Source organism: Pogonomyrmex barbatus, unplaced genomic scaffold (genome assembly GCF_055798465.1).
Source record: "Pogonomyrmex barbatus isolate J1 unplaced genomic scaffold, ASM5579846v1 scaffold19, whole genome shotgun sequence".
In the NCBI taxonomy this organism is placed as follows: domain Eukaryota; kingdom Metazoa; phylum Arthropoda; class Insecta; order Hymenoptera; family Formicidae; genus Pogonomyrmex; species Pogonomyrmex barbatus.
The window spans coordinates 1,701,629-1,762,576 of NW_028297115.1; the positions used below are offsets into that span (position 1 = coordinate 1,701,629).

Sequence of the window (60,948 nt, forward strand, 5' to 3'; positions counted from 1 at the left end):
GACGATCGCCAGGTAATGAATGGTCGGGCGTCGATCGATGGATGCCTTCGGAGCGATTTGTAATTAATACGCTTCCGCGGTTTCTTCCGAGAGTCCCGGGGGTCGTCGACCCCTTATATCCACGTGTCCACGCTGAACACCGGCGGTATGGAACTCTCGGAGAAGATTAATCGCGGTATTTCTATCCTCTTTGTTGCCGCGCGATTTCCCTTGCACGATCATAAACATCCGTTCGATCTTTATTACTATTCCTCTTCCTTCTTCCCCACCTCCCCTCCCCTCCCCCTTCCCTCCTCTCTCTTCTATCGTTTCGCTGCTCTTCTTCGAGCGACTCGCGTTGCGAATCCCACGAACCCACGCGAAAACACCAGCGGCCGCAGGTCGGCGGCCTGTCCGTCGGTGGTAAACGCTCGTCCGTTTAGAGGGGGGGGGGGGGGAAAATCGGCACGATCGAGATATCGGATATACGATCTCGATTTATTCGCCACGAGAGATATAACGGGATTGGTAGCCGGATAATATTCGGGTTTAACCGCGAAACGCGCGCCCGTTTCCGCGGCGCGACATTTTCGACGGGGAATTAACGGGGCTCCGCGCGCGCATTGTGCAGCTGCAGGCGCGACGCAGTCGTTTCGGCGTTGTTGTTGTCGAGGTCTCCGCGTGATCCCGTGTCCGATCTCTGTCGCGGGCGGACGGGAACGGGTCATGTTGAATTTAATGAGATCGTACGCGCGCTGGACACGGTTCGCCGAAGCGGGCATCCGGTCTTTCTCTTTCTCCCCCTATCTCTTGCCACCGTCCCTCCCCCCCCTCTCTCTCTCTCTTTCTCTCTCTCTCTCGCCCGCTTTGCGTTGAATCGAAACGAATCGGCGTCGATATCGATTTCCTGTGTTTGGACGCGCTTTCCGTCCGCGTGCGCGAGTTCCGATCTAATCCAAACTCTCTCTCTCTCTCTCTCTCTCTCTCTCTCTCTCTCTCTCTCTCTCTCTCTCTCTCTCTCTCTCTCTCTCTCTCTCTCTCTCTCTCTCTATCCCTCTCTATCTCTTTCTCTCTCCCCCTCTCTCTCTCTCTCTCTCTCTCTCTCTCTCTCTCTCTCTCTCTCTCTCACGACGGCAGTTACGTCACTTTTACAATATGTTTGCACGGCGCCGTGTTTGTACAGCGAGAGATAGTTGATAAGGGATATCCTCAGAAAGAGCGCTTTTGAAAGCCGCACGTTGAGAGAGCGTATCGAATGCGCGATACACTGTGCGCATTTAAAGGCTTGACCCGATAGCGCGGCGTGTTATCCTTATCGGGCGGCATACGTGGCTATTCATCTTGGCTATTTTGCGTTGCGTAAAAAAAATAAAAAAGAAAGAAAGATGTTATTCAGTCTCGGGGTCATACTCGTCGTAGATTAACTGTTAAAAGCTACTCGCGTAGAAACGTAGACGGCTGGAGAATGCAAACGGCGGTCACGTCGAGCGTTTTCAACGAGGTCGAAACGCGCCACGTGATCTCCTGTTTAATTTCGCTTACGCAACCGTAGGAGCGATTAGCATTTTTTGCTGTGCCTCGTCCCGGTCGAGATGTTATTCTACTGGAGGCAATTAATTTAATTCGCGTTACGGATCGTTTGCCATTCAACCTTTATCTATCGCGAATCCATCGCCAGAGCGAGCGTAATTCGTCGGTTATTGTCGAAAAGACCGACGAACGTCGGTTGTGCACAAAGTGTACATTTAATATTAAATTCAACGTCAACGTTAACGTATAATAATACCGAGCGTACACGCAATCGTTACGCTCTATCGCGATTTTAATTTGTACAATTTTATCGTACGAATTTCGATTGAAATATCGATCATCCCGGCTTACCCGGGTATTTTTAGGCATGTCGTAATCGCGCGCGTTTCTCCCGCGTGGAGATACATCTGTTGGCAGACCTCGTATACGAAAAAAAAAAAAAAAAAAAAAAAAAAAAAGAAAAGAAAACGATATACGCAGGCAGGTATATACAGCCGCATTAATAGACGTGACGCATGAAAAACTTGCAGCCACGTCAGCCGGCTTAGCCTATATATCGATTGGCGGTTCACGCCGGGTCGCACGCTCTTGAGAGATTTACCGGGAAATTGAACGTTCCAAATTTTATTATGTATTCTTGCAGGGGCGAACTCGCGATGAACGCGGTGAACGCGTGTGAATCATGACGGCGAATGTCGTTGTTGTAAAACAATGCCGCATGCAATATGCGGCATACGTGTCATGCTAAAACGCTTAGGCGTCGCTCTGTTTAGCACGCTTTCCTGGTAGTTATACATTAATGACATTGTTTATAAGATTAATAAGATCCCTCGCCAGCTGAAATTAATTAAATATATATATATATGTGTGTGTGTGTGTGTGTGTGTGTGTGAGCAGTTTTTGCTTTGAAATATCTAAAAATTCGCCGAAATCTGAAAATAGATTTAAAAAATAATTTTTTTTACAATTTTTTGAATCACGAAAATTATTACGTAGGACAATTAAGCATGATAATGATCAAATTTTCTATATTCTAGCAGTTAGTTTAATCTATTGCATTACACTGATTTTTATAATTTTTATATTTACAATATAAGAAGAACCTATAAGAAACTTAGATTATTTTAAGTCGCATTTATAATAATATATAATTATAAATGATAATAATAAAATAATATTAAAAATTTTATTTGTACCATCACTCACTTTATTTGTATGCTTGATAAAAAATTTAATTTTTAATTACAAAACAACTAATCTCCGCATCGCAATGAAATTACATAAATAATCTTTAAAATACTTATATAAAAAGAATCGAGATTTTTGTCATTATTTCTTAATGACACTTATTACATTCCTACTCTTTATATTTAATTTTTTATTTAGAATAATTTATAATTTTTTCATTATAAATCAAAATAAATGTAATATTCTTAAATGTCCTACGTAATTATTTTAATAATCCAATTATTAGATAGAATTATTTTCAGATTTGTATCTGACCAATTATTTAAACGCTGCCAAAACTGTTCGTTCCATGTATCTTTTCTGTTTTTACACATATAAAGCATTCGCATCATCTTCATTTAGACTGTTTCAATGATTCTGCTTACTAAACAGCAGTCTGATAAAAATGGTTCAATAGTTATATACATTTCGCGAATACTCGATTTTCCAATATCCTGTAACTCCCCGATAATTGTTATCGTCGATCAAAAAATGGTGGGAGTTTGTTTTAATTATAGTTTATATGTACCTTTACAGTGCATGTCATTCTACCTTCTATCGTGCTCTCTCTCTCTCTCTCCCTCCCCTCCCTCCCTCCCTCTCTCTCTCTCTCTCTCTCTCTCTCTCTCTTCTCTCTTCTCTCTTCTCTCTCAACTGTCAATAACTAGAATTTACAGATCTCTAGATATAAATCTGTAACTGTCATGAGAACAATTTTAATATGATACGTTTCATTCTGCAATAGCTCATCTCTATATATATATTCCCATCTAGCACTGCCGTTTCTCTTATTTTTTTCCTCTAAAATAATTACACATCAACGTTACTAGCTTGGAGATTGCGACTGTTATCGAATCATCAATAGTTCGGCGAACGGTCAGCAAAGTGGGACGCGCAGCAACTGTCCGTCGAGCATTCACCGTGGATCATTATTGGGCCAATGGTCGATCGGCTCTGTTCATCTCCTGTCTTTTTACATGGCAAAATGTTGGCCGATTATATTAACGCGGCCGCGGTTCGCCGGCACGCGGAAGATTAGCACGTGGTAATTAATGCCGCATTTATTCGCGTTATTTCGCGAAAGCGATTAGAACCCATCGCGAAAATCGCAATTACCTTTATCGTCGGATCGTCTGAAATAATTTGGAGCGCGATCTCTGAATCCGTTTGGGAAAGCGGCCAAAATCGGATTTTCACGGGTTCGACACTCATCCAGAATCGTAATTAGGACGCGATTTCGTAGATCGAAATCACAAGAACGACGGCCGCGGCTCGTCTCGGCTCGGCTCAGCTCAGCTCGGCGACGCTTAGTCATTGCTCGTTTTTCCATATAAACTATCGAATTCGACACGGTCCGTGAAGTTTGCCGATAACCTCGATCGAGCGTGTCGACCGCCATGCCGAAAATCACGGCGCATACGCTTATTAAGTAATGGTTACATTCGCCCGCCTTGCTCCGAGCCTTGCGAAATTGTCGCGGGTAACGGCTGTCTTTCGCAAATCCCGAATAAGATTCGACGACGGACACTTTCGCGCCGGGATAAAAGCGTCGCGCTCGGGAAAGGAAGACCTCGCGCCGTTCGCCACATCTCGGAATTAATTATTCATCCGCATTTATTATTACGTTATTAATCGCGCTCCGTCCTCTAAGGAGCGCTTCGGCTAGTCTAAGGTTCGAGTAGAAGATGTCCTGTCGTCACTCAGCTGAGGGATTGAAAAGAGTAAAAGATAAGCTAAAAATAAGAATGGAGCATCAAGTCGTCGTCACCTTAACACTTATCGCGAAGCGCAAAATTGGAACGGTCCGGGCGAATTAATTTTCGGAATGTCCTAGAACCTCTGCTCCCCCCCCCCCTCCCGTCTCACCTCCTCCGACCGGTTCATCGATTGACGCGCGGCGTTCGTAAATGCCGCGGCGACCAAGTCGAGCGTGCCTGGAAACAACGGACGGAGAGCGGTGGCTTATCTTTAACGTGAGAATTTTTCATAAAGTCGACCTACATACACTCGCCCCGTTGCCACGCCGCCAGGTTGGGAGGCATTGATCTGCTCCTGATAACGCGAGCCACGTTACGTATCCAGGCGCATAGAAAATGCGGGGTCGTTTGTTTGTTAGGCAGAGCCAGACCGCCGACGGGAGGGAAATATAGCTGCTGACGCGCTTCCACCTTGAATTTTTTTTTTTTTTTTTTTTCCTTTACGCTCATGCGATTTTCCATCCGTACAATAATAATTCTGTAACCGCAATGTAATTTCTCACTCGGCTTATTTATAGCACGAGGATGTTAACGGAATTAAAATATTCAATATATCATACGACGCGTATTTATAGCTGATAATTCCGTTGCCATTTCGGTATTCGTCAAAGGGACGCGTACCGCCCTTTGAAATGACTGCGGCTGTTTGGCTTTATCAGGTTTATTTTTTCGGCTTTCAGGAGCACACGGTAATACGATTCCGGAAGTCGTTACCGGGCGAGGTTTCACCGGATGGCGGTAGAACACGCGTGCAGCGAGAGGTGGGGTACGCCAGGAACGTGGTTTCCTGTTTTTTGGGCTCTTACGTGCAGATCCCCAAAATTGTTCGTTGCGACGGGGCCGATATAGCCAAATTGTCGGACGCCATCCGCCCTCATCGACCAGGTAAATTGTTTTCCCACACGTCGGAGATATCGCGCCGCGCCGCGCCGCTCTTTATCGCTCCTCGTATTTGCATAGAATATGCCGCGATTCCCACGAAATATATTTGAAATTTAAGTTCGTTTCGTGAGTAATTTTGCGTAATTTGGCCGCAACCTTCGATTTTTCTTTTGTCTCCTTTTATTTTTTCGCTTGCATCAACAATTATCCAACGCGCATCACTTTCTCCGGCGGAATGTTAACTTTTCGATATTTACGCGTAATCGTGCCCTTCTTGGGAAACAAACGCGAAACAGGTGCTGCCGGATCGTAACTAGTTTCGACCGTGTCATCTTTTCGTTTTTATTAAGGCGGCCGCTGAGTTATTCCCCGTCGACGTGTACACCTGCCGCTTTATTTTTTTCGATCGCTCCGACTGAATAACGATCTTTCCGCGTCCGCGAAGCCTCTCGGGACACCGGGTTTCTCGTGCACGCGAGGAGTCTGGAGCTGAAATTTCATCGATTTCGCTTGCAATATTGTCAACAAGGGGCGATCCGATTGCGCCTTATTCTCATCCTTCATTTTCCACGCTACGCGCGATCGATAGTATTAAATTACGATATTACAGATGTATGGAGTGTTCGTGAAAAGACAGTTGTCCGGTAGATTCACCGCGACTATTCGAATCAATCGGATAATTTCGGACGGATAATGGATTGGTGGTCGTCAGTGAGTTCGACGACTTTAATCAATTTTTGCATTCGCAAGTCAGAGTAGCCGACACAGCTATTCTCGTCCACGAATAATCGTTAAACATCGCAAAAATATTATCCGCGATGGATGTTACAATGTAGAGAAATTGTCGAGAATTTATATATCTACATATACACATATATATATATATATATATATCTACACACATATATATATATATATATATATATATATATATATATATATATATTAGGTGTACAAAAAAGTTCTGAGCTTTAGATTTCATACAACCGAAATAACAATTTAAATTTTATATATCTTCCCTTTTGCGGTTTTAAAGCGTTGACATTTGGCCTTCTAAAATGCCATACGATTTGGCGTTTGATGCACATAACCTCAAAAATCAGTAGTGTTCACGATAGCAATAACAAAAGAGCATATTCGATTTTTCGTCTACTTCGCGTTTCATCTGAAGAAAAATGCTGCTGAAGCCACTGCAATGATTTGTGCTGCATATGGAGAAAACGCTGTAAGTCATACTACATGTAAAAGATGGTATCAAAAGTTTCGCCAAGGAGATTTCAGTCTTGAAGATGAACCGCGTGCTGGACGTCCTCAAAAGATTGAAACGGACGAATTGCAAGCACTACTGGATATAAACTCTGCGCAAAAAGGAGCTTGCAGAACAGCTTGGCGTTACGCAGCAAACCATTTCCGTACGTTTACATACAATGGGAAAGGTTCAGAAGGAAGGCAGATGGGTTCCGCATGAATTGTCCGAAGACAACAAAAATCGTCGGCGTGACACTGCACTCACTTTGCTTTCAAAGTTCCGGAAAAAAGATTTTCTGCACAAAATCATTACAGGCGATGAAAAGTGGATTCTTTATGATTACTAAACGTAGAAAATCATGGGTTGACCCTGGTCAACCTTCGACATCGACGCCAAAGCCCAATATCCACGCCAAGAAGGTTTTGCTCTGTATCTGGTGGGACTGGAAAGGTGTGTTGTATTACGAGTTGTTACAACCGGGTGAAACAATCACGGCAGACCGCTACCAACAACAATTGATCAATTTGAGCGATGCATTAGAAGAAAAGAGGCCAAGGATTTACTGGCCAAGAACGTCGTAAAGTGATCTTGCTTCATGACAATGCTCGACCACATGTTGCGAAAGCGACTCAGGACCATATCTTTGCATTAGGGTGGGAACTTCTCCCGCACGCGTATAGCCCAGACATGGCGCCTTCCGATTACTACCTATTCCGGTCGCTGCAGCATCATTTGGCTGATACACATTTCGTAAGATTTGAAGAGATACGAAAATGCATTGATGACTTTATCACTTCGAAGCCGGTGAGCTTCTATCGTCAAGGAATTCGCAAGCTACCCGAAAGATGGCAAAAGATCGTTGATGCAAATGGGGAATATTTCGCTGATTAATATTTTTTTGATTATTTTTGAATAAAGATTGAATTTTACAAAAAAAGCTCAGAACTTTTTTGTACACCTAATATATATATATATATATATATATATATATATATATATATATATAATATATTTTTTAAAACTCGTGATGAACTAATACGATGTTTGACTGACGTGTGTTTCTCTATTCGCATTTGAAATCGCAAGACTAATCATATTTCACAGCCGAGGTAAGAATAACATCGTGTGTTATATTAAGCCGTGGAGAAGTAGACATCACTCTCGCCATTAGTAATCACAATGGTGATAATTATATTGATATTTTATTCCGACGATAAAGATTTTCTCTCCGCGATTCCTCTTAAAATCTCGCTTCACCGTGAAATAAAGATCCAATATACGGAAAGCGGTTCTTTTTTCTTCGAAAGCGATCTACGACGATCTTAAAAATGTATTAATGTATGTGCATAAATTTTTATAATTTTTATATGTACAATGAAAAAATTACAAAAAATTTACAAATTATTCTAAATTAAAAAATAATAATATAAAAAAAGCTTAGCGGTGATTTAAAATTTAGAGCAAAGATTTAAATAAATATGTAGAAGTGTGCTCCAATAGAAATGTAATTAAGAAATGAAATCTTAATTTTAAAAATTATTTAAAGAAATTATTTAAAAATCTTAATTTTTTTTATAAGTATAATTATTTAAGATTTATATAAAGTTTCATTGCGAGATTAGTTGTTCTGTAAATAAAATTTAATTTTATTTGTATCACCTCATCATTTTGTTTGTATTTTTAATAAAAATTAAGTTTTTATATCAAAGTCATCGACATACTTCAAATCGAATAAGTACTTACATAAAAAAAACAAAAATCGAGATTGTCATTATTTCTTAATTACATTTCTATTAAAAGCACTTTTCTACTTAACTTTATACTTAAATAATTTCCAGATTCTAAGCCGCCACAAAACTTTGTTGTATTACTTTTAAATGCGACTTGGCACAATCTATAATTTTTCCATTGTAAACAAAAGTAGGCGTAATATATACGTTCTTAAAGATCGTATCCGCCGTTTCTACGCTCGTACTCACGCGTGACCAACCGTGTACTCGCCTACGCGAATCTTTTCGATTTAATTTGACGGCGTTTACCGTCATATCAAAAGGAAACGATCAAGTGCGATGCATTCCATTCCTCGCGGGTTAATTAAGTGAGCACAGGCTCGAGAAGCAGCGGACGCGGCTTTCTCACCGAGCAACGTGATACCTGGCGCTCGTCGATCGATAAAATAGTAAATAGCAACTTATAATGCAATTTAGGCGAATGTCGACCGCGAGTTTCGACCGGCGACAGCGAGCGGCGCTTTTCATTCGCGCCGGGAAATAAAGTGCGCCACGTCCGCCTCTAAATTTACGACGCGCGGCTCCTGCGGGCTCCGTCTCCCACACTCTCGGGTGCCTGCAGCTGTGCGCTCTCAAAAAGATGACGTCGCGAGAGGAGAGGCGTCTCCTCGAGAGGAGAGACGCGGCGTCAAAGGCAAAGCGGCGTGTCGTTGGCTCCGGCGTCCGGTTATTCGTTTTTTAAGTTTCCTCCTTAATGCCCCCTCCCCCCTCCCCCTCCCACCCACCCCTCCCGAGACACGCGCATATCCCGCGCATAATCCTCCACCGCTATCTGGATCACTGGTTTCTTAATTTAACGCGGAATTTCACGTGTATGCCTCTCGATTTATGGGAGAAACCTCGGCGCGTCTCGCCGCTTGTTGACCGCGACGTTCACACGTTTCTCCGAGCGCGGGACGCGCACACGATCAGTCACTCCTACGAAAAGGCCGCGACCCCGAGAGAGATGTCCGCACAGCCCCGAGATACCGCACCTTCGGAAAAGCCAATGTGCTCGCCTGAGGTCGCTCGTTTCAAATATCGTTCTCAGCGACGAGCCGCGAAATCGGCCGAGGGATCGTTGATCTGTGGGCGAAGGACGGAAATTCGAAGTGCGCAAGTGGGAAATGCGTGAAGCAAAACTCCATCGGCTAGAGAGACGCGAATAAATTCTCCCTCCGTCAGTCCTCGCGCCGTTGCGTCGTCGAGTGAGTCGTCTGTAAAAATTTGTCCCCGTCTTGCTGACGTCATTCTCGGGGAGGACAGGAGAGACTTGGAGCATTATGAACGGAAGCTGCGAGGAAGAACCGCATTAGTGAGACCCGACGCGAGCCTCGTCTCGTCTTCGTCATTTTCAATAATGTGTACTTTCAACTTTCGGAAAGTCGGATATATCGTTTGACGAGATGTAAAAGACGAAGTCTCTCTCGGTAAAAAAAAATAAAGTCGATGTGTGGTACGTATAGCGACGTACTTCGGTAGACAGATGCCGGCAGTGTTACAGAGAGGCAGTTATTATAGTAATTAAAAGGATACGGTTAATAAATATAGAGATAGATGTTTTTTACTGTCGCGTGGTTATGATCGGCCACGTGATTGCGAGTGCCCTTTGATCCTTTCGAGCGCACGTTTTTTTTTTTTCTATTTTATTTTTCCTTTACGTTTGTTTCATCTTGGGTAAGTGGGAGTTAAACTGACTCAGCCTTGAAAGCTTCCCACTTGCATTTATTAATCTAAATGTTACATAAAAAAAATATTACTTTTAAATCAAGACTAACTATTCTTATATATATTCTTATATATATTATAATAGAAGATTTTTAGTCTTGAACAAAAGTAATACTTGCATCGATACAAATTCAGTCAGATCAGGACCGAAATTTTTAATAAGATTATAATGTTCTTGCTCATAAAAGAAAATATTTGTTTTCATTTAAGACTAATTTTTCTTCCTATGTATATAAAGAAATATTCTTTTAAATATGGAATTTTTATTTTTAGCACTTAAAAAATGTTATTTTATATTTAAAACACATATGCCTTAGTTTATAATCATTTATAAATAAGTATGAAAAGTTTTGTTTATACGTAAGATATAAATAAGTTAAAACTGAGATCTAACTTGAGATCTAATTAACCTCATGCGAGCACTTACGGATTAGCATCTTGGAAATTGATGGAAATTATTTTAGTACAGTCAATGGTTATTGATATTTCCTTAATAAGTTGCGATAAGCACAGCCGCTTCATTACAAAGTTTATCTCAAGGCATAATGATACGATCCTTCGAATGAATACGTACGTGTAACTTCTTCGGTTTACAAGCTTTTAAACGGTATTTTTAGAAAACGATAAATACCGGATGCTTTTATTGATATTTAGCACATCGGAGGCTTCGTATCGAGGAGGAGATAAAACGAGATGATATATTTTCTGTTTACGTTCGAGTGTGCAGCGAGGACTGATAATATTTGCATACGTTCTTGTCTCCGTTCCGTCTTACAGTTTTCTTTCCCGCGCGAAAGGTCAAAATCAGATCGCCGATACGCATGCGTAACATTTCGCACAATTAAAAATCACATCGATAAATAACAGAGTCAATTAATTTGTTGAAGATGTGCTGGAAGAAACGCCCACGCACGTCGCTCGACGAGAAGGAAACGATCATCTCTATCTCGCAAAGATTCCCCCCCTTCCCTCCCTCCCCCCTCCCCTCGTCATCTTCGTCCTCGTCCCAGAAGGATGCGTTTTGTTCGAGAACATTTATTACACACGCGCACACAATGAAGGAGCGAGATCGCGACCACGCGATCGCACGGCGGGCAAGGGGAGGGGGAGGGGATTTTATTTTTGAATAATGCAGCGACGTTTATCATCCGCTATCGGCGAGAAGGAGATCCGCCCATTGTATGCAACGCGCGGTAATTTCGTTCGGTGGAACTACTTCCCTTTTCTCTTTCGGTGCGAGATTGCTCCGGGCAATCGTCGCTTCGCGATTCCTTATCGGGATCCGTCGATCGCCCTATCGAGCCCCATCTCTTCACGAAGTTATTTTAAAAATATTAACAATCACTTCTTCCTTGATATGTTGATCTTAACGTAATACGTGACGTAATCACGCGAATGCTGATGGCCAATAACGAATAATTCGGTGTGAAATAAACTTTAATTTAGTTACGAGAAATATTCTTTAGTTTAAAAATAAATGGTAAGGGGGGGGGGGGGTAAGGGTACTTTGAAAAATCTTATCATGCCGTTGTAAAGTGTTTATGAAATCATGAAATTTTTATTCGAAACATTTTTTCATATTCATCTGTTGTTTTGACGATTCGCTTAGAAACATAAAGATTGATTTTTTTTCACCCCTATAAGAAATATTTTCACCTCTAAAACTATTTAACAGCAACAATAAAAAATTGCTTTGTGGTTAGGTCCAGTTACTTATGCGAACTTTCAGATTTTTTTGAATTTTACTTCCTGAACTTTCCCAAGTGGAACACGCAATAGCACTACTAAAAATAAAAAATTAAATTCGTGTCTGGTTCATTCATGCTTCCCATTATTCGCGTGAAACGACAGCGCGTTTGTACATAGAACGGACATTGGACGTCGCATGGACGTTGCATGGACGTCCGATACTAGTTTGCATACGTCCACATGTGGACGTGAACCGCCCGTTGTTTATGCATAGACGCCTAGCGCCGATGCGAGCCGTGCAGGAAACGCCGGGTGTTTTTCACCGGAAATCTGTTTGACAGACTTTGTGTGAAACGGGGGGGTCCTGGAAGAAAACCCTCGGTATAAGAGGTGGGTGGGCAGGATTTACGCGCGGCTGCATCCGAGGGGGTTTACGGCGAAGCGATGCTAATCAGGGATGCCCCGTGTCACGTCACGATCTCTCGCTTTCTCGTCCACGCAACGCTTAAAAATTTAATGCCGCGCCTTATATTAATTAACGAGATAAAAAAGAAAAACCAGTGTACCTTGATCGTAACGTCTCGCGACGACGACGACGACGACGACGACGACCGTTGATGGGGGAAAAAAATCGAGGAAGTTTTCGCGCCGCGCAATTCTCGCGTGATCGTGTCACCTTTTTATTCTTATAAACATAACGGTTCTCGCTCATTGGCGTGCCGTCGGCGTATCGCGTGTCAGAACGGACCACCGAAGTTTAACATAAGTTTATTATACTTACTAAATACCGAGCGGCGAGAGCTCATACTCGGTCACCGTGTCTTCATTTTCTTTTATGTAATTCCCGTTTCTGTCATGCATTTTTCGTTCTTTTAATAACGTCGTATATAGGGTGTACGAAAAAGTCGATACTCCTAATATTTTGGAAACATTTCCAAAAAAAATGTTCTATATAAAAATTATAGGGTTTCAAGAAGCTACATGATTGCGATATTGACTCATTCGCAGATGGCGCCAAAATATATAAATATTTTTTTATGCCCATCTTTAGTTTGAACGATATTATATTTTTTATTAAATAATTTTATTATTTAATATAATTTTATTATTTAATAAAAAATATAATATCATTTAAACCAAAGATGATCATGTTATTTTATTAAATAACATGATTCTTCTAGTTGTCCTGAATATAAAAGTGTTAAGATATAGTTATAAAAAAATTAATAGTTTATAAGATATTTTATATTTTATTCTGGCATATTATGACATAGAATGTTAAATATCTCGGAAACTATTTATTTTTTTATAACCGTATTTTAATACTTTTATGCAAAATAAGGAGACGAATCGATTAGTGTAAAGAAACATGTAATTATCTTCAAGAAAAATACTTGCATATTATTAATTGCATAATTTTTTTTTTAGTGATGATGTATCTTCTTCGTACCGGTTGATTTATCTCATCATTTTGTGCATAAAAGTATTAAGATACAGTTATAAAAAATAAATAGTTTATGAGATATTTTTTATTTTGTCAGAATATATCAGACTAAAGTATAAAATATTTCGTAAAATATTGATTTTTTAATAACTGTATCTTAATACTTTCATATTCAGAGTAACGAGAGAAATCATATTACATAACAAAAAATATATGATTCCATTTAGGAAAATGGTGATTATAAAAAGTCTCGACAGTAGCTTTATCTGCAAACGAATTAATATCATAATCATACAGCTCTCTTGAAACCGTATGACTTTTACGGATATTTTCATAAAAAATATTACAGGATTCCGACACTTTTCCGTCGTACATCCTGTACTTTCTCTTTCATATATCTTTATGATTATTTTTACGTACTTTTTTTTATATATATATTTTCTCTCTTTTTATCTTTTTTTTTTTTTAGTTTCCCCTTTGCGTTCTTACGTATGTATTTTTTCTTAATTATTTCATCCTTATTATTCTTCCATCGTATTGTAACTTCTGTTCTCCGTGAAACTTCCGTGTTTATGAAACTAAATTGTAACCGCCGTAAATTTTATAATTCGAATTTACAGAACTTTTACAGTGCTTTTCTTCGCGCTTCTTCGCGCTCGCACTTATCTAGATAAACTTGCATTTATCCGTTTACACATCGGTTTACCGGCGAAAAGTCCATCCGGTCTCTGGTCTCCCGGCGGCTGCAGATGCAACAAGTGGTCGGCGGTGCTCTTCCGCTTTTCTTTCCGCGGACTCGTCGATATTCCGACACGTTGGCACTTTCTCCGGCGGCGGATTGGAAATAGGAGCCACCGCCACCGCCGCCGCCGCCGCCGCCCTCCTCCCCCTCCCCTTCCTCCCTCCCTCCGTTGCTTCGTCGGCCGGCGATTGCAAAAGGAACATGCGGGGACTATAAGCGACGGCGTCACGTGCCCGACTAGAAAATATATATTTCACGAGAAACCGACGGCGGTTACGAGCGAGATGGAATCCTATTCCGCCAGTGTTCGGCTTCTGTTCGGGCTATTTCGAGAAATATCGTTAAGGAAAGCGCGGCTAATTACCGCGCTTGCTGACGCATAACAAATGTGTAATTTGTAATACACGGAGAGGAAAAAAAAAAAGTGCGTGTGTTTTAAAGGCAAACGATATGCTTGGCGATATATTACGGTTTTAAAACTACAGCTCATATCTAATTTTTCTCTTATCGCGCGCAATATATAAAATTCATTATTCCCCGTAATTTCCACTTGGACGTTGTACGGTACGTCACGGGTATACATAAATAACATACAGCCGCAAATATATTCGGATTGATTTACTCGCGATTTACTCCCCTCGATTACCGCATTCGGAATCAATCGTAATCGCACCGCGCTTTCCTCTCCCCCTTCCCCCCTCCTCCCCCCCACCTCTCCGTCCGACAAATATAACAGAAACAGAATAGGTTATACAAGTCGGACAGTTCCTCCGATAAAACGTGAAAGCTCCCGGGGTCTGTTATTCGCCATGGGTTATCGCCGGACGCCTTTGTGCACATTGTGAAATTCGCGCGACTGTCGATACTTTTATACTCGCGCTTCTCTGTTATCTCCGACGATATTGCGCACTCGCGCCGATACGGCAGTATCGATTTCCCGTCGTAATATGCATCGCGTCGCGTCGCGTCGCGTCGCGTCACCGCGCGATCCCATGCGTGTCATTAACGAATGGAAAAAGGACGAAAAATACAAAATGGGCGATCAGCCCGCGCGTCGCCGATACCGGCAATTTTCACGTCGTCAATTTCAACGTTTCGGAGAAGTCATTCTCCAATGATACGCGAGGTTGACACCTAACGTCCGTGCGAGAATCAAATCACGCGTCGTCGTCGACATTCCCCCGCGACCCCACTTTCATTAAGGTCTCTGTAATTAACGGCTTTAACGTTCGATGAAAGTCGCTTGTCTACCGCCCGCAAAGCGCACAAACGGCGTAAACAAATGTAATTTCCGGAGGAAGAGGCACGTCATACGAAAACAACGTTGCATCTCGTATGTTTGTTGCAGCGGAAACCCCCTTTCCTCCTCTCTCCTCTTTCTCCAATGGGATTACTCAATAAACATTCACTGGTATAAATATGGTGTAACATATTGGTGATTTAAAATTGGTATAAAAGATATAAAAAATATACAATTTTTATGCCGTATAATAGTATATATTTAAAAATTATAGTGAAAAAACGTTTTTCAAACGCTACGTGACATAAATGTAACATGACGTACATTCGATAAACACAGATTGGTATAAAAAAATATATTAAAACTCACGAAAAAGGTATTAAATAAACGTATATAAACATATCCGCGATTTTATAGGTATAAACTTATAAACTTATTTATAAACATATCCCACGAATTGGTATAAGAAACATTGGTATAAAAATCTATAGAATGTATAAAAACTTATACATACTCATACAACACATTTTATCCGAAGGATGTCTTGGGAACATCCTTAGGACGTTCTCTTATAGGATGTTCTCTGGATGTCTTTAGAACATCCTTTAGGGTCTATGTTGTATAAGTATTGTACGTGTAAAAAACATTAAATAAATATATATAATTTGTAGACATATACTCTTTTTTACACGTATAATATATAATATATATGTGTTTTTATATATTTCTTATACTTAATCCATGTATATTGGGATTAATTCACTAAATGGTATTTCTTCTCGTAGTTAAAAGACAATTTATTTTGTAACGTCTCCGATACATATTTAATGAATTTTATGAATGTATGTGTTTTTGAAATCTTTTATATGTTATTCTTTTCATTAAAAATAATTATTAATAATCGAAATAAATAAGTAAAATTCAGAATAAAATAAACACGAATTGGTATACGAAATATATAAAAAAATAAAAATACATGTATTATATAGTGTAAAGACATAGTAAATATAAATGTATTTATAAATACGTATATAAAATGGGATGGACCGCAGACATGTCCGCGACATCCATATTATATACGTTTATCAAAAACATTTTTCATATTTATGATATGCATAGTTCTATGAATTTTTATACGTTTCTTATAACTATTCGTGGTTTATTGGATAGTATAAAAATATCGCTGTGTTATTTAATATTTTAACGAAATCGCGTTAAGACCGGCTGCATCTGCCGCAACCTCGTGGGACTTTCTGTTCTTTCTCTCTCTCTCTCTCTCTCTCTCTCTCTCTCTCTCTCTCTCTCTTTTTTTCTTTGTTTCTTTTCCTCTTCAGTCTCACTCACTTTCGAGGATAGTCCTCGATTCGTATCATGTATTTTCGGAGATCGACCCACGTCACGCGGAATATTTTTGCAATCGGACCGCCGTGTCGGACGTTTATTTTCAAAGATATTGAGGCGTGGAATGTGTAAACGGAGACTGTGTAAACTTTCGCAGCGCCGCTCTGCATCGCCGTCGGTTGACATGACGGAAATCTTCTTATGCACTTGCGATAGACCTACGACAGACCTTACGTATCAAATCTAACGAGTGAAATTTGACTTACATAATTCGCACCTTGCGTTCGCTGAAAAAGATTCAAGTATCGAGAAACAAAGTATAATTTTAAACACGCATCTCCATAAATCTCTATCTCTCTCTCTCTCTCTCTCTGTCTTTTCCCTCTAATTATTCCCCTCTCTATCGCCCCATCTTTTTTTTCTTTCCGAGTTACGTAACACGAAACGCTGTTAAGATTCATAATTGTTTCATTTCTGAGTGCTACCGAGCGGTTCGCCTTCCACATTGAAAAAAAAAAAAAAAAAAAAGAACGCAGCTAATGACGCGTTAATGATGCTGGCGCAGAAATGCATAGTGTTATCTTGGCGTGAGAATATCTCGATACTACGTTTCCGCGTTGATATGGCATGTTGTAATCAGTCCTCACCTGATACGGTCAACAATACCAACGTCGACTGGAACGGACGTAGTGTGAAGTTAAACGAAAATGGCCGGTCAGAGTAATTGACCTCTTTAACGCGCGCGTAAATTGCACCTTAAAAAGATACAATTTACGTAATAGACGTAATTCAATGCACAAGACGCGCGATGCGCGAGTAGTAGACGACGCGATCGATTTTGATTTTTTTTTTATCGATAATTTTTTTTTTTTTTTTTTATAGATAATAAAAGAAAAGAGTCACCGCGTTAGCAAATTTACTCGATCGGAAATTTGGAACGGGAGAGAATAGAAGAATCCGAAGAAATTACCCTCGCTCGTAGTTAGTTCTACGCGCAGCTTTCCCTCCGCCGAGGAGAAAAAGGAAAGACGCACGATCGATCCGTAACTTTGTGCATGATGCACGAAATTTAAAGTCACGCGTGCTCGGCATTTAGCGAAATTACCGTACGTCATTATCCTTTGACACGGACCTCTCGTTTCGCTGACGCTTATCACGCTGAGAGAAATTTGTTGCCATCAGGTTTACTTGTGACAGCTAAATAGCTTTGTTATAACACTCAAAAAGAAGAGTAAGCGAAGAGTAAAAAAATATCTGATGATTGAGAGAGTGTAGTTTATATAAAATAACAGAGTATCTACTATCTGGAAAACTTGAAATTTTCGAGAGAATTTGTTTATGTTTCGAACAATTAGAATATTTTCAGAGAAAATCGAGAAATTTTTTTTGAAGTCGCTTTTTTCTAATATTTTGCTTTTATATTATAATTGGAAGTTTACCGATTGAATTGTTAACAATAAATAAGTAGACTCGTCCAAACATCAGAGTATACTGATTTTATGACTTTATGATTCAAGTATTCGATTTCGAAAACAACGTTTTGAGTGCAATTTTATTTCAGATGAAGAAGGATATTTATTTTGATAGTTTTATAAAAGTTTAATTTTGTACCAGTTACGCCTTATGGAATTTTTTGTTCGAGTGATTCTTAATTTTATTTTATTCATAAATTTTTAGGAATGGGAAGTATTAAGGACTTTGCACAATAAATATATATTTGTAAGATATATTTAAACATATTTTTATCTGGAATTTTTAATAAATTGCTTTGAAAATTAAGAAATTTGTTTTCGAGTTAAGTAATACATGGATGTAACTTGACTTTGTATATGTATATCTCTTGATAGAAGAAACCAGTTTTCCATTACATAATTTTATCAAATTATTTCTTTCTCTTTCAATATATTCTCATTTTTCATCGATGCGAATATCGACGCAATATTTTTCATGTTGCGACTCAACAATAATTATAAATAATTATAAATAATTATAAATTAAAAAGTTAAAGAAACTCGCCTAAATGCGAGTCGAGGCGCGATCGCGTAATGTTTTTGTTACGAATATGACGTTCTCTCTCTCTCTCTCTCTCATGAAAGCCATATAACCACGCCATTTACGTTCCGCCGTTAACGATTTCTGAGAGACATAAGTGACTAATGGAGCACGTTCAATTTGGGACACCCACTCGAATATTCCGACGACGGATAAGCGAGATAACGAGGCAACTTCTGTTTGACACCTTTAATTGTGCCGATATCTTACGGCCGCGTGTATTCGACGGTGGCAAATGCGCGAAGGGAAAGTTCAACCGCCCGTTCGTTAATTTATGCCTCCCTCCTCCCCCGCCCCCACTGATAAACGATCGTCTCGCAATCGGCGGTGAAAGATACGGCGCTGTTTAGATTCGCGTCATGACCGCCGTGATTCTTATCTCGAGTCTCAACACCTATCGAGTGTTCTTTTTTTTTTTTTTCTTTACACACACATATATATATATATATATATATATATATATATATATATATTATATACACACATATATATATATATATATATATATTAAGTGCGAACGGTAATTTCTCTGTAGTTTCTCAGAACACATATTGCCGCGGAGAACATTTTGATTCATGATCGGCATTATTCCAATATTGTGCGCTATCCGCCAGTTATCTATGAAAGTTACTACACGAGAGATAAAACGCTAAACGCGGCGGGAGCCCACGCGGTGGGCGGCGTTTGAATTCCACGCTTTTTATGACATTTGTATATATCTTTTTCTAATTGCCGAGAAAGTATCCGCGAGTATCTCTCGCGCCTTGCTAGTCACCGTTAATCACCTGTTTGCCGTCCGGCGAATCGGCACTTGTTGCGATTTATTAAGGCCTCTAAATCGCCGCGTTTTCCCGCCGCGAACGCGCAGCGCAGCGTTTTATCGCGGAGCAAACGCGGAGTAACGAGAGTCACGAATCTCCTTTCGGCATCTATTCTAAGGCCTCGTTATATCGCTCGTATTCGCGCGAGTCGGTCTGCTATTCGCCAAAGGCACTTCGACATCCGCCGCGGCGGCGGCGGCGGCGGCGGCGGCGGCGGCGGCGGCGGCGGCGGCGGCTCGCGTGACTTTCTTCTATTTCAGAATCACGTGAATCGCAAGAACGGTTTCGCGCCCACGCGTTGTCTTTCGGTACCACCCTTTGGCGCGGCTCGGCGGGTGGAGGAGTTTTATTTTTAGGACGGACGTGTTATTTTACGTCTATACCTACACGCTGCACCGCAACTGTGTGAACGTCTATATCCTATCGTTATTATTATTATTATTATTATTATTATTATTGCCGAGTTTAGCAAAGCTAAATTGCGTTGAAGATAAGCGAGGAAAGTTTCACCGGATGTTGAATTTTACATTTTTCTTGCAGAGGCACGCCGGCACCACGACATCACGGACACGTACGCTATGAAGTTCCCGGATTATACGTTTTTGGACCGGCAATTGGAGCTCGATCAAACCGTCTTCCGAAGCCGTTCGACCTTCTGCGTGGAGATAAAGCCGAAGCAGGGATACCTGGAAGAGGCGGAGCAGAGATTTCCAGGATGTCCGTATTGTCTCAATCAATACGCCAAGGTATTTAACGATCATTTGCAATTATTTTTGCAAATTATACACATACATATATACGATTATCGATGATATATTTAAATAAAACAATTTTTTTAGCTGCGACGAAAAAGCATCGTTGCCTGTAGCAATTATTGCCCGTTCGATCTGTTCTCCGGGGTGGAAACGCGCATGAAAGCCGCTGTAGTGGAGCTTTTGAGGTCACCGCAGAACAATTTGAAGATCTTCAAAGATGGCTTCGTCGTCTACGATCAGACGTCCTCGTCCAACGATCTCGAGAGCGTGCTGGAGGAATGGTTTCGGAATGCGGCGACGAAGAACCGCGTTGACGAGTTCTGCAATTTGGTGTGCGCTGCCCTTATGCGACCTATCGCCCAAGAACAGCTGAAACCGCCGGTCACTTCACGTAAATTTCCCGCGAATCAGGTTTCGACATTTTGTGTCACTCCGAATGTGGTAGCGAAAGCTGAATGGTGTCTTCAACTCGCGGGAAAAGTAATTACTCGTCTTAGAAATGATCGTTTACTCAAAATAATATATGTATATATATATATATATATATATATATATATATATATGAAAATATTATATAAATGATGTTAATCATTTTTGTTTTTTTTTTTTGGTCTCGTAGAAATGCAATTTTAATGGCAGCGATTTACCGAAAAACTCGGTGCTGGAGCGAATCTGGAATATGCAGCGACTGTCTTTCGTGAACACCAATTATATTTACAGTATTTACTCCAAGTTTGCATCGTTACTGAATGACGATATGATATACTCAAACTTGACCAAATTGAATAAGACTTGTAATGTCTTTCGCGCTTTACGGGATAAATCAATGGTATGTATTTTTAATTGACTTTATATACATAATAATACATAAATATACGAAAGAAGAATTTTTTAAATGTATGAATATGTATTAGAGAATACTCGTCTTTCTCTTTGTTCCAGAATACAATCGTTCAGATGATGCAGACCACGAAGGAGATAGATTGTCAAATACTTAAGAACAGTATTACACAAGAATACGATGACGATTTCAATGGATTTCATTATGATGTCAGTTTAGAGTCTATTTTATCTACTAATACCGACGAAATGCTTGTGAATGGTGATCTTATATCGCAAACAGAAATTAATCCCAACCCAGATTCGCGCCAATCATTTTATGGAAACAAGAGAGTCAGCAACGATGATGACGAGCGAAAGGCAAATGTACAGATTACTGCCGAACATTTGTCAGCGTTACAAAATTACCTTTTATTTGTCACGGCCAGAGATTGCTCCATATTAATGACCTTCCGCGAATTGCATCCGTAAGTATATTGTTCGGAACAGTGATCTGTATTTTCATTGTATGTTTAAAGCGCTGAGAATAGTATAGATTTATAACAATAGCAAAGTTAGTGATAAAATTGATTTAATGTAATAGTGCTATAAAAGGAAATAAAAGGAAATGCGCTTTCTAATTATTCTCTATAGTCATTGTTTAAACTGTATAATAGTTGCCCAATACATGCAACGCTGCAGCGAGCAAGTACTTCATTTATCTGATTATATATGATCATTTCATTCAGTTATTATAATTAAATTCATAAAACATATAATTCATAAATGTTTAACATGAGTCATTTATTACAATCTGCAATGTGTGAAGCAACTATTATTTTCGCATTATATTAAATGCACTAATTGAAATGTGTTAAGCTTCAGTAATCAGCTTCAGTAATCTTATCTTTTTATAGGGAAGACGCATCAAGAATGCCTGTGGCAAATACAATCAAGCTTTCGGAGCAACATTACTTTTTAAGTAGCGTCAAAGTTTCAGATTTAGATTCAAAAAGCGTTCATTCCATCAAAAAGCATCAACAACGAGATGTGAATATTTTTGATTCTGTGATTTCTTTGCTAGAAGAAGAGATTCTTTTTACGACTAGATAATTGCTCAGGAGAGAAAAGCGATGCTAATGTAACGATACTGTATTTATACGATAAGGCATCTATTTAGAACAAAGCAAGTGTGCGTGTGTATACTTAATTGATGATACGCTTACCGATTATGAGGCATACCGTTTCTTATACTGATATATTTTTATGGCATTCGTAAGAAGGATATTGATGTTATCATTCATCAATCAGTGTGTTAAATTAAACATTTCACTTCCGCGTGCTTAATATATTAGATTATGTGTGCATATGATTCAACGAACGAATATATGTTTTAATACTATTTTTACAGTTTTAAAATTGACAGACGACGAATAGAAAAAGAACTTGTTGATATGAAAAATTGTTTGCGAACTGTTTTATAATTTAATATTAATGCTCAAAAATGTATCTATTAGACATTGTAATTGCATTGATTTTTCAATGAAATGAGATAAGAGATTTATGTAGAAAGAAAGAATAGGAACATGCTAAAGCTGATAATATGAATATATTTGATTTAAGATAATTAGTTTGCTATGTGTATGAGGATCTCGTGTCAAAAGACTGAGTAGAGAAATTAAGTTAGCATGTTGTTTAATCGTTATCTTGTTGATGTTTCTCTCCCTTAAATTAAAAATAGCGAAATAAAATATCCGATAAGTACACAGCATATAGCACAGCATATAGCACAAATTTGTAATTATATCTTATGGAAGACTGCATATAATTTATCGATTGATGAAAGCAGTTTGTTGTCATTTTAAAATGTGTAAATGTTAAAGAGAATATATTTATTTTATCATTAAATTATTTATAATTTATTTAAAACAAAAAGAGCTATACAAGTCTTTATTACATAGAATTGAGATCAATATGTTTAATATTTCAAATAAATTTCTTTGTTTTATATACACTTTTATAAATTACTTAGCTTGATCTAAAAGGAAATCTCATTTATCTCATTTTAAAATTGCATGCAATTGGTTAGAAAGAAAGAATATTTCGAAAAGGTTAAGAATGCGTTTAAAATGCGCTCGTAATATTGAAAATCTATAGCTCATGTATTGTAAAATATAGATTTTCAGTATTGATATATTTCAAAATATGAATATATTTGATTTAAGATAATTAGTTTGCTATGTGTAAACACTTTAAATAGCCAAAGATAAGAAACAATTAAGAAAACAAAAATTATTTAAAATCGCATGAGTATCTAAATATCTCAAGACCATATATTGATTTGGTAGTGCGGGTGACTATATAGTGATATTAGTTCAAACTATGAAATAAATGTTTTACTTCATCTTTCATATTTATTTCTCTTAGACTTGGTTGTACAATATGTGTTATTTAATAACTATTTTTGTAAAAAAAAAAAAAAAAATAAAATAAAATATGTGTAGAATTAAATGATGCATTAGTTTAAAAAAATTACCATATATATATGAATTCAGTGAAGATTATAAATATTGTGATTTTTTTTTTAAATATATTGACCAATGTAGAAGAAAGAAATCGGATATATCGGAGGACATCCACGTTGCAATATCGCACCGACTTGATCGAATTTTCGTACGAGCAATTGTCCCGGGTACAAGGCCGCGTTGCACAGTTATGAATGACGTGGTGGCAAGGTGGGGCGAGCATGCATCAGCGTTGACCGAACCAGGGCTGTATAAAACAAAACTACTGTCTTCTATCGGACCCTCAATAAGTCGGTCAAATACAATCAGATGTAAAGCTCTTCAACAAATTAGAAATTTTATCGTTCATATAATATAATTGACATAATATAAAAGAATTGTAAAAATGTAAAGTGTAAAAAGAAATATATTTTAATGTCAAGTAAGTAAAAAATTACGAACGAAACATGTAATATGAAACATCAGATTACTGTCGATTGCAATAATAATAATGTGTTTTTAAAAACACGCTCGTATCACAATTAATTATTTTTAATTTTTTATTTCTCTTCTTTTTTATTTAAAAAAAAAAAAAAGAAAAAGAAAAGAATAAAAAAATTTTTTTACAAAGATGCGCTCGAGTTCTCGGATTTGTCGTTACGCTTCTGAGTACGTAGCGCGCGATTGGTGGATCGGCAAAATGCGATCGTACATCTCCGGCCGCGCTCGGCCATCTCCGCTGTTCTACCATCGCAAGTGCCCCTCCCATCGGGGGCGATTCGCGAATCCGCCGCGGTGGTGGTCCTTCAGTCGACGTTCGTAAATGATGACGTAAGGTCGCGGCTCGTGCAGCGGGCTGGCGATTCGTGGTACGTGGTAACGGCCTGTCAGTGAACCTCGGAGATGGGGACGCAAAAGCCCGGGGAATGGGCGAATTTGGTGCTCGCGCGTTTTGAGGATCAGGTGCGCGAGTGACGATGCTCCGGCGCGAGGAGTCTCGGGTTTTTTTTTCTCTTGTTCTCCATTCCCCTGGTCCCGTTTCCTTTCGTGCTCGCCCTTTCCCTCCCTCTCGGCCCGCCTCGCTCCTCTCGCTACCCTCTTCCGGTGTGCGGCCACCTCCTCCTCCTCCTCCTCCTCTTTTTCCTCCTTCCCCTCTTCCTCCTCCCTCTAATGTCACACGATGCATCCCACGGTACTCGCCGTCGATTCCTCGTCGACGCCTTTCATGGGTGCGTCCTGGGGCCACGCCGATACCATCGGCTTCGCCGTTCCCGCCGTACTCGCGCCTCGCGTTCACCGGGTATCGAATTTCGAGTTCTCTCGCTCTTCGTTGCGATGCGCTGGATGGTAGATTTTTCTGGGGTGGGCCAATAGCTTTTCTAGATCAACGACTGCCAGGATGGGCCTGATCGCACCCACGAATCAGTCGGGACTCGTGAAACGGGCCGAGTTCGAATTCGAGAATCGTGGCTGTATACATGTATACGTTGTGGAACTCGGCACAAGAAACGCAAGCAATTTCGACCTTGACGATTAATCTACCACCTTGTTTGGGAATGGTCTACAATTTAGAGATTATTTAGAGATCACGCTCGCGATCTCCCAAATATTCACAACAGCTGAATCTCTGATGATGTTTAACTTTTTTTTTTTTTTTTTTGAAGATGTAAAACATTGCCGAAACGCAGGGAATGTAGAGGACTGAAAGTTACTACGATCAATCTCGAGATACAAATTTTTCCGAAAAACTCCGAAATTTGCTTTGTATTTCACTCGCAGAGGACACGTATAAAATATCGTGTTGCGATTTTATAGACGGAACGAGAAAATCGGATCTCGTCATCGGAAGTCAAGATCGAGCAGATAAATTTTTCATAGTCGAACCAGAATTCCGTTATGACTGTAAGAGAGTGTCATTCGAAATCCTGCTGAAATTTAGAAATAAATCAGGATTCACCTATGTAGATTTCGATGTTACCCATAAAAGTTGGCATAGACCTATAAAATGCATCGACTTATAAATATCCCGTTCACTCCAATTCTTTCAGTCTAACATATCGCGTGTCTCTTTTTTTTTTTTTTTTTTTTCATTAAACTATCGTACGATCATTCCTCGATCCGACGTGCGGCACAGGACGAAAGGATTGAATAGAATGAATTTCAAATAGAATCGCCGATTTATCATCGGAAAGTCGGACGTCCGTAATCACCGTCGAACGGTGGTGCGTTTCGGGCTCGTATCGATAAAGTGGGGGAGGCAGGGGGGGGGGGGATCGGCCCGAGCCGAGAATACGATGTCGGTCCTTCCCTCCTTGATTCGTTCATTCATGAAAAGATGCATTCTTGCAAAGATGGCCCCTCCCCCTTCCGGCACCCCTCGTGCGGTTTGACCTTCGCCCCCTCCGCCTCCAGTCAACCTCGCCGTGAGAGCAGCTCGATCAAGGTGTACACAGTGACGTATCTATTAGGGGGTGCGAGGTGTAAATATCGGTAAACTCGTGCGATTCTAGGGCTGGTGTTTGTAATTCGTTCTTATTTTAAGGCTGGATCTTAAGGTACTAAAATCGACGAATGGCCTACGATTCTCAGAGACTTTTTTTTTTTTTTCACCCGTCGCATTAATGATCAATGACCATGAACGATCGTCGGAACAATGCCCTTATCTTAATTCTAAATTATCCTAATTGATCTCGCTCGATCTGAAAATCTCGACTTTGTTTTTAGGTAGGTAACAAATTTTTCAAATTTCGAGTCGCGAAACGAGTAAATTTTAGGACGAGATTCCACGCTCTTGTTCGTATATCTTTGTAAAAAAAAAAAAAAAAAAAAAAAAAAGCCGTGGAAGAAGCGAATTCTCTTACAGTTCGTATATTTGATACGAATCGATGAATGGGGATGGATATCCATGAATGGAAGTTGCATTTCCCCTTACGCACAGCTCAGTCGCGCGCTGCCGTTGCCCGAATACGTCGTAGACAAAAGAGAATAAAACCGGAATCGATCGAGCCGCGCGAGCGTACAAATTGTTCGTTTCCCGATGTGTCGAGGCAATTTGTCGCCACCATTATTTCGAGGGCTGTCACAATTCACCCTTGACGCCTCCTTCACTCGCGCCTCCTTCCCAGTCTAATAATCACCGTGCCCGCGGGAGGCGAGCAAATTCATCCACCGACGTCATCCCTCTCTGCACATGCTTTGTATATCTTCTTCATTTCTCCATTTGTTTCGATTATGTCGTGTCTTCGTTTATCGTCGTCCTTTATAAGAGAATCTCCCCTTCGATCTGTCCGCAGCTGCCATGTCGTTCTGGCCCCGAAAGTCCTCACTCTCGGGTGAACGAAAAGAGGAGCAAGAAATGCCTGATAGAGATCTCCCGGTACCGTTTCTCTCTCGTCATATCTGGTCTCACGAAGATGCTGCAGCGGGTCAACGAGATGACACCAAGCGCGAGCAGTCAGCGGCCGTACCAACCCAAGGATCAGGACCGGCAGGAGTCCATCATCATCGTCCTGGACACGCTGGAGAAATGCCTGGCGAACACACCGAAAGACACAACGAAATTTGAGGAAGCGATGAACGTAAAGCTGCTACTTCGCGAGATATGTCAGTTTATAGGTGAGCAGAGTAGAGAGAGAGAGAGAGAGAGAGAGAGAGAGAGAGAGATTATCGAGTTATCAACCTTGTGATATGATCGATTTATATCCTAAGCATATATATATATATATAAAAGTCAAGGTCAACATTGGAATTTCTCTTCGCAGGCATGCCTTACGACAGTCCGCAGACGAAAATGATAAGGGATTTAGCGAGCAAAGTGCTATTCGCTCTGAGCCTGAACTTCTTCAATGCGGTCTTCAATCGGATATCGGCCAGGCTTCAGGAATTGTCCAACAGCGGCGATGAGAATCCGGACTGCAGTGACATCGAGTTGATGCAGTATATCAATGTCGACGTCCACAGGCTGACTAGGCTTCTGAACGGTAGGCGATGACTATTAAACGTGGCGCGATCATATAAAACGAGGATTTTAATTTGCATTGTACATACTCATTCACGTACACATTCGCTCGGTATCGCTGCAGAAACGATACAGAAAGTTCGGCAGCTTGTTGGCAAGAAGTCGGCGTATCTCGTGCTCATGAATCCCCTAGAGAAGGCGATCTGGAACTGGATGGACACGTATCCACAGGAGTTCGCCGATGTGCAAAAACAGCCTAACGAGGACCTCAATAAGGCGTGCGAGGAGCTATTCGACATTCTCGATACATTTGTCGTCGAGAAGAAGAGTCGTGCGGCCTGCGTTTGGCCGTTGCAGATGATGCTGCTGGTCCTTTCGCCGAAGGTGCTGGAAATCGTGAATGCCGATTCCGGGCCACTCGACTCGCCGCGATATTCGAGGAAAAAGCAGTTCATCGATAGCGTCAAGCGTAGTTTGAGGATGCACGGCAGTTCTTCCAGTCGACAGCTGTCCGAAGCCGCAGCTGTTACGTGTGTCAATCTTACGAAGGCAGCCACATATGTCAATAATACCGAATCAACCAGCAACGTTGTTCTAATTCTGGTGCAGCAATTGATGGACGATCTGATGAGCCTTCTCTTCAATCCTTCGAAACCGTTCTCCCGCGGGCAGAATTATAGCGCACAGGATGTTGACCTGATGATCGACTATTTCGTCAGTTCCTTCCGCATTAATCCACGTAACAACGAGGTCTTTAAGTTTTGTCTCAATACCAACTACTCGCCAACGTACCAGTTCGTCCTGGTCAGCTCGTTATACAAGCAAGTGCCGAAAATATTTTCTTGCGATCGCACGAGGATCTCGAAAATTGTCGACGAGTCTGATCGATTTCGATGCCATATTTCAGAATCTTCACGCAGCCAAGATTGCCATGGTGGCCGGAAATCAGTCTGGTATATTCATACGGCACGGAACTCAGGAACATGTTCACCGATACTCTGAACAAGGTGACGCAGAATTGCATGTGGAATACGCCGCTGCGCATGATTCACAATTTTGCGCTCAAACCGAAAGAGGAAATGGCCAACTCTAAGAACCTATTGTTAGTGTTGGTGCGACTTATTCACGTGGACCCAATGTTGATGCTGCACGTATGTCATTTAATTAAATACAGTATAGTATATAATAAAATGTTAAGATATCAACGAAAAACACAACTATAGTTTTGGTTTTTCGTGTATATTTAAACAAGATACATATACGCTTATACATGACAAAATATATGTAGATTAGATTAAGTGAATGTTCAAGAGCCTTATATTAATTTAACGCTTTACAGAGTTACGGTACAGCTGGCCACGAAATACAAAGGTCCACTTTAGAGTTGATTAATGGACTTGTCTCACTGGTCCATCAGCCCACGATGCCGGACATCGCCCACGAAGCGATGGAGGCTTTGCTAGTGTTGCATCACCCAGACAAAGTCAAAGCGTGGAATCCAGAAGCGCCGCTCGACACTTTCTGGGACGCAAGTTCGCAAGTTGTCTTCTCGATCTCTCAGAAATTGATTCAACATCAAATTTATAACTACACAACCATACTTAAATGGCTCCGCGAAATATTGAGTTGCAGAAATGCTTTTCTTTCTCAGTATAAAGATTATGCGAATGTGGACAGTCATATCGCAATTAGTAAACAGGCGCATATTAAACTTGAGGTACATACCTTTAACCATTACAAAATTGAAGCTGATTGAAATTAATTCGCAAAACTTAATGTGTCCAGGTTGTTTGTCTAATATATTTATGGAGTATAGACATAGAGGCCGTTTTAATATCCATGTCTTGTTTCGCGTTATTATGCGAAGAAGCTGAAATTCTTTGTGGCAGCGACGAGGTAGCAGTGACCTGTCTACTTCCGAATTATCAATTGTATTTAGAATTGGCGCAAGCGTCGACCGTGTTGATTTCTGGTGAGTTTTAGTATTTCTTTTACTTATATTCTATGAGAACACTCAAAACAGACACACAAAGGTGTTCTCCCGGATTTAAAGATTTATTTGAAAATCTTTGAAGCTACTTTTCTATTTTAATTATTAAAATTCTTATTCGTCTCTAGTAGAGTATTAAAGATCTTGTTATCGTAATAGCCCACGGGGAGAGTAGACTGTGTTATCAGGAATATAATCACGGTGAGTTTTTATTTTTAATTTTATCTATTATCTTTGATCGTTCATACGTCACGTTTAATAAATCAATGTTTACAATTTTGACAGCTTAATGTTCTTTTTTTTTTTTTTATTTTAGGGCGTGCTACATTACAAAAGAAAATATTGTCTTTGTTGAGAAAGATAGAACATTGCGTGAATGGTGTCTTACCAGTACGTATATTAATATTTATTTTTTATATATAAAAATTTTTTGTACGTATATCTAATGAAATATCAAGTATATAGAACATGTAATATTAATTATTAATTTTAATTATTAGATTAATGTAATATTACATGTAATATTAATATTAATCTAATATTAATGAATCGATATCAATCGAACACAAACATAATATTTTTGAAAATCAAGAGAATTTTGTCTTTTCAGGCTTGGGAAGAAACATTCAAAAATTGGGAAGTGACTTCGCGACAATTGTCCAGTTATCCTAAAACTAAGATCGAGGATGTACAGGTAGAACCATTTTGTCGCGGTAATGTAAAGCGGAGAGCGGCGCATCAGAATTCGGAGCACGAAATGGAAGAACAAATTAATGAGTGGGCCAATATGACAGGATTTCTTTGCGCTTTAGGCGGAGTATGTTTACAACGTCGTTCGCCTAATAGACTACTTTACGGTGTACTCTCTTTTCATTCTGAACATAAAAAGAGCTCGACGAAACAGCAGGAGGCCCTCTCAGGTTTAACAAATTCGAATCAAGAAGGGCAATATTGTCCGGTAACGCAATTTGTGTTCAACTTACTACGATTATTAATTTGTAACAACGAGAAACTTGGCAATCAAATACAAAAGCACGTGAAAGAACTGGTGGCACATGAAATGAGTCCTGCCCTATATCCGATATTGTTCGATCAGATCAAAAATTTTGTAGAGAAATTTTTCGATCCACGTGGACACGTGGTGGTGTCCGATTTACATACGCAGTTCATCGAACATACCATATTTATAATGAAAAACATTTTGGATTCAAAAACGGATCAACCATCAGAATATCTTGGAATGACGAGCATCGAAGGTATGATGTTGGCAATCGTGAGATATGTCAGGCACTTGGACATGACAGTGCATTCGATTTGTATCAAAACTAAATTATGCCAGCTGGTTGAAGCTATGATGAAGAGACGAGACGACTTAGCGTTTAGACAAGAGTTGAAATTTCGGAACAAACTAGTTGAATATCTGACCGAGTGGGTAATGTGCGCGCATCCATTTTCCTCGACAACTGCCAACGACATCACAGCTTATACTAGGTAAAATATTTTCTACCATTCTACACATGTAACTTTTAAAATGTAGACTAAAAGATTATGATAATCAAATCTAATTTTACTTTTCTATAGAGATTTGGATCAAGCTTGCATGGAGGCAGTAGGAGCATTATTGCGCGGGCTCCCTCTTCAACCTGAAGATTCTGATCGTGTTGAGTTAATGGAAGCAAAGTCTGAGTTATTTTCGAAATACTTTATGCTCTTTATGAATTTAATAAATTACTGCAACGAACCATCATCATCGGGAGACAAGGACGTTGTGTCTCGGCAATCGCCAACTTTAGCGACCAATAAATTAACCACTTTGCGCAACACTACTATTCAAGCCATGAGTAATCTTCTCAGTGCGAATATAGACAGTGGTTTGAGACATTCAATACGTAAGCAACAAATTACAGTTACATACTTTAATGTAGGGCTTTTCTGGGAATACGACTTGAATCCTAATTATTTTCAATTTTATTTATTATTTTATTTTCTTCAGAAAACTCAATAATTATCAGTAATTATCAGTAATTACCTTTATATTACTAAGTCTTTGACTTTTTCTTATTTAGATTTAGGCTATAATGCAGATCTTCAAACACGAGCTGCATTCATGGAAGTATTGACTAAAATCCTTCAGCAGGGAACAGAATTTGATACCTTGGCTGAGACTGTGCTAGCAGATAGATACGAACAATTGGTTCAACTGGTTACAATGATCAGCGACAAAGGGGAATTACCAATCGCCATGGCATTAGCTAATGTTGTAACGACAAATCAAATGGATGAGCTGGCGCGTGTCTTCGTGACACTGTTCGATGCAAAGCATTTATTGTCGCCTTTATTATGGAACATGCTTTATCGAGAGGTTGAGTTAACTGATTGCATACAGACTCTCTTTCGCGGTAATACTCTGGGGAGTAAGATCATGTCCTTTTGCTTTAAAATTTATGGCACTAGTTACCTACAAGGCTTACTCGAACCTCTCATCAAACCCTTGCTGGACGAACCATCGATTAGTTTTGAAGTAGATAGCGCAAGAATCGATCCTAGCGAAAATATTGAACAAAATGGTGACAACTTAATTATGTTGACACAAAAAGTGTTCAATGCTATCGTCTCATCGGCAGATACGTGAGTCATCGTTTATTATAATTTGTGGATAAAGCCTCTACCTAAGCCATACAATCGTCGTCAAGTTCAAAATTTCTTTTAATTAATTTCCTAATTAATTTCAGGTTCCCTCCGCAGCTACGCTCGATGTGTCACTGCCTGTATCAAGTATTATGCAAGAGATTTCCGCAATCTCCGCAGAGCAATATCGTAGCCGTGGGAACGGTGATATTTCTGCGTTTCATTAATCCTGCCATTGTCTCGCCCCAAGAAATGGGTATCGTAAACAAACCGGTACCGTATGAGATCAAGCGAGGTCTCATGCTCATGTCGAAGATATTACAGAACATCGCAAATCATGTAGAGTTCAGCAAGGAGCAGCATATGTTGCCTTTCAATGATTTCCTAAGGACGCACTTTGAGATTGGTCGACGATTTATCATACAGATAGCATCGGATTGTGAAACTGTCGATCAAACTAGTCATCCTATGTCGTTCGTTTCGGACGCCAATGTCTTGGCCTTACACAGATTATTGTGGAATCATCAAGAGAAAATTGGCGATTATCTTAGCAGCAGCAGAGATCACAAAGCTGTCGGAAGGAGACCTTTCGACAAAATGGCTACGTTATTGGCATATCTTGGTCCACCTGAGCATAAACCAGTGGATTCCCAGTAAGTAGTCTCGAGCTATTAATATTTTTGCTCTGATTAAGTTGCAAATTTAATTCTACTACTTGCTAATACGAATAGTGAATTCATTAGTTTAAATTTCAGCTCGCTCTTTTCAACGGCTTATGTTCGCATGTCACGATGGGCGAACAAAGACATGTCGTCAACTAATTTCGAGGAGATTATGATGAAGCACAATATGCACGAGAGAGAAGAATTTAAAAGCATCCAGAGCATGAATATATTTTACCAAGCAGGCACCAGCAAGCAAGGCTACCCAGTATTTTACTACATTTCACGGCGATTCAAGTAAATCGCGCAAATCCTTTAGTTAAGACATAGCAATAATGATACAACAAAGAGTTTACGCACTATTTGACTGAACTTTGATTTTCAGACTTGGCGAAACGAATGGCGATTTATTGATATATCACGTTATCCTAACTTTAAAACCCTTCTATCATTCTCCATATGACGTTGTTGTTGATCTCACCCACACGTGCTCGGATAATCGGTTTAGGACGGAATTCTTGCAAAAATGGTTTTACGTTTTACCCGAGGCAGCCTATGAAAATCTCCACGCGGTATACATTTACAATTGTAACAATTGGGTACGCGAATATACGAAATATCACGATAGTATCTTAGCGCCGTTGAAAGGCAATCGAAAAATTGTCTTTATCGATGGCCAAGGGAAATTAAACGACGTAATCGATGTCGAGCAACAGAAACTACCTGGAGCGACATTATCCTTGGACGAAGATTTGAAGGTATTCACCGGCGTCTTGAAACTATCTCACAAAGAGATGAGAGTATCCGTGAAAATCGGACCGACAACCCTGCAGATAACGCACACGGATAGATCAAAAGTCTTATCGCAATCCGTTCTCTTAAACGATGTCTATTATGCATCCGAGATAGAAGAGGTTTGCCTGGTGGATGACAATTCGTTTGTGCTAACTATTTCCAACGAAGCAGGTCCTTTGACCTTCGCTCACAACGATTGCGATAGCATCGTGCAGAATATAATCCACATTAGAAATCGTTGGGTGCTATCGCAACCAGATTCTATGTCCGTTCACTCAAAAATCAGGCCTAAGGACGTACCGGGTACTCTGTTGAACATGGCCTTACTGAATCTCGGTAGTCCGGACCCCAATCTTCGGACTGCCGCGTACAATCATCTGTGCGCGCTCACGGCGACGTTTGGTTTGAAAATAGAAGGTCAACTGTTGGAGACGTCCGGTATTTGCATACCGTCAAACAACACCATATTCATCAAACATCTCAGCGAGACCTTGGCCGCGAACGATCCGCATCTTACACTTGAGTTTCTCAAGGAGTGCATACAAGGTTTCAAGGAGTCGACTATCGAATTGAAGCACTTATGCCTGGAATATATGACGCCGTGGCTTAGCAATCTCGTGCGATTTTACAAACCTCACGATGAGGGCGGTAAACGTCAAAAGCAAGTTACGGAGATCTTAGATGATCTGATCACGTTGACTGTCCAGGAAATCGAGATGTATCCAAGTATACAAGCTAAGATTTGGAGCACAGTCGGCATGCTGCCGGAACTGATAGACGTTGTCCTTGATATCTTCCTCCAACGTAGCGCGCGATACGGTTTAGGCTCGCCGATGGCCGAGATTATGGCGGACACCGCGGTCGCTTTGGCGTCCGGTAATGTGCAACTAGTCGCCAAGAAATTAATTAATAAGGTATGTCGGATAGTCGACAAGACTTGCATGTCGCCGACGTCGCAGTTAGAACAGCATATAATGTGGAGCGATATAGCGATCTTGGCAAGATATCTTTTGATGTTATCCTTCAATAATTGTCTGGACGTTGGGAAACATCTGCCGTATATCTTTCATACGGTGACATTGCTCGTATGTTCTGGCAGCTTAACCATGCGAGCTTCTACTCATGGCTTGGTGATAAATAGTATTCACTCGTTGTGCACATGCAGTTCGCCTTCGTTTTCCGAAGATACGCATAGAATATTACGGATGAGTCTGGATGAATTTTCGTTACCAAAGTTTTACTTGCTATTTGGTATCAGCAAGGTGAAATCCGCCGCCGGCACAGCTTTCTACAAACATCCAAAGTCCAGTTGTAAACACGCGAATGAAAAGTGGCTTAGCAGCGAGAGAAGCGCGTATGGGACACAGGACAAGGAGAGACTTTATTTAACCAGTTTGGAGGTCATAACCGACGCCCTTCTGGAGATCATGGAGGCTTGCATGCGAGACATTCCGAAGTGCGACTGGTTGAAAACGTGGACCATGCTAGCGAAAAACTTTGCCTTCTGTTTAAATCCAGCTTTACAACCGAGGGCGCTTATCGTTTTTGGCTGTATCAGCAAAAGTATAACGGATCAAGACATGAGGCACTTGTTAAAGATATTGATGAAGGCACTTGAGAGCTTCAACGATATTAATCTCATGGAAGCAATTGTTATGTGCTTAACGCGATTGCAACCTCTGCTGAGACCGGTAAGTTTTTAATTAATAAAATAATTTCGTTTAAAATAGACATCGTTCAACTTTGTTTTGCTTTGTTTTCCGTTAAGGAATCGCCAATACATAGGTATTTATTCTGGGTTGCCACGTCTGTCCTCGAATTAGACGAAGCCTCCTTATACGCATCCGGTCTGGCTCTTCTTGAACAGAACTTGCACACGCTTGACTCGCAGGGCACTTTCGATGAAAAGGTTTGCAGACATTGATTCTTTTTGAATTTTTTTACCAATCTCTAAATATCGCTTTTAAAATGATTGATTATTTTTTCCAGACATTGGAACATGTAATGATGACAACGCGGGAATCTCTGGAATGTCAATTTAAACAATTAGATCACACCGTGGGCTTATCGTTTAGATCCAATTTTCATTTCGCGTTGGTCGGTCATCTCCTGAAAGGCTATAGGCATCCTACACCAACCACGGTCACCAGGACGGTCAGAGTTCTGACGATGTTGCTGGCAATCGTGGCTAAACCCTCCAAAAGGGATAAATTTGAAGTAACACCCGAAAGTGTTCCTTATTTAACCGGTACGGTATTTATCGATCCTTGAGTATCGATACTTGAGAGATACTGAAGAGATACTAAATATTTATCAAGATTTTTTTTTTTTTAATTATATTCGTATTTTATCCTGTAGCGTTAGTGGCTGTGTCAGAAGAGGTTCGTAGCAGGTGTCACATTCGACATTCGCTTGACAAGAGCTTACACGATTCTTCAGGCAGCTCAGATGTCCTCGATACTCTGCCATCGCGCAATACGGTAACTAGATTTTCTCCATTTATAATATATTTGTATTTATGCGTAACATTGTATTTATGAAATGATTATTGTGCAGGATATGTCCGGAGCCTCTAATCCTACGAGCAGAAGACAGAAGACGTGGGATTTACTAGATCAATCGGCGCTCACACAAGCGAAACAGCAGAAACAATCTGCACAGGTATTAATCGTATAATTATGCGCATACGCGCTCGCGAATCTTTAAGAATCTCTCCTTTACGAGCTACAGTGATAAGCATTGCGGCGCGTAGCCTTTTTAACTTATTCGTTTAAAATATCGTAGGAATACCAATTTTTGCGTCTTGAATATCTTCTCTTTTTTTCATTATTATTTATGTAGTATACATGTTGAAATGTAGCGTCATATCTTCGCACAATTATTTATTTAAAGAGAAATTATACCCTCGAGCATACGGAGAGCATGAAGTTGGACTTTGGAACAATGCACTGCATGATCTTAATTAAAGGAATCGATGCTCGCACGAAGTAAAATTATTCAAAGCTTATTTCTATCTCAAATACGAATTATCTCGTAAAAGGTTCATCCGTAATTTGCGCGATGAATTATATAGCTTCTATCGCTATCGCTATTTGCTTATCTTATTCTACGAATTGGTTGATAAAATCTTTCACTTTTACCAAGGAATATCCATTCGTCGAATCTGCCTATTCTCTAAAAACTTGCGCGCGCGCGCGCGCGCGCGCGCGCGTGTGTGTGTGTGTGTGTGTGTGTATTATCTACAAAAAGCTATAGCAAAACGTATTTGCATATCCATATGTATCTATCTGGAATTATTCTATATCTCTTTTGGGTATGTATCCTATTTTATTTACCTACTTACCTTGATGACGTATAAAGGAGACTCGAAGTCTGAGCTTTCAAGCACGAGTTGAACGAAAATTGATTTCGCGTAATCTTGCGCGTAATCTTGTCTGTTCTTTGCCACACTCTTCGATTTGATTTCCAGTTAATACCAGTAGACTTGTTGCGCATAGCCTATAACATTGTTTTATTCCTACTTGCATCTCTGTTCATTCTCTCGGTGTGTGCCCGCGCCTGCCTGTGCCTGCCCGGATTATATAAAACATCATGCAACTTCATGTCACTAACAAGACTGGCCGGCTTTTATTTAAATCGCAGCGATCCTTGAGCGTGCCGAGCGCAAAGGACGACAAGCCGACGGACAACGCAGAGCAACAGGTACTCATCATTTTACCAACGCCAATTTTCTTGCATTTCTTTTATTTGTTTAATTATTCGATATTATACCTCTTCGAGAAATATCAATTGTTGCGAGTCAATATAACGAAAAGATTTATGAATATATTTGTGTCCTTATATGTAGAGAGATCGTAGCACCAGAGTGAGCCTAAGCAATGAAAATAACGTCTTACTCGACCCGGATGTACTAACGGACTTTTCGACGCAGACCTTAGTACTGACCATGTTGGCAACGTTGGTGAAGTATTCTACCAACGAAAATGAAACGCGAATCCTCTACGAGTATCTGGCGGAAGCAACCGTAGTTTTTCCGAAAGTTTTTCCAGTCGTGTAAGTTTTCCCAGAAGGGATCCATCGAAACTATTCTGTAACTATAAGCTAATAACTATAAACTATATAAAATTTTGACGACTTATCGAATATTCTTCAACAGACATAATTTGCTCGACGCGAAGATCAATAGCGTATTGTCTTCGTGTCATGATCAAGTGATACTGAATGCGGTTCAAACTATCATACAAAACATGATAGCCTGCGAAGACACGAATCAACAGCATCATTTGCAACACTATTTGCAAAGCTGTGGATTCCGCGGTCTCTGGAGGTTTGCGGGTCCTTACACGAACGTAAGTTCTTGAGTATCTTATTGTTTCTTAGCAGATAAAGACTTATAGTTTTGGCATTAAGACACTGATTAGATTTAAAAAAAGCTAATTTTATTTATTCTTAAATCAATTGACGATACATTTATAGCCCAATTGTACACCCGAGAGTGCCGAATTGTTTGTGAATTGTCTAAAAGCGATGGTGGAAATGTGTTTGACGGGGCAAGAAACAACTGTTGGAAAAAGTAAACGCGCCGGCAGCTGTCAATCCGATTTCGCGTCGAAAACGAGATTATCTTCAGAAATTGCCCAAGAACAGTCTCCCACGGAAGTCGACGTTTCCTCCGTTCATATCGAGTGAGTCTTATTTTATTGGCGTCTTATTTGTTCGCCAATTAAATGATTTTGCTAGTTATGTCACGCGTAAACAACAATCAAACTATTAGGTGTACAAAAAAGTTCTGAGCTTTTTTTTGTAAAATTCAATCTTTATTCAAAAACAAACAAAAAAATATTAATCAGCGAAATATTCCCCGTTTGCATCAACCTTTTGCCAGCTTTCGGGTAGCTTGCAAATTCCTTGACGATAGAAGCTCACCGGCTTCGAAGCGATAAAGTCATCAATGCATTTTCGTATCTCTTCAAATCTCACGAAATGTGTATCAGCCAAATGATGCTGCAGCGACTGGAATAGGTAATAATCGGAAGGTGTCATGTCTGGGCTATACGCCGCGTGCGGGAGAAGTTCCCAGCCTAACGCAAAGATATGGTCCTGAGTCGCTTTCGCAACATGTGGTCGAGCATTGTCACGAAGCAGGATCACTTTACGACATCCTTGGCCAGTAAATGGCCTCTTTTCTTCTAATGCATCGCTCAAATTGGTCAATTGTTGTTGGTAGCGGTCTGCCGTGATTGTTTCACCCGGTTACAACCTAACCTAATCTAACCTAACCTTGTTACAACAACTCGTAATACAACACACCTTTCCAATCCCACCAGATACAAAGCAAAACTTCTTGGCGTGGATATTGGGCTTTGGCGTCGATGTCGAAGGTTGACCAGGGTCAACCTATGATTTTCTACATTTAGGGTTATCATAAAGAATCCACTTTTCATCGCCTGTAATGATTTTGTGCAGAAAATCTTTTTTCCGGAACTTTGAAAGCAAAGTGAGTGCAGTGTCAGCTCCTTTTCAGTTTGCGCAGAGTTTATATCCAGCAGTGCTTGCAATTCGTCCGTTTCAATCTTTTGAGGGCGTCCAGCACGCGGTTCATCTTCAAGACTGAAATCTCCTTGGCGAAACTTTTGATACCATCTTTTACATGTAGTATACGTTCTCTCCATATGCAGCACAAATCATTGCAGTGGCTTCAGCAGCATTTTTCTTTAGATGAAACGCGAAGTGGATGGAAAATCGAATATGCTCTTTTGTTATCGCCATCGTGAACACTACTGATTTTTGAGGTTATGTGCATCAAACGCCAAATCGTATGGCATTTTAGAAGGCCAAACGTCAACGCTTTAAAACCGCAAAAGGGCGGGAAGATATATAAAATTTAAATTGTTATTTCGGTTGTATGAAATCTAAAGCTCAGAACTTTTTTGTACACCTAATATATCAAACTAATTAAATTAATTTCAGTCATAGAATAAATAGCGGACGAAATGATTCGATTGAAGCGAATCAAACTGAGGATACGGGTGGCGGTGACGGTGGCGGTTCGCAACCTTAGCAATTAATGTATGACACTGGCAATGCGAGGCAATGCGATAGAGAGGCGCGTAAGAGGCAAAACAATCGAAAATTGCAACGGCAGATGAGGTGTGTGAACTCTAAATAATCGCATTGTAAATATAGGTGAGATTATTAATAATCTAACTAGAAGAGATTATTGTCTCTGTGCGGTATAAATATAATCGTGTCATGAAAGTAATTTATCTGCTAACATTTTACTTTGCAGAACGCATACATTTATTCCGTGTTATTGTTGCAACATGTCCAGTCAGTTTAGCACAATGCCGTCCACATTACGATAACAGGCCTACAAAAGGTGGAAATTGACGACAGCGACGTTTTCGTTACATTATTTTGATTTGACTTCAAACTTTCCGTTGTCCTATATATTGATGATTTTGTGTTCTTTTTAAACTTACTTATTCTATCAATCAGTCGTATAAAACTTGCTATCTCGATTTGATAGTTTGGCTATGAAATTTTTAAATGATTATTATGATTTTTATATACATATATATATATATATATATATATATAAAATTATAATATATAATTTAAATGATATGTTTATGTTTTTACAACGAAACTTGTAAATTGTAAGCGTAAATTCACTACTTTTTACTATATATCGTAAAATTGGATTTCACATTTTAGAATATATCTCATATAATTTCTCGTCTTGATTTAGCAATTACAGACTAATACGTAATAATACGAAAACAATTTATGATTTTCGCGCTAGTCAGTTTTATCGGAAAAAATTTCCGTTAAATTAGCAACGAGTATTCTATGTTCGATATTTTTTCATAATTAAGCGCTTTATTCATCGATTAAGCCTCTGCTGCCGCACGGCGGTCGCCATATATTCAATACATATATAGAATCTCACAACTGTTCATAGAGAACCAACTACGAGATAAATAGCAATATGATAAACATTACTCGCAATTTCGTCGTGTTATAAAAATGTATATTAAGAGTCGGTTCTCTCTCAAACAGTCAAGCAGTTCGGTTTTGTCCGAATATCATAAGTAAGGAATGACATGCGGTAAATGACATGGTTCTTTGCGATAGCTTTAGTTTTTATATTTTCCTCAAAAACACATAGAATATTTTCATATTCTTAATTAATCTTTAATCATTCTTAATTAATAAATTTAATTTATTAATTTTTTTTTAATTTTCATATTCTAATAAAATTGTAAAATATATCAGAAATCAAGATATCTGTTCGATATGCCACCTAAAAGTATAAAATAATTCTTGAAATAATAACTTGAAATAATAACTTTTCTCAGTTCTCACAAGGCGGTTACACGAGCTGACTTTTCACATTTAATTCAATTTTCACACAATATATACACGTTATAAAATTCACTTTCTGTATATATTTACATACGTAATATATATTATAATATATTTATAATATATTTACATTTCTCACCTATAAGAACTATAAAATCAATGTATGACTGTAACGAGAGAGCCGAGCCTTAAGCACCACGCTTCCATTGCAAAAGAATATTTTGTTTATGATTTGTTTTCAAGTAATCAATTGTGAAATATCACGAACCGTTTTTATTGCAAAAGAATCTCTGTTGGTCCTCCAAGGTCCTAAAAGTACGTCAGATACCGTCTTTCCACGTCAAGCTTTCCACATCAAGAGCAACTTGTTCTTTCCCATATGCCGTTGTATAGATCTCAAGTATCAGTGTAAAGATGATTTGGACCAGTCGCGCCTCTCGTCTCGAGGCAAGGTTTGAAGCCTTCGGGACGAATAATTTCTAGAATTATCCTATGAAGAGAAACACCAATGTAAATGTATATTGTCTACCAATTATTAAAGTACAAAACGAGACCAAGCGAGACCATCTTCTCCATATTGTAACGTATGCCGGTATATTTTAGTAACAAGGAGAAGATGAAAGAAAAAATAGCGAATGTAAATTGACGAATCCCGAACTTGTGTTAGTTTCGATGAACATCAAGTGAGGGAGATCATGTTGAAGTAGTATTCCGATATACATATATATATATATATATCGCGAAGATCGCCTACCTTATTCAAGTTTCATTTATTTATTTAAATGAACTTTTATTTGACGCCATAGCCAGTGTGACATGTATAAATAATGAAAATGTAAGATTGAAAATTTACGATGTAAGATGAATATTTTTGTGCGGCTATGCAGGCAGAATGAATAGTAGCTTTTCAACGGCACTAGAATGACTGTTAGGAGTTTGAGAGATGTATTTGTACATAGTGCGTTGTAAAATGTTTGTACAATCGTGGCGATTTTGTATATCTGTATATTGATTTTGTCCGTCTGTATTTTTAGACAAGTTTTTAGGGACGCGCAATGATGCGTCATAGGAAATCGACGGATTTCTGAATTTATACGTTGATTTCTACGTATAGAGCTTCCTTTCGAGCTTGTACTTAACGGATGAATTTACGTCATGAATTTAAGTCGTTAATTACTATTACACGAGCTTTGATCTTATTAAATATTTATATACGCTAGTCATATTTTAATATCGAAAAGCTCGAAATAACTTTTTATGTTGTTTCTTATGTATAATCTTTATTCCATTATTAAGCTTTTGTTCAATCAATTTTTTTTTTGTCATCTGCGGATGTACCATGACATGTAGCGTAAAATGTAAATAACTATTGAATTAATTACTTACTCGTTACTGAATATTTATTCGTAAGTCGTTATTTTTATTCGCGCAGTTCGGATTTATTCGGAGCGCATCCGTAATATCCGCCGTATTATCTTTTGCCAAAGGTATAAATCGTCCCTAGGCTGCGTTAGGTAAGGCGATTAACTCTTTAACGATTATGTATAATTAAGAGAGAGAGAGAGAGAGAGAGAGAGAGAGTGAGAGAGAGAGAGAGAGAGAGAGAGAGACAGCTCGTAATTGCAATCGCTTAACAGGTACGCATCGTATTCGGATTTGTCGTCAGCTCGGCATGTTTTCCTTTTCGGATCTCCTGTTCTCGCGAATATATTCCTAGAGCGTGTGTTACTGCGATGAATCTGTAAATATAAAAAATTTAGCCTGTAAAGAAATTGACGGGACAAGCAAGAGTCGTATGTCGGACTAGCGAGTATTCGTCCAAAGACATTCAAGAAATGCGTACGCACATTCTTCTTTGAGCTTTCTTTCGCAGCACGATTTATATAATTATCTATATAAAAAAAGAAAGAAAAAGGGAGAAGTCATCGATATCGATCTTTTCGACTTCAAGCAAGACTTTCGTGTCTGTTGATTGTTTTGCTGCGACTTCCACCGGCGATTTAATTCCCAAATATTGATATTTCACATTGGCGTTACATTCGAGCGCGTATTTTCCACATACCCGTTGCGTTAGACTCGCCATGCCGTTATCCAATTTTTGTACATATTTTTGTACACGAATTAGTACGTAACGCTATCGGATAGAGTACGCGCGTTCCGACAATACCAGTGTGCGAGCAAACGGTGCGCGTATACATACGTATGTATATGTAAGTAAAAAACGGAATCTCTGTTTAGCGGATCGTGATACGCACACACAAGATAGTTAAATGTTAAATGTTTAAATGATAGCTCTGCGAAACTCTCGATTCGCGCGGTCGGCGAATTAATTTTTCTCTCGATCGAATCTCTTCACGACGTGATTATCTGGCCTTTCTACGAATCGAAAAAGAGACAATTTTTTTCTGTAAATATATCCATCGAGATTAAAACGCTGTTTGTTAAATTGGAACCTACTAAAGAGAACATTTATTATTTCACGCCTCTTCACTTCTTTGTTGATTTAAAGATTTCTCTCGAATGCTCGTATTCCATTCCTCCGACATCATACATTCTCTTGCGTTTATTATTTTTCATTGAAATTCTCGCATATTTTTACAATTCTATTCCGAATTCTATTTTATTATTCTGCATTATTCTGACACACAGAATATTTACACCAAATAGTCTCGTATGTCTCGTATAGCCAATTTAAATATCTGTAAATGGCATTGAAATAATTTATAATCTAATTTAAAATTTAAAGATTGTTGTTTGGTTTCTCCTTAATCTAATTTTAAGCTTTATGTAATTAAATTTGCTGCAATTATTGATGTAATGTTTGCAATGTTCAATGTTCCTTACGTCTGGGTTTACGACGGGGTTTTTATGAAAATTCCTAAATTCCTAAATTTTACAGGCTCGCAACGAAAAGAAATTTCTCTGAATGCTCCGTAATATGTTTTACAAGAAAGAAGAATTCATGTCCATTCTACTGTAGAAAATGTAAATTAACTCGAATTAACTTCTTCTTATCTTTTATCTTTATCTTTTTTAGATGTAGAAGAAAAGAAGAAAGAGATAAAAAGCAAATTAAATCGAGATTGAAATTTCATTGAAAATGAAAATGAATATCGCTCATTTGCTGTAGTAACGATACCTATAACTAAAAAAATAATCATTTTTAAGTTATTTGAAAAAAAGAACGGAAGGATTCTTTGAAGGATTCTTATTATTATAGTAGAACCGCATGACTGAATTTTTAAAACTTGTATTTTTTACATCAAAAATGTAGTCCTCACGAAAAACAGATCCTCATAAAAACAGATTGTTTTTAAGGATTTATTTTTATAAGGTTTCAATACACTGAATAAAGAGATAATGATACTTTTATTTTTCTACAATTATTTAATTGCTACGTTGAAATTGCGGTTAAAAATATTGTAAAATCTCAATGATTCGAAATATTTAAATTTACTGACTGGAAAAATTTATTTTTTTTTTTTTTATATTGTAGCAAGTGAGCGATATATGTACTTGCTTGGAAATATGTACTTGTTTGGACGATACTGAAATTCTTTTTCAATTCAATCCTATTTTACTTTTATTTCAAAATTTTTTATTACTTTTCAACAATATACATTAAGGCTCTACTGCACGATGGAGGAAATATTAGAAATAACAGAAATTGGAAATTAGGATTAAATATTAAATTTTAGAAATAAAAATTAAACGTAACGCATAATGAATACAAAATAAAAAATAAAAAATAAGACGTAAGACCTAAGAAATTGACCAACTACACTCGATTATTTTTCTATAAATCAATTATGATTAATCAATTTCTTAAATCTTACGCCTTAAAGTCTCATTGTAAATGCCGCTTTAATGTTGTAATGATTTCCTTACTTACTTAAGTCAGGGTTTACTCAGTTTTTTTATGCGCTAGGGCCCTAACATTGAGAAATACAAATGTCTCGTTAAAAACACCTTGTGTTCACGATGTAAAAAATGCGATCGATGTCTCGGATAAAGAAAAAATTGACCAATTATATTGATCAATTGGTCATGAAATAGTCATTGCGATCGATCAATTTTTTCTCGGATCGATTTCTAGCATCGTGAATACGGCTTAACGTCATTTCCTATAAATTTTCCTATGCACTCGTTCTTCTAATGATCACAAACATAATAATTCAAAGTTTCTCGAAGAGTCAAATATATCGGTTTTGTATACCGATACTGAAAATATGCCTATACTGCATAGGAATTAAAATAAAAACGTTCTCGGATCTACAAAGATATGAGTCTTGAATTTTGTTTTTATTTTTTTTTAAGAAAATATAATTTGCGACAGTAATTGAAAAAAATATGAAAAAGAATTAAATATAGTAAGTACTATCACTTCTAGGAAGAAAGAATTTCTGAAAGAATTGATGTTCTATATTTTTTAAAAAAATTTTACAAAACTTTTCCATTAAAAAATATAAATGCTTTTATATAATAATCTTTCACATACACACTGCGCGTACACTTTTTTACTTTACAATCTTCTCAAAAATATTCCTACGTGGCACAAAATACTAAAAGATGACTGAACAGTGTTTTTCTGTTTAAGACGTTTTTTGACATAACTAAAAGATATCTTTTTATATTGTTTTTTCGGCAAAAAGATGGTGTTTTCAAGATGTTTTCTTTAGATTTACCAAAAAGACAACCTAAGAAAGATTTCATCATTTTGATGAACTATTCGAAAGCGAAAAGTTGCTTAAAAGTTGCTTACCTTTTTGTTTTACCGGAAAGATGTACAGATGATACCGATGATACCGGATAAAGTATACAGATGAACTTTTGAAATGAAAGATAAACTTTTGTTCATTCGAACAATATGCGGCACTGCTGAGCTGCGTTCCGATTCTCCACCCGATTCTCCGCATTCGCTGCATTGGAGTGAAAGAGATACGAGAGTGAGTGATAAAGAGAGAAAGTAAGCATCCGGGTGGTGAATCCGAACGCAGCCCTGTCATATAAATATGCTCAAGTGGAACAAGATAATCACAGAAACATTAAGATTAAATTAAATCGATGAATTTTTATTTTATCTTTATTAAAGTATCAAATATTAAAGTATCAAATATTAAAGCATCAATGGCAAATTATAATATATAAAATGTGTCCCAAAATTACCGGAGTAATCACCTTTTGTGAGTGAATTTTTCGGAAAATTCTAAGATAACGAAAATTCTAAATATAAAAATATCGAGAATATTTTTCAAATTATATGAACAAATAAAGTTAATCAGTTAGATTAGCGGTTAGATTTCGCGCGCGCAGGAATGTTATATCATATGATAGCGAAGGTATCTTCGTTTATTTCGACACACTTTTTAAATATTAACATAATTTTGCATATAATGATAAGGAGATCGTTTTTGAACTTCGTTTTACTTATCTGTGATTGAATGTATTGAATTATATATAAGAATTAACGTCAGCATAATATCAAGCCATATATTGAATTATACATTGAATTATCAAAACTGTCAAGTAAAGTATATCAGGTTATGACTTTTCTTACAATAATCATATGAAATTATGTAAATCGGCAAAATTAATTTTTTATATTTCTATGGTAAACAAGAAATGAATAAATATTACAATGATAATGTAAAGTTTTTCTATATTGGTCATTTCATAAAAGATACAGATTAAATATGTAAAATTTGCAAAATAAGTTGAAAAATGTCTCAATTATTTATATAATTTTAATTATTTATTTATTACAATTTTACGTTTATAAAAAAATAGTATGCCTTATTCTATGAATTTCGAAAATAACATTCTCTTAACACTATTTCTTTTATTTTTTAATATTTCACTATTATTGAACAGATATAGTATTGACAACTTATTGCGTATAAATCTGTTCATATAATTTCAAATACCTGAATTTTGAGAAAATGTCAATTTTGTTGGTATCTGCTGATTATTCTAATTTGTGTTCAAATTTGTGTTTTGCCATCTATTCGACTAATATTCCTGTAATATTCCAATAATATTCCAATAATAGAATGTATTATTCATATAAAAAAATGTTCAATCAGTAAGGAAAGATTAAAAGATTAATAGAAGCAAAAAGTAACATTCCGGGGCATTCAATATTGACGTCTTCTTCCTTCTTTCGTCCCATCTTTCTCTCTTTCTTTCTTGCTTCACCTTTATTAATTTACTTGTTTTCAAAATAGATTAATTACAATTAGCAAACTTTCCATTAGCAAAAGTAATTACAAGTCAAACAAACTAATAAATTAGAATGTTAATTATATAACATTGTTAATAACATTATAATATGTATATTACGTGCCTATCACATATCACATATTACATGTGCATATGTTGCATACACACACACACACACACACACACACACACACACACACACACACACACACACACATATATATTGTATATAGATAACATTATATATACACGTAAGGACACACACGCGCGTGTGTGTGTGTATGCGTATACATGTGTTAAATGATTTTCACCAACTTTCCAATCTTTCTGTAAAACGTGTACGAAATTATATTATATTTTTCGTGCACTTGATATTATTAATTAATATTTAGAAAATCTTAGTTTACATTTATCAAATTTACATATAAACAAACATTTTGATTTATTTCCCATGAGAGATAAAGATATTAAATTATGACATATTTATGTAGTAGACTTCACAAAGTTCTGTTTACCTTAGACATCTTATAGAATGATAATTTTTTTATGACATCACTTTTAAATGACTTCAATATGATGTTTAAAAAGTCAGAAATCTGTTTGTCTCAACATTCTTCATTCAGAATGTTTAATAATTAAGGAAAGGTTAAAAGTTAAATAGATTAAAGCAAAAAGAGCATCCGAAGCGTTTAATATTAACACACATCTCTTTCGTCTTCTCTCTTCTTCTTTTTCTCTTTTTCATCTTTATGAATTTATTTGTCTTAAAACGGGAAAATGCAATTAGCATAATTCTCCCACTAATAAAAGAGACTTTTTGTTTCGTTTATGGTCGAATCGTTTAAAAATTATAACAATTTAACAAATTAAACAAATAGTCAAAAGCGAACTTTTCAATTCTTTAAGATAATTCAAATCTGCTTGCTGCTTTTTCTTTAGAATCTTTTCTCATCATTTTCCTGTTTGTAATCAAAGCGTTCAAAGTTCTTAAACTGTAAAAAATAATAGTTCTTAAAATGTAACTAGCATAATTCCCTCATTAATGAAAGAGACTAAAGGTTTTCCTGTTTGTAATCGAATTTAAATTTTAAGAACCTTGAACGGTTAGCGTACAACAGGAAAATTTGTAGTCTCTTTCAAAAAGGTTGTCTCATTTGTCTCATTAGAAATAAGAAAAGGTTAACCAGTAAAACGAGCATTCAGAGCATTGAATTTTAATACACTCTTTTTTCTTTCTTTTTTGTACATTTACATACTTTTTTCAACATAATTTTACGAATATTACTTGCTTTCGAAATAAGAATATAGTTAATATAAATTTCCTATTTATAAAAGAAACCGTAGATTAAACTTAAAATAATATATATACGATACGCATAGAGATCAATTACTGTAATGTTATGACAAATAGAATTATTTCATCTTAAAATTTATATAGTTATAAATCAATGTAAGTGTAAGTAATCAGATATCAAACAATTATAGTATATTTTTAAGAAAATGAATGAGTGAATTATAAAAAAAGAAATAATCAATAAAATGTTCAGTTTAGTTAAAGACTAAAAAGAAACAGAAAATAAATGCATAAGGTTAATAGAATTATAAAATAATAGCACATTTTTATGCGATTTTTTTAACTGCAACTATTCAAAATTTATTCATATTGATATCTCTGTATACAAGTTAGTAACATGTGTGATAGTGATATAATTTCAAATTATACATTTATTTTATTCGTTTACGTTATTTGTTACATTTGTTTATCGCGTCAATTGTTTCAAAACAAATATTATATGCAATCCACGGTATTACCACACTGACGTTACACACATGATTATTTGTTAAGTCAGTGAGCACGTGACATGCGCGACTACTACCGACTACTAATCGACTACTATCGTGATACGCGACTCTACTATGGACAAATATATATCATTCATTATAAATATATGTATCTTTAAACTATCTGTGACTGTAATTTCATCTCTTTATATAAATTTTTAGTATAGTATTAAATATTTTAATAAAAAATATGATTAATATATATTTTTATTCTATAACTTTAAAATGTATTATAAATTAGAAATACCAATATTTAATATATAGAGAAAATATAATTTGAATATTCTCTCTCTTTCTGATTGTTTCTCCGTTTTCCTTGCCACTTATGTAACGGAAACACTTTGAATTACAAATGAAACGAAAGTGAAAATTAAAAATATGACTGGTAGAACAGTAAAAATAACTTCAAAGGTCATAAAAGTGTACAGTGCGATATTGATGCTTATATAAAGAGTAACTCAGAGCTAGAATGGCTAATCAAATAAATTGAACATTTACAACTAGAATATACCAGTAGTAGAATAAAAAACAAATCGGCAGTGTGATACGTAAAAGTAAAATTATTATCGGCAGTGTGATACGTAAAAGTAAAATTATTATATAAAGTATACAAAATACTTTTACAGATTATCTAACAAAATAGTTGAAGTCATGGTTATAAAGGGAACATATAAACCGAGTGCTGAATCGGGAGATGAAATCGTTATTTCTGGCATTGCCGGTAGATTTCCAGATTCAGACAACATAAATCAGTTACGAGAAAATCTTTTCAATAAAGTTGATCTCGTTAGAGCGGATCATGGTCGTTGGGAAATAGGTGATTAATTCGTATAATAATTATGTTATTAGAAGATCGACAAATGAGCAAAATATATGAGCATTTTTGTTGGATTATCAGCATTCTACATACTTATTGTTTCTTTTATAGCTATTTTGTTTTCATTTGTCGTAATTCATGTATTAATTATATTTAATTCATAGATAAAGTAGATCCATGCAATATTATTTCAAAAGCTATATAATTTATAGCTTTTAAAATAATTATAATACAATCGTAATAATTCATCATAATAACATCACAATCATAATAATATTATATTATATTAGGATAAATCTTAAATACGCTAAAAGATTTTAATGATCCCTCACACAAATTCAAAACGAAACTTTATATGATCACAAGATACCAAAATTTTTGGGAAAACAAAACTTTTTTTTTAACTTGGACATCTGTATCTTTGAAATTAAGCCGTTTCGGACATATGAAGTTTTCATCTTGAATTTGTGTAAAGGATCACTTCTCACATTTTTATTTAAATGTACTTAATATATATGCTATATTAAGCAAATCCATAATAAATAAAAACTAATTAAAATGTTACAAGGAATAAATACTGCAGTCATCATAGGGATATATTTTGTTGAAGTACAAAATTTTATTGAAACAAATAAACAAAAAGCGTAACATTTTATATCAAATTTTATCTTTTTAGAGTATGAAGACGTACCAAAGCGTATGGGAACAATCAACAATCTGGGAAAATTTGATGCGGATTTCTTCGGATTTTCTGTTGAGCAAGCACACGCATGTGATCCAATGTTGAGAATGTTACTGGAACATTCTTATGAAGCAGTTATCGATGCGGGAATTAATCCGAAGCAATTACGAGGAAAAAATACTGCAGTAATAGTAGGATTAGCTTATAATGAATCACAAGCGAAACTTCTATATGAGGATTTTCAGGTAGAGAACATTATTGATAAATACACAGTAATTAATTTCTTGACTGCAAAAATTATAAGCAATGACATTTTATAATTAGATAGGCGGCATAAATATTATTGGATGTAGCAGAGCCACAATAGCAAACATGATTTCGTATTTTCTGAACCTGAAAGGGCCATCTTACACGATGGATTCTGCATGTAGCTCTGCAATTCACGCCGTAGCTCTTGGTTATCATTGTATCATGTCAGGCAAATGCGAAGATGCGATAATTGGGGCTACATCTTTATGCTTACATCCATCAGTGAATTTTCAGTTCTCACGGCTTGGTATTAAAAAATAAATTAATTTATAATATATTAAGAATAAAATTAAAATTTTTTCCATCTATTAAAAAGAGGCAAAATTTGTTGTAATTTTCAATAAAGATGATCATTATAAAATTCTGCTGCACTTGAATATTATATATTTTTATTAATAAGATATATATACTCTACTAATTCTTAAAATATGCATCATGTATAACTTCAGGTGTTTTGTCACCTGATGGTTCCTGCAGACCTTTTGATAGTGCCGCAAATGGTTATTCACGTAGCGAAACAGTGGCTGCGTTATACCTCCAAAAGGCGAAGAATGCGAAAAGAATTTATGCTACATGTCCGCACATTAAAATAAACAGCGATGGTTATAAAGAAGAAGGAATAACATTTCCTTCGGCACTTGTACAAAGTATGTTATTAAGGGAATTTTATAACGAATGCGGAATACCGACATCTTGTTTAGATTATATGGAAGCACATGGAACCGCTACCAAAGCTGGTGATCCTGTGGAAGTCAATGCCATAAATAATGCTTTATGTAAAAATAGAGAAAATCCGTTAATGATCGGCTCCGTAAAATCCAATGTTGGTCATGCTGAAGCTGCCAGTGGTTTTTCTCAAATTGCTAAGGTTCAAAATTTAATACTATTTTTATACAAACATACATACATACATATCTCATCTACACACATATATCTCTATACATCTCTACATCCCCCCCTCCCCCCCCCACACACACACACAGAGTGAGAGAGCGAGAGAGCGAGAGAGCGAGAGAGAGAAAGAGAGAGAGAGAGAATTTGAAAAACTTCAATTAAATTTTTTTTTCGCTTTTTTTCCGCTAAAACTAATACAATAGTATTAGTAGTAGTAAACTAGTATATCTATTATTAGAGTAGTAATAAATTAATATATCTATTATTATATATTTAATACATCAATGTCACATATGAAGAATTAATTATTTAATACATCATTAATCAATCACGTCTAATAAATTAATCAAAGCATAAATGTTAAAACGGTTACTGATTTTGAAAGGTGATAATAGCAATGGAAACCGGTTTTGTTCCACCAAATATCAATTATACATCACCGCGGAAGGATATAGATGCCTTGATAAATGGTACTGTTTGCGTTGTCCAAGAAGCAATGCCGCTTAAAAATGGTTATATAGGTATCAGTTCTTTCGGTTTTGGAGGATCTAACGCTCATATGTTATTAAAGTGGAATGAGAAACAAAAAAGTAATAACGGAGCACCAAATGACGATTTGCCAAGACTCGTAATATTATCCGGAAGTAGTGAAAAATCAATACAATTATTTTTAAACGACGTTAGTAGATATTTCAATTTTATTTAATTTTCGATAATTATGAATAAAATTTCATCGTAATCAGTCACTTTAAGAAAATTTTTAATTGCAGATTATTAATTCTCAAATAGATGTAGAATATATTCGTTTACTACACGACGTCTATGCAGACGATATAGATGGTCATTCATGGAGAGGATATGCGATATTAAATACTTTTCAAGAAAAATCGATAAGGGAAATTCAAAATTATAGTAATACGAAAAGACCTGTTTGGTTCATATTTTCTTCTTTAGGCTCGCAATGGCCAGGAATGGGTACATATAAATATAAATATCTTATTTATGATAAAATGATTTAATAACAAAATTTTTTATATTAAACTTTTATCAGGTCGAAATTTATTGAAATTTCACGTCTTTGCAAATACAATACAAATGTGCGATGCTATTTTGAAACCGTATAATATAAATGTAACAGACATTTTGACAAATACAGATGAGAAAGTATACGAAGATGAATTACACGCGCTTGTTGGAATCGTAGCCGTTCAGGTAAAGTATAATATTTTTTTAAGCTACTTTTGAAAAAAAACAAATGTATTTAAAAATAATTCATCCAAAATATATAAAAAAATAAAGGTAAATAAAATTAATGGTTTTATGTCGATCTATCCTAGTATATTAATAATAATAATCTTAGCTTCTCTAGAGTACATTTTTCTCATATAACTATAAAACAATTCAAAAACAGTAATTTAAATAACACTTAAATTAAATTACGTAAAAATTAATATACGTAAATAAATACAATCTTAAAATTATCTTTGAAAATATTTGCAGATTGGTTTAGTAGATCTCTTGACATCCATAGGAATTATTGCGGATTACGTAATTGGTCATTCTGCTGGTGAACTTGGTTGCGCGTACGCGGATAAATGTCTCACCATGGAACAAACTATACTATCAGCCTACTTTATTGGTGTGGCATGTACAGATAAAGAAATAATTCGTAGCTCAATGGCAATTATCAATTTTGACTACGATTGTCTCAAAAATATATGTCCGACGGATATTGAAATAATATGCTGCAATAATCAATATAATAACGTAGTGAGTGGGCCTACCAAATCCCTTCAAGAGTTTATGACAAAACTGCGGGTAAAATAAATTAATTATTACAATAAGTCAATAAATAGACAGAATGACAATGTCAAATTCTTCTTATAAATATATATTTGAAATATTGAATTTTTTTATCTCACATAGACAATTACTTTTTTATATTCTTAGGATAACGATATTTACGTGAAGGAAATCTATTGTAACATACCGTACCACAGTTATTCCATTTCTTCTGTAAAAAATCAAATTTTGCTTAAATTGAATGTGATAATATCACAGCCAAAAGAAAGAAGCTCAAAATGGATCAGTACATCTGTACCTCGATCCAAGTGGTACACTTCAGCATCAAAGTTATCGTCGGCGGAATATCACACCAATAGCATAATAAATACTGTTCTCTTTAAACAAACGATGAATCTAATTCAAAATAACGCTGTGATTATCGAAATCGCACCTGACGGTGTTTTGCAGAATATTTTAAATGAGTCATTGCATCCAACAACAACAACTGTCACATTAACAGAACGCGGTGAACAAAGTACAGATATAATTCTTCGAGGAATTGGAAAGCTCTACAACTGTGGCTTACAGCCACAAGTAGCTAATTTGTATCCCCCAGTGGAATTTCCAGTTAGTAGGGGAACTCCTATGATCTCACCATCAATCAGGTATATGTTATTCCAACTATGATCTAGGAACTATGTAAGTAGCATAAATATAAAAATTGGCATTATTGTATAATATACAAACGTTTTAATATCATAAAAGATGGAATCATGAAGGAAACTGGTTTGTACCGACTTATGGAATACGGGAAATTATGAAAGGTACTAGAAAAAGGTACGTTGAAATTGCGATGAACGATCAAGACTACGATTACATGACAGATCATGTAATCGACGGAAGGAATTTATTACCTGCTACGGGTTATCTTGCACTTGTTTGGCAAACTATCGGAATGATAAAAGGGCAAATGTACGCAACTATACCAATAATATTTCACGATGTAAGCTTTATTCGTGCTGTACATTTGTCGAAAGATAAAGTCGTCAAATTGATAATTTCGATTTATAAAGGTACATATGCAAATAATTTAAAACTGACTCAAACATGATCACAAAATGTGTTTAATTGTATATTTTTATATAAAATATTATAGACGGGAAGTTTGAAGTAACCGAGGAAGATAGCGTTGTAGTAACAGGTACAGCGTACGAGACATTGAATCCCGAACAGGATATGACTCCTACGGATTTATTACAGGAAAATAACGACGAAGTAGAATATTTGACTGCTCGAGATATCTACAAGGAGTTAAAACTACGCGGTTATCAATATAGTGGCGGATTCCGTGGATTAAAAACGGCGTCCATTTCGGGCACTAAAGGACATATTGCTTGGACAGGCAATTGGGTAACATTCATGGATACCATGCTACAAATGAAGATTATTGGATACGACACTAGGGACTTATATGTTCCGACGAGCATTCAAAAATTAATAATTAATCCTGTACTTCACACAAGCAAGCTACAGGAAATGGTAACGGAAGAAGAAAAACGTAAATATCACTTAATTATTAAAAAAAAACTATTTTATTCTTATGAGTAGTTATCAATTTTGCACAGGACAATTTTATATATATAGCCTAAGTAAAAATTTAAAAAAAAAATAGCATATATTATTTATAAATCTGTTATTACAGAATTGCCGATACGAGTATATAGAGAGATGGATACAATTATAGCCGGAGGTGTAGAGATTCGAGGTCTTCAAGCTACCCAAGTCTCTCGTCGCAAACAGGCCGAAGATGCTGTTCTGGAAGAGCACGTATTTGTAGCTCACCATGATTATGCTAGGATTTCTTTAAACGAAGTGATACGACTAATCGCACAACTTGCACTAGAAGATCATCAAATTATGAAAGTAAAAACTATCGAGCTGGTAGAAGACATCGATAATGTTGCAGTAAACGATCTCTCATCTTCGTTGTTGCTTGAGGCTTTTGGTGATATGCCCTTGATACAAGCAAATATCAATTTATTAACATCTGCGAATCGCTTTAATCCGACAGATCTATCGTCAAATATTTTAATCGGAGACATAAACACGCCATCCGTAGACGACAAAGCTTTAATAGTTGCTGGTTTTAATCTTTTAACAAAAGAAAAAATATTTTTACAACGATATTTGTCATTTCTGAGAGAAGATGGTTATCTGCTCTCTCGCGAGAAGAGCAATGTAATTGACTACGACAAATATCTGCAGCAATATAAATTAAATGTTATTCTAGAAAAGCGCACCGATGAGGAAACAATTGTACTTTTCAAAAAAAAAGTTCAAACAGGGAAAATGATTACAGTTTACATAAATAATGATGATTTCAATTGGCTGGAAGATCTAAAGTTGCTTGTGAACAATGACATTAATCGTGACAGAAATAGTAGAATTGTAATTGTAGGAGAAAATGATTTTGAGTGCGGTTTGTTGGGTTTTATCAATTGCTTGAGAAAAGAACCGGGTGGAGAGCTCGTCAGAGGTGTGCTTATTCAAGATGAAAAAGCGCCTAAGTTCTCCTTACAAAACTCTTTTTATCTACAACAATTACAAAAAGATATGGCCATTAACGTATTACGATCTAATAAAACTTGGGGATCGTACAGACATTTACGATTACCGCAGCCAGCAGCCGAACTTGTACCATCCGCCCATATCTGTCAGACAGTATGTAGTGGCAAAGATGATGATATCATATTATAAATCATATTAAAAATTATTTTTATTGTTGTTAAAGTAATTTTTATTAATTGTTTTATTTTAATTTTTTGTGTAGGTCAAGGGTGATCTAAGTTCATTCTGTTGGATAGAAAACAATCAGGTCATTGACTCTCGTCATGAGGATCTAGTGCGTGTGATTTATTCATCTCTAAATTTTAAGGACGTAATGCTGGCCACTGGAAAATTACAACAACAATTGAATTTTCAAGTACAACGTTTCACACATATGCCTCTTGGAATGGAATATGTAGGATTTGATATTGACGGACAACGTGTAATGGGATTACGTGATACCAAGTAAACTGATAAACTGATAAGATTTTCAGTTATATGCTGTGTTACATGCTATGCTGATATCTAATATCTCTTAATTAATATATATCATTTAGTTAAAAATAAAGTACACTTGTTTTTTGTTATAGTTGTCTAGCAAATATCGTTACTAAAGATAAAGATTTCTGTTGGAAAATACCTGATGCTTGGACATTTGAGGAGGCAGCGACAGTCCCGTGTGTTTATAGCACGGTTTACTACGCTTTGTACATACTTGGAAAAATGAAAAAGGGCGATAAAATACTTATACACTCCGGTACTGGTGGCATTGGACAGGCGGCGATCCATCTCGCTCTTCATGAAGGATGCGAAATATTCACTACCGTGGGCACACACGAGAAACGAGATTTCATTAAAGAGCTGTTTCCGACTATTCTCGATGAACACATCGGAAATTCTCGAGACGTCAGTTTCGAACAAATGATAATGCGACAAACGCACGGTCGTGGAGTTGACATCGTGTTGAATTCCTTGGCAGAAGAAAAATTAATCGCATCTGTTCGCTGTTTAGCACAAAACGGTCGCTTCTTGGAGATTGGCAAATTTGATATGGTTTCTAATAATTGTTTAAGCATGTCCTTGTTTCAGAAGGGTATTAGTTTTTATGGCGTTCTACTTGATAATATGTTCACTAGCAAACACAAAAGTAAATCGTTATTGTCGAATATGATTGCTGATGGTCTTGAGGATGGAGCCATCAAACCAATTCGAGCAACAATTTTTTCGAAATCGGACATTGAAGCAGCTTTTAGGTACATGGCGAGTGGTCAACATATGGGAAAGGTAATCCTTTTAAAACATTTTACATGTAACAATGTGCTAATTTAATATTTAAATATTCCACAGATAATTATAAACATTCAAGAGAAAGATAAATCTTCATGTGAATCTGTCGTTGCATATCGCCGTTACTATTGTGTCAAAGACAAAAGTTACATTATAATAGGAGGTCTGGGTGGATTTGGTTTGGAGTTAACCGATTGGTTGATACTTCGTGGCGCCAGGAACATTGTACTCATCTCGCGAACTGGAATAAAAAATGGTTACCAGCGCGTGAAAGTTAGATTATGGGAATCGTACGGTGTAAATGTACAAATCGTCAAAAATATCGATGTTAGTGACCCCAAAGATTGCCAACATCTTTTAAAATCTGTGGAAAGACAAGCACCAGTAGACGCGATATTCAATCTCGGTGTAGTGCTAAAAGATGGCATTTTAAAAAATCAAACCACAGAAACTTTTATGGAGTCTTTCCGATCAAAGGCTTGGGCAACGCAAACATTGGATAAACTCTCTAGAAAAATCTGCCCTAAATTGCGGCATTTCGTGGTCTTCTCTTCCGTTTCCTGTGGTAGGGGAAACGCTGGACAGACTAATTATGGCATGGCAAATTCCATTATGGAGAGAATATGCGAGAAAAGGGTGCAGGAAGGATTACCCGGATTGGCGATTCAGTGGGCTGCTATAGGTGATGTGGGTCTAGTTGCCGACATGCAGGAGGACAATAAAGAACTGATTATCGGTGGTACATTACAGCAAAAGATCTCGTGCTGTCTCGATGAGCTTGATAAATTTTTAGTTCAGAGTCGTCCAATTGTGAGCAGTATGGTCGTAGCTGAAAAGAAAACCGGATTTTCCGGATTTAACGATTTGGTTGAAACTGTTGCCAATATTTTAGGTAGCTTATGCATACGAATTTATTCATTTTACGTATATAATTATTTATATATATATATAAAATTATTATATCGAGTACATAATTGAGTAGATAATTATTATATTTTTTACTAAATTAATTTTTACTAAATCATTTTATTAAATTGCTTTAATATGAATTATAAATGCTTTATATAATTAAACTGTTTCATAATAATAAATTATAATAATTTTGTTTTACTGTAGGCGTGAAAGACATAAAAGTTGTAGGTCGAAATGTATCTTTCGCGGAACTCGGAATGGATTCCATGATGACTGTAGAAGTCAAGCAAACTCTTGAACGAGAATTTGATATCTTTCTTACTGCCCAGGAATTACGAAATCTTACTTTTGCAAAACTCAATAAATTGTCCAAAGTGACTGATACTATAGAAGATAACAAAATAATCGATGTGGAAATGCCGAACGTTATAAAATTATTAGTTGGTATTGTCAAAGATGAAGATTTCATTTCAGAGCCTTGTTTTAGTCTTTTAACTAAAGGGGAAGATACTGCCACTCAAGTTTTTCTTGTACCTGGCATCGACGGATGTGGAACCGTATTTAATCATTTGGCATCAAGTATGAATTATTCGACGACGATTTTACATTATAGCACAAACGATATCGACGCCATAAACGTTATATCAGATACGGTAGATCGTCTCGCAAAAGTAAGTAAACGTATTATCATATAATTTTGTATGTTTTTCATATCAAAATATTTTTATTTATTTAGGTTTAGAAACTTTATTTTCATTTAATACTCAAAAATTTTGTAGCATATATTACCGAAATTGAGAGGTGGAAGAGATTTTGTAATAGCTGGATATTCTTTTGGATCTATTATTGCGATTGAACTAACGAGAAAATTGGAGGCTATGAATTTGAAGGGTCGATTGGTTCTCATTGATGGCACTCCCGAACAAGTGCAAACAATGTACAGAGATTTTACATCAAACTCAAACGAAGTAGATCTTCAAACTGTTGTTTTGTCTAATATTTTGGAAATTTATACGGAAAGAATTAGCGACGAGGTATTTCGCATGTCTTTATTTTAATTTATATTGAAGTTTACTTGCAATATATTTTTTTGCGTATTTTTGGTTTTCTAAATGTGATTAGTGAAAACGATATCTTACTTTTTTATTTCCAAATGAAGTCTATTAATAACAAGAATAAAACAAATTGACTGTGATTTGACAGATTTTAATGGAATTGAAAAATTGTAAAAATTGGGAAGAGAGATATAATGCTTTCGCGAAACAATTCTTAGGAATGAATACTTCGCTTTCTCCTACAAATTTAAGAATATTGTGTACATCGGTTTATAAATATTCAGCTGCCATTCGACAATATGATCCTTCCACCTTGCCTCGTATTAAATCTTCTATAATATTATTAAAAGCTACAATGTCGCATACAACAATCGAAGGGGATTATGGTTTGCATAAAGTAATTCTGAAAAGTTACATTAATTTATTTTTGACAAATGAACATTTTGTATTAATAAAACATTATTATTTTAGATAACTGAAGGTGTTGTTGAAATACATTATATCGAGGGGAGCCACCTGACGATTTTAAGAAATGAGAAAGTACCGGCTGCAATTAATGGAGAGCTGCACATTTAACATTTTAATTCATGTATAATTTAACAGAACATAATTTAAGAGAACATTTTTTTATACATCTGCTGTGATAACAAGAATAAGAGCAGCAATACAGTAATAATGTGTTAGTCTAATTGTATGTAAAAATTCCAAATACAATCAATTTTTTATTATAAGGCTGAAAAAATATTTATTATCTATACAACAAATCCAAAATCAAAGCATAAAGCATTTTTATCATGTCCTGTGCTTTGATCTTAGATTTTTCTGGATAATAAATATTTTTTCACTTTTATAATGTGTACACATCCTATGTACTTTGTAATTTTACAATTATATTATATAATATTAATTTTAATATTACTGTTATTATTGTTATCACAGCCGATTTATAAACAGAAAGTTTTTTTCTTAAAGATACGTTTAATAAAAGGTGTTATTATTTTCATACTTTTGGATTTGTAAGGAGTAATAACTCGATAAGATTTGTGAATCTTTGAGTGTCTATAGAGGTTAAACGAATTATTTTCGAAGATTGTGACAATTATGAATATTAACTTTTTGACCAATATAAACATTGACCAATATAATAAACGTGTTACAATTATGCTGCTTTTTAGAATTATGCGGATTTCTTTATTAAAAATATAACCTTTGAAATTTTTTTTGTTACGTGTAATTCTATTATAATATTTATTTTATAAAATTAATATTTTGTGTTACAATATTTTCTTAATTTAAGGAAAGATTATTTCATGATGTTGACAACAGAATTGAGGAAAACAGTTAATAGAAATTTACTTTGTAAAAGAAAATTTATAAACCTTAAAAATAGATGTTAGAATTGTCTTTTAATAAAATTATTATTTTATGCCACAATGTCTTATAAATGAGGAAAAATTGAATAATTCAAGAGGGCATTCGGGGCATTGACGTATATCCTGTAGATTTGAAAGCATAATCCAACAGGAAAATGATACGAAGAAAATTAAGAAACAAATGCATGCAATAGGACATTGTTATTCCTGAATATCATGTTACTGCACATTGTTAGA

General features: G+C 36.8%; 3 protein-coding genes across 17 annotated transcripts in view; all 3 read left to right on the forward strand.

Annotated features, from left to right (window-relative positions):
• The window catches only part of Ipk1 (Inositol phosphate kinase 1), a 102,341-nt gene extending 78,904 nt beyond the window's left edge, over positions 1-23,437 (forward strand). For 7 of the 8 annotated variants that reach the window (XM_011642234.3, XM_089075627.1, XM_089075625.1 and 4 more), the window contains 6 exons: positions 5,174-5,378; positions 19,991-20,196; positions 20,290-20,685; positions 20,825-21,034; positions 21,148-21,512; positions 21,942-23,437. In XM_011642234.3, coding sequence (XP_011640536.2) covers positions 5,174-5,378; positions 19,991-20,196; positions 20,290-20,685; positions 20,825-21,034; positions 21,148-21,512; positions 21,942-22,137 — 1,578 coding nt within the window. In that variant the 3' untranslated portion in view covers positions 22,138-23,437. Of the gene's footprint in view, positions 1-4,628; positions 4,710-5,173; positions 5,379-19,990; positions 20,197-20,289; positions 20,686-20,824; positions 21,035-21,147; positions 21,513-21,941 lie in introns of those variants that run through there. The other variant, XM_089075631.1, reaches the window with a different exon arrangement.
• Positions 23,438-24,323: 886 nt separating this feature from the next.
• Nf1 (neurofibromin 1) lies at positions 24,324-43,381 on the forward strand. Of its 7 annotated transcripts, none has more exons than XM_011642239.3 (25): positions 24,326-24,491; positions 26,822-27,143; positions 27,290-27,508; positions 27,611-28,307; positions 28,394-28,637; positions 28,826-29,203; positions 29,272-29,458; positions 29,636-29,677; positions 29,793-29,866; positions 30,087-30,967; positions 31,058-31,365; positions 31,543-32,104; positions 32,209-32,757; positions 32,848-33,063; positions 33,152-35,252; positions 35,330-35,470; positions 35,551-35,809; positions 35,920-36,041; positions 36,118-36,222; positions 37,177-37,263; positions 37,409-37,614; positions 37,718-37,910; positions 38,038-38,246; positions 39,532-39,747; positions 39,851-43,381. In XM_011642239.3, exons 1-24 carry the CDS (start codon positions 24,432-24,434, stop codon positions 39,620-39,622), a joined length of 8,253 nt encoding a protein of 2,750 aa, XP_011640541.1. In that variant the 5' UTR covers positions 24,326-24,431; the 3' UTR covers positions 39,623-39,747; positions 39,851-43,381. The 7 variants fall into 7 exon arrangements, with proteins under 7 accessions (XP_088931747.1, XP_011640541.1, XP_088931743.1 ...); XM_089075617.1 differs by having other exon boundaries at positions 39,532-39,711; XM_089075618.1 differs by having other exon boundaries at positions 37,204-37,263.
• A 140-nt stretch (positions 43,382-43,521) lies between these two features.
• Positions 43,522-60,500, forward strand: LOC105423682 (fatty acid synthase-like). Of its 2 annotated transcripts, XM_089075622.1 has the most exons (19): positions 43,522-49,807; positions 50,484-50,734; positions 50,814-51,045; positions 51,248-51,666; positions 52,078-52,371; positions 52,463-52,667; positions 52,744-52,904; positions 53,193-53,510; positions 53,643-54,142; positions 54,243-54,550; positions 54,634-55,035; positions 55,180-56,198; positions 56,308-56,549; positions 56,675-57,368; positions 57,432-58,263; positions 58,488-58,954; positions 59,063-59,317; positions 59,487-59,735; positions 59,810-60,500. In XM_089075622.1, the coding sequence occupies exons 1-19, from the start codon at positions 49,642-49,644 to the stop codon at positions 59,912-59,914; spliced, it is 7,119 nt and encodes a 2,372-aa protein (XP_088931748.1). In that variant the 5' UTR covers positions 43,522-49,641; the 3' UTR covers positions 59,915-60,500. The 2 variants fall into 2 exon arrangements, with proteins under 2 accessions (XP_088931748.1, XP_088931749.1); XM_089075623.1 differs by lacking the exon at positions 43,522-49,807 and having other exon boundaries at positions 50,615-50,734; positions 50,818-51,045.
• The last annotated feature ends 448 nt before the right edge of the window (positions 60,501-60,948 follow it).

Excerpts from the sequence above, each read along its gene's own strand:
- Nf1 (XM_011642239.3), top strand. The coding sequence starts at position 24,432 with ATGGGGACGCAAAAGCCCGGGGAATGGGCGAATTTGGTGCTCGCGCGT. Across the intron at positions 29,867-30,086 it reads GCGTGAATGGTGTCTTACCA|GCTTGGGAAGAAACATTCAA; the intron begins GTACGTATATTA and ends TTGTCTTTTCAG. Across the intron at positions 35,471-35,550 it reads AGGGCACTTTCGATGAAAAG|ACATTGGAACATGTAATGAT; the intron begins GTTTGCAGACAT and ends TATTTTTTCCAG.
- LOC105423682 (XM_089075622.1), top strand. The coding sequence starts at position 49,642 with ATGGTTATAAAGGGAACATATAAACCGAGTGCTGAATCGGGAGATGAA. Across the intron at positions 51,046-51,247 it reads TTTTCAGTTCTCACGGCTTG|GTGTTTTGTCACCTGATGGT; the intron begins GTATTAAAAAAT and ends GTATAACTTCAG. Across the intron at positions 55,036-55,179 it reads GGTAACGGAAGAAGAAAAAC|AATTGCCGATACGAGTATAT; the intron begins GTAAATATCACT and ends CTGTTATTACAG.